A 72,089-nucleotide genomic window follows, 5' to 3' on the forward strand; every position below is an offset into this window, starting at 1 on the left:
TGAAAAACTCTGACATATTCTTGAGAATCTATAAGGCCACATACAGGTGTAGGCTGTGTGCATGCTGAGGGCTCTGTACATGGTTAGTAAAAACCTAAGAAGACCCTAAACTCTCACTCTGGCTGACCTCGAGGCTCTGGAAGTGAAGGCTAAGGCAGAGTTGTCAATTGCCTGGCTGAGGGGAGAAGTCATGCCCCTTGGACACTGAAAACTATAAAACATTGTTGGAAAAAATTAAAGAAGATGTCATAAATGGAAAGACATTCTGTGTCACAATGAGGTACCATTTAATACCCACTAGGTTGTGGGAAAAGATGTGGAGAATTTAGAACTCTCATGCATTGTTGGTGGGAATCTAAAATGGTGCAATCACTTTGACAAACAGTTTGGCAGTTCCTTAAATGGTTAAAAATATTTACCCTGTGACCCAGCAATTCCACTCCATGGTAATATCCAAGAAAAATGAAAACATACACCCACACAAAAATTTGTTCACAAATATTAATAGTTTTGTTCAAAGTAGCCAAAACGTGGATACAACCCAAGTTTCCATCAAGTGATGAATGGGTGAATAAAATGTGGTATAGCCATAACATGAAATATTATTCGGTCATTAAAATGAAATACTTATACATGGTACAACATGAATGAACTCTGAAAACATTATGCTAAGTGAAAGAAGCCAACCAGAAAAGGCCACATATGATACAATTCCATTTATACAAAATGCCTAGAATAGGCAAATTCTGAGAGACATAAAGTAGATTAGTAATTGTGAGGGGAGGGGGAATGGTATTGACTGCTAGTTGGTGCGGGGTTTCTTTGCCAGGTTAAAAAAAGTCTGTAATTAGACAGTGGTGATGGTTACACAACTTTGTGAGTATAATGAGAACCATGGAATTCTCTGCTTTGTAAATGTAAAATATTACATATTTTATGTAATATGAGGTGTGTGAATTATACTGCATTTAAAAATACAGGAATCTTTGAAGACTTTTCAACATCAAAATATCATATACTTGCCTAAATAAATAGCTAAACAGTGATAGATAACGTAAGAGCCCAAAGAGTTTAGAATCAGGAGAACCCCAGTTAGAAAAGAAGATTACATCTAGGCAAAAGAGCACACGACCAGTAGTCCAGACAGTTTCAATGGTTATTTTATGAGATTTTCTGCTCACAGGCTTCCAGTACCTAACAGTGCTTGGCCATGAAACATGTCGAATGCATTTTTATTGAAGTTTAAGTCGAAAGGCCTGTGTTGTAATCTCTAGGATTGTGTGTGTGTGTGTGTGTGTGAGTGTGAGTGTGTGTGAGAGAGAGAGAGAGACTTCGTATACCGCAACACAGTAAATTTCCTCCTCTGTAAAACAGAGAGTCTTTGTGGTAAGAGGCAAATTATATCCATGTATAAGAATATGATTTTTTAAAAAGCCCAATTCATTTATATGAAGTACTCTCAATAATAAGCATAACAATAACAAAAATGACAGTCAAATAATAAAGGAGACTGTACATTGATAACTCCAGTTCTAGCAGATTGGCTTGCCATTGAAGATTTTTTTTTTTAGAGGTGAAAGCCTTTGCTCTTTTTCCAGCTTCAATTTTATCTAGTTAACTTTACGTACATTATAATGTGTATATTATATATTGGATATTGTATATAATGGGTATTATAAATATTTTAGTTATTATAATATATACTATCCAATATATGTTGCATGTTTTTTTTAAAGATTTTTTTTTGATGTGGACTTTTTTTAAAGTCTTTATTGAATTTGTTACAATATTGCTTCTGTTTTATGTTTTTCGGTTTTTTGGCCCCAAGACATGTGGGACCTTAGCTCCCCAACCAGGAATCGAACCTGCACCCCCTGTATTGGAAGGCGAAGTCTTAACCACTGCACTGCCAGGGAAGTCCCGCATATTGGCTGTAATATATATATATATATATATATATATATATATATATATATATATATATATATATATATATAATGTAATTATATGTATATACATGGATATGCTATGAAACTTGGAGAACTAACATTTTGCTTAAATTTGGTAAGAGTCTTATCTTACCCAGTACTATTTAGAGATGCCCACCTATTGAATATGTTCCTGATTTCTTTATGTGAAAATATAAAAACCCCTCTATGAATAGGAAGCTAGTTCAGGAATGAAACTTCCTCTCTTGCTTAAAGGGCTGTGTTTCCCTATGCAAATGCAGCAAAGCCCAGAAATTAGCAATGACTGCTAAATTAACACACTTGAAGAGCTTGGCTTGTTCTAATAGGCAGTCAGATGGTCTTGTTACATTGTAATGGTGCCAAGCTAATTGAAGTGATTACTGTTGCTCACGAGCAGCCTTTTTGAAGTAGAAGTCTTTTAAATTATCCATAGACGTTAAATGTCAGACACTATTGTGTAATTATACTTTGTAAATGCTGAATGTCATAAGGCATCACAGGTAATTGAGGTTTACAGAGAAGAGCTTTTTCTAAATCTAATTGGGCATCAACTCTTTGTCACTTTTTCGAAATCTAATTGGGCATCAACTTTTTGTGCCAGGGGACACTCCACTGCCTCACAGCCTCCCTTCCCCCCCCACCACCTTCTCCTGCTAGACTTACTTGTGGGGCCCCGCATGTCATGATGGTTCCAAATCACTGAGCTTAAACACCTCTCTGTCTGTATCCTCTGTGCTCTCTGGGGACTGTTACACTGGTTTGGGATATCATGGGCTGCAGTTTTCTGGGGAGCCAGGTGTGGCTATCTGACGGCAGAAGGGGACCATCTGAATGGACTATCAAGTCCTTTGAAATCTCCAAGTGAGCCCAGAATATTCTGTGTGTTCTGGGATTTTCATTTGTTGTTGTGTGCGAGTGATTTTGAAAAATATCTTTTCATATTAGAAATGGAGGTTTTCATGGTCCTCCATGGAAATTTCATGGTGGAAGTACCCAACCATATCTTGTCCTGTTTTTGTTGCTTAGGTCGTATTAGAACACATGTTAGGATTCCAATTTTAAAACAATTCATAGAAAGCCATTTTCTTCTTGCCTTTTGTGACAGTAATGTTTATTATTAACCAAACTTTGGGAACCTCAGATGTCTTGCCTGTGTCAGCTATACACTGAGAGTGACCAAACAGCCAAATAGGACTTTTGAATACAGACATCAAGATGGCCTGCTGTTGGCTGTGAATCTTCCAGCTGGGTTCACTGTGAATACGGTCTCGATTTCTGACATAGTGGCTGGCAAGAAATATACAAAAAGGCATTCTTATTGCATAATTCTTAATATGTGTGTTCAGTTGGTCACTGGGTTTTATTAAATAAAACTGTGATTTTATGACAGGGCCCTTATTGTGTGCTTTCAGCAGGTAGCAATTTATGAAAGTCCTGGCTTATTTGTGAAGCTGTCTTTATCTGCTCTTTTTAAAAACATTCATTATTCTCTATGATAAATTGAGTTCTGATTAAAGTGTTTTCTGCCCCACATAAGGAGACTATGGGAGAAATGTCAATGCGTGTAATAAAAAGAGTGTGTGGATGTTTTCAAGACTGTGAATACAGAGGACTCAAGTCAAGTCGTGTTGAGTATGTTCTGCAGAGTCTGCTGATTTCTGAAGATGGATGCAGAGATGTTCGCAAATGGTCAGGCCTTATTACAGGCTTCAAAGATGCATTCCTATTCTTTGATGATGAGTTTTTTTCGTTGTGTTATTGAAAAGGCAAATTAAATGAGTACTTTTTATACAAGTAGTGTACTGATACTTGTCAGAAGTAACACTAAGCCGTAAGTGTAGTTTTTCTAGCATCACTTTTTTTTTTTTTTTTTTTTTTTTTTTCTTTTTGCGGTACGTGGGCCTCTCACTGTTGTGGCCTCTCCCGTTGCGGAGCACAGGCTCCGGATGCGCAGGCCCAGCGGCCATGGCTCACGGGCCCAGCCGCTCCGCGGCATATGGGATCCTCCCAGACCGGGGCACGAACCCGTATCCCCTGCATCGGCAGGCGGACTCTCAACCACTGCGCCACCAGGGAGGCCCATCTAGCATCACTTTTGAAGATGGCTTTTATGATGTGCCTGTCGGAGAAGAATCAGGTTCAAGGATATTATTAAAGTTGTTTAACAGTTTAAAGCAATAATATGCAAGGTGCCACAGAAAATGTTGAATTAGACGTGGTTTTCGCACAAGGAGCTTATGCATGTCCTCTCATTTTGCTTCCCTTCTGAACATATTCCATCCCTCATCATAAAGTTCTTACCCCTATGGCTTGGTAGTCTTGCTATTGCTCCAGGTATAACAGGGTGACTTAAACTGGAGGCCAGAGCATCATTCTTACTGATGTGCTATTGATGGCTTAGGTGTGCAGGCACTCAGGATTAGCCACTGTTTTGAAGAGGTATTCAGTTCTCATATACTTTTCTAGCAATGCTCAAATACAGTCAACAAAGTAGAGCTCTTCTTTGTGCATTGGCTTTGAATAGAAGCTCTGCTGGGCCCTATCCATTCAGCCGAGGATCCAGGCAGCACATCAGGAAAGTAGCCACCACTGTCTGCTCCCATGCTCCAAGGGCAGGTTTAGCATTCTCAAGGTCAGGTGCTGCTGGCTTCATGGGGGTGGTCATCAATGCTGTTCATCACTTACTTTCAGCTCTTTGCCCTCAGGCACAAGGTGGGCTTGTGTTTCCTTGTGGTTGGGTTGGGGTCATATGACTAATTTTGGCCGATGAGTTGTGAGTAGAAGGGATATGTGGCATTTTCACGCTGGAGCATTTAGTTGCCAGTGGGAGACCTCTTTAGAGTCCTTGTTCTTCTTGTAATTGTGACTGGCATATTTGAGATGGTGGTTGTTCTATCAGTCAGAGCTAAGAAACCTGGAGCAGAGTCCTCAGCTGACCCTTAATGGACATGTAGGATGAACAAGAAATAATATTTGTTGTTATTGGGCTTTTCCTTACTGCAAAATAACTTAGCCTACCTGACTGATACATTATCATTAGGTCATACATTTACTTAGGGCCTATATCAAGGGTCACAAATGGGATCGCCCATGAGACCCAATATGAGTGAATGAGGAGAGTGGGACATAAGAAAAGACATGGGTATGCTTTGTTTGCATGTTGAACATACAGGCATAGTCCTTGCTTTTTCAAAGGCATATTTTCTCTATCCAGTTTTTTTGAAACAAGTAGCCTTTTTAGTCTATCTCTTAATTTCTCTCCTTTGATAGATTGAAAGACCCAGAAGCCATTTCTCTATTAGATGTAAAGCAGCAGTCTAGTATGACAGTAAATGACTCCTGACACCTATCCTAAGTGTTGGGGACACCATAGGACACCTAAGTGTTGGTGACTATAGCAGATTGGACCACACAAACCCTGTCTGATGGAGGCAGCTGGTTTTATTTCTCCCAAGGCAATTTCTGCAGGAATGTGAGCCCAGCATTCCTGGGCTTCTAAGAGAGATTTGGAATTCATATTTTATGTGAAGTGTCCTAATTTTGAAATAATGTTCAATTAAAAAAGTAATTCTGGAGGATAAAAAAATATATATCATAAGGTCAATACTTTGTAAACCTTGGCCTATATTCCCCACAGCCCGTGATTTTCAAGCTAATTAAAAAAATCTTCATTTGAAGAGGTTACAGCTTAAACACAGGGCAAGCACATATCAATTGGCAGTGTAATGAGGACAGCGTAATAACAAGTAATCAGGAAATAACTGTTGATTTCCTCCTATATGTTCAATACTGTGTTAGGTGCTGTGAGAGATACTGAAAGAACATAAAGGATTGGTCATGACTTTGGGAAATTCACAATCTAATTGGGGAAAAAATTAAAGGAAATAATATAAATATTATAAAAAGAAACAAAAGAAACTGTTAGGGATCTTCAGAGAAACAGCCAATCAGAGCTATCTCTACATCTATATGGATGTATATATAGGTATACACACATGTATGTGTATATGTGTATGTATCTAAGGACACTTTATGTGTGTGTGTGTATATATATATAATACCTATCTATCTAGAATATATATTTATCTAGAACATACACATACATATATCTAGAAAGGGATTTGCTACAGGAATTGGCTCCAACGTTATGGAAGCTGAGATGTCCCACTGTCTGCTGTCTGCAAGTTGGAGACCCAGGAAAGGTACTGGTGTACCTAAAAGCCAGGGACCCAGTGGTAGAGTTTTCAGTCTTAATCTGAGGCCTTTGAGGACCCCTAGCACCGTGGGCAGAAGATCAGTGTTCCAGCCCATGCAGTCAGGCAGAGAGTGAATTCAGCCTTCCCCAGCTTTTTCATCTGTTCAGGCCTTCAGCTGATTGGATGATGGTTACCCACAATGGGGAGGGCCATCTGCTTAGTTCACCAATTCAAATGCTGGTCTCTTCTGGAAACATCCTCACTGACACACCCAGAAATAATGTTTAACTAGCTATTGGGGTATCCCATGGCCCAGCGAAGTTAACACATAAAATTAACCATGACAGACACTGTCTAAGAATGGATAGTTAATGGCCACCCTGTGCAATAAGGACTAAAGTGTGATTAGAGGAGAGAAGGGGGCGTTGGGAGTGAAATAGTCCTAGGAGGCTTGGAGAGAGAAGTGGGGATTGAGCAGACAGTTGAAGAATGGGTGGGGTAACTGGTGCGGTAGGGAACAGAGGATATTGCATGTGGAGGTGACGACACCTGAGGGAAATGCAAGGAGGGCTGCTCAACTGAAGTAGAGGGTGTCCAGCGGAAGTGGGAGAGGCGTGACTGGAGAGAACTGGGTTGCAAGGTACCATATTAAGAAGGACCTCAGAAGTCAGGCAAAGGCATGGACCACGGATGCTGTCAGAAGCAGAGGCTCATTACTGCAACCAGGACATCAGGAGGAGACTGGAGACTAGAGTTGAGGCCAGAACATAGACTCAAGGCCAGCTCTGTATCTGATTAACATTAGTTGTGTGGCCTGGGACAAGCTGTTTGACATCTGTTGTCACTGGTTTTCCTGTATGTAAGATGAACCTCATAAGTGTTGGACTTATATATGAAGCTTATTAAAAAGAAAGCTGATTGGGAACCCAGCGCTCCAACCTTCTGGGGATGGGGATTTTGAGTTCTACAGAGGGTTTTGACGCATGCTAACATTGAGGAGTGCTGTGCTGAGAGATCCAGGGATTGGCTGAAAAGAGGGTGCTGAGCCCATTGAGCTGATGAGTAAGACGAAATCAGGGCCCGGGGACGCTTTGTCTGGCCTTGTCATGCAGGTCAAATTAGAGCAAGAAACAACCAGGGTCTGATTTCTGACATGCCCCCTCCCCCGATCCAAGCCAGGGTAATCTACTAACTTTCTCCTCCATGTGGCTTCACCTGATCTGTCTCAAAGATCTTAATTTGGGGCCACTCTGAGGTGTGTTCTTGTGTAAAACATGTCTTTTGTCTGTGTGAGAGAGAAGTTAGTTTGACTTGCCGATCACACTGTCATCTCTACTTGCCTCTAGTGCTGTCTTGGTTTCTGGTCCTAGATGTCCAGGTTGCAGTAAATATGGGAACAGAACCTCAAGCAATGATTGGTAGAAGATGAACCACATCCCAGGTTTAGGCCTAAATTTCGAGTTGATTCTCTCCCTCATTCTTCTTCCACGGATGCCTTCGTTCTCAGCATTCTTCATCTTAGAGGCAACTGTGTTTGTGTCCTTGACTGGAATGCATTCCAGCGTGTTGTCAGGGAGAGATTTCTGTCTCCCATGATTGCTAAAATAGCAAGAATCAAAATTACATCTGATAGCGGCGCAGTCCCTAAAGGGCAGGAAGAAAGACTTTGCTCAAGGCAGAATGCACTAATCCATTGTACTAGCAGGTTGCCAGAGCTGTCCTAGCCAGTGTTTACTTTTGTCAGAAGCAGGAATAAGGTAAAACACACGGGAGAAGTTTCCAGCATGGAGAAATTAGTGCTAAATTAAGATGCAAACAACATGTCCTGAGGCTGGAAAACAATTTAGGGAAATGAAGCAATAGGTAAATATTGTTTGTTACATTGATAAATAGGATTTGGCAGCCATCCAAAATTTGCATTTAATTTGAAGCCAAAAAATACCTTTTGATTTGACAGAGCAATTTCATGTGTGCTAGTGGACATATCCTCCCAGGCAGGCAGCTGGTGATGCATGTGGGTGGAAAGATTTTGAGGAATATCAGTATGTTGATGTAGTGACCCCCTCAGGAAACCAATGTGTGTGGTGTATGTGTAGTCTATCAACCTTTATATTTAAAAAGGAATATGACAGGAGTTCTGAAATAAAAAGGAATTTGAAATTTTTATTCTGAGCTATTTTTTTCATGATCTTTTCCATTTGCCCATAAGTCAAATCATGCTAATGGTGAGGAGGGGATGAGAGTAGATATATTATTGCAAATTAAACTAAGTCGGCATTTTCAAGCAACATTTTTTTTCCAGGACCTACTGTGTGGGGCAAAGCGCTAGGTTTTCTGGAAGAAATGGGAAAAAGTTAAGACGTGGTCTGGTCTTCAAGAACCTTGTGTTTTGGTTTTCTAGATCACTTTTCTATCTAGCCAGGCATAGGTTGGTTTTCAGAAGTCTGCAGTGAGGACTTACAGAGTGGCTGGGTCGTGGCCAGAGCTGGGTGTGTAATGAGAATAACCCTGCCCGTGCTCAGCCGGGCTATCCCCACTCCAGTCCCATGCCTGACATGTAGACCTTTATAAGAAATCCAACCAGAGCATCACCTGAGTTTGTCTCTTCATCAGAAAATATGTGAAATGGGCAATACTATTCTTAAGATTCCTCCCTGTTCTAGAATATATGTAGCCTAAGGGGTTGATGAATCTTCTGCCCTCATTGGAGCACTGAATGTGAGAGCCAGGAAAGGCCAGACCAGACCACGGCCCTTACCACTAGAATTTATGCCTCCTATGTTTAAGTCAGATGTTGACACACCTGGAAAAATCTTAACCCGTGGCAAAATCTGACTTAAGAAAGACTGAAGATTTTTTAAAGTAACAATGACAACAGTTAATATTTATTCAGACCTTATTATTTGCCAGGCTCAGTCCTATGTCATTTGCATTATTTAGCTATTTTCAATCCAGAGAACAACGCTATGAAGTAGGTGTTCATATTATCCTGATTTTCCAAGAGACAGCTGAGGCACAGAGAGGTTAAGAAGTGTGCGCAAGTTTGCACAGCTAGTAAGTGGCAGAACCAGCCTTGGAACCAGCTGGTTTGACCTCAGAGCTCACATCCTATTGGATTCACCCTCACATCCATTCTATTCAAGAACAGGAGAAATAATTTATTTTGTTGCTTTCCATCAAAACACTGCTGTTTCCCACTCGCTCCCCTCTCCCCTTCCTCCCTCTCTCTCACCTTTTCCTAACTCCACTTCATTCCTCGTAATATAATCTATAGCATCTGAAGTGGGAGGACACTGGAGGCTATTTAACTCTCCATAATTCTGACTATCTTTCTTTTTGTGGATTTGTAATAATGATACAGGAATGTTATAGGAAGGGTTCCAAATAGGAAAGCAGCTATGTAAACTGTGAACACACACCACAGTTCTACTGCAACTAAAATCATACTTTTCATCATGATATTAAGCAAAACTAGAAAAAATCTACCAGCCCTATCTCAAGGAGAGGCCACCTATTACAATGCTCTGGGTGAAGTGATAGGGACTTGAAATGAAGGGGTTTGTAGAAAGAGATCAGGATGAGGTCATAAAGACTCAAGGACGTATTTTTCTTAGAGTGAAAACTCCCAGTTTGTAATCTCCACTTCTCGTTGTTTGATCCTTCCTACCTCCAGCTAGATTTCCTTAGTATTTCTCAGAAAACTTCCCAGCATTCAAGCATTTGAAGAAGAATTAGGATTCCAGCAACCAGTGCCACTTACTATAATGTAAAAGCGATGCAAAGCTCAGTCCGCCATGAAATAAAATTTCAGAGTAAGTGTGAACCCATGGTGTGTTGATTAGAGGATGGAGTTGTTATCAGGTACAAATTTCAGTTACATTAAAGGCCTTCTCTAATTAGGAAACGGAAGATCATTGGCCAAGAACCCTATACCACATGTGATGGCTCCTGGAAGGAATACTGATGAATGTTTTTTCTGAACGCATTCTAAAAGTATTGATGTGCTATAATTACAAAAAGATATTGGCAAAAATGTCGGGAAATGTTGGGAAATTCTCGTAAACTCGACATAATGGGCAAGCCGATAGATATTTCTGGTTTTGTCTTTCAGAACTGGTGTCTTTGTTTAATATTTTGGTTTTTAATTAAAAGCAACTTGATAAACACTGCATTCCTGAAACTTTAATTCAAGTAATACTTACTGACTATCTATTGTGTGCCCAGCTAGGAGCCCTGGAAGAAACAATATTAGTGTGTGACAAGATTTCCTACCTTCGAAGAGTTTATTGTCTTTGGACCCTTAATGCTCTGAAAAACAGGGAATAATAGAATTGAACTCAGGACAATTTTAGTATTCATACAGGATGATATTTTAAGTTTACAAAGGACTTTTCATGTACTATCTCCTTTGATTCTTTTAATAACACCATGAGATAATTTATTACTATTATTATACAAAAGCAGAAGTGGAACATTTGGACATTGAGTGGTGTCAAGGCCCTGTGGTTAGAAGCCCCAATGTCTGCCTCCCAACTAGGTTTTCCTACCATGGCACACCCCCTTTCTGGTCACAGTTTTCTCTGGCTGAGGTGGATAAAGCCAGTACCGCACTGTGACTGATGTGTGGTTGGAGTTCGTGATTGAGGCCACTTACCTTCTTGAGAGCATGGCGCTGGCCGTGGTTGGGAATTATGGTTTGGGAGACCTCCCTTGGAGAATATGCTGGAAACACAGCCAGGTTTCATTCTTAAAAACTGGTGGCTGATTAGGTTGAAAGTGCCTGTTGTGGGCTGAATTGTATCCTGTCGAAATCCTAACCCTGCCAGCAACTTGACCTGGACTACTAGCCAGAACGGTGAGAAAATAGGCCACCCGGTCTGCGGTACTTTGTTATGGCAGCCCTTGCAAACTAATACAGTACCTAAATTATTTTAAACTGGTTAGTTAATGTTTACCCTGTGTGTTGCTTAGATTTTTGGCATGAGATGGAACTGAACTCAGATGGCTCAAATAGGGGCTTTAGTGAAAGGGCTACTTACAGAAATGTGGGCAGGGCCAAAGAAGCCAGGGGCTAGCAGCGTTGGGGAGCTCTTGCTATGTCTAGGAATAAGGGGCGGGGAGGGGAGGAAATAGGCTTCCAGAGCCCAGTGAGAACTGAAGCTGTGGGGAAAGGACCATCCAGTGGGAGCTGCAATTATGGGGAGACATGGCTGCTGTCATAGAAGGGTTGCAGAAACAGGGAGAGAGTGATGCAGAAACATTCCAGCATCTCTCAAGCATCATTTGAAGTCTTGTTGGAACATTCCCATTGGCCCATTCCAACAGGAAGCCAGAAAACAAGGGAGTATGGATGATGCTGCCTGCAGAGGTCAGTACCCTGAGATACTAGAAGGGCCCAGAGGGTGAAGAATAAATGGTGGGTTGGAACAGAGAATAACTTTGCAAAAGAAAATAATCAGCATTATATCTGTTCAACAGACTGAAGAAACACAGGGGCTGAAGTTATTATTTCTCCAAGATCAGCAAAGTCAATACCGACTGAAAATGACACTCTCTGCTTTTTGGTCATTTGTGATTTTCCTGTACAGTCGGCCTTTCACATCCAGAATTTGTGGATGCAGAAGGGCCGACTGTACTACTCCATTTTATAGAAGGGACTTGAGCATCCTCGGGTTTTGCTATCTGCCGGGGTCCTGGAACGAGTCTGCTGTGGATACTGAGGGACGACTGAGTTTTGTTTTCTGGAGAAAGGGCTTACCATGAGAAGAAACTTTTCATTTTTCAGGGCTGAAAGAGAAATCAGAGCTTCTGAATGTCTCAGTTTAGAGTTGAGGAAGTTGCAGCAGGGAAAGGTGAAGCAGCTTCCCCATGGCTCCCCAGCAGGTCTGTGGGAAAGCTGAGGGTGGGTCTAGAGACCACTGATCATTGATCACTGCGTGGACCTCATTAATCACTACATTTCCCTCTAAAGTTCCAGGCAGGATGTTGAATTTTAGTAGAATGTTTCAAATATAAAGTCTTCTTTAGAAAAGTTCACTGAGAAACTTCTCTAGGAATTTATTGAAAAAGCAAAGGAGGAAAAAGGGGAACCACGGTTTGTTAAATTTTAGTTTTAGACATGAATAAAAAAAGGCCATGTGCTCCAAAAGCAGCCAGATGGCCTGCATTCCATTCAGTTTGTGGCCAATCTAGAAGCCGATCTGGGGGAGGATCCAGGAGGCAAACCCTAACCCCGGGAGCCAGATCCCTGGCAAAGCTCAAGCAGCCTTGTCTGCATCCTTGGTTTATCCTTCCTGTTTCCACACTTATCAAATATTTATTGTCAACACCGGGCAGTTCTGTTTGCACACAGTGTGATGGGGTAATGAGATAGTTAGGTTTCCTCCTGTTATTGATGGGGAGTGCTGATGGCATGAATAATTTCCTCTTTTCATAAATGGGAATTTAATTATTGATGTCTTGTTAAGGCAGCGACAAAGGTGTTATCAACACACACTGCAGCTGGAAGCCTTGGCAGGCGTGAGGATCTAGGGTTCGTGGGGGGTCTTGAAATAAACTTGATTAATTGTTTAGGAGAGCAAGTATCTTTATCCATATCTATCAATCTATCTACATCTACATATATATAAATATATGTAATTATATATATATTCTATATATGCTCTTTGAAGAAATTTTTATCTAAAACACATCAGGGAAAACAAACCTCCAAAACCTTATCCTAACAAAGTGCAAGCAAATCAAATCAGTGAGAAACTAGTCCTCTCGCACTTGCAAAGAACGTTAATTGAATTCTTAGCCTCACTGGTGGAATGTTTATTCATAAAAGCAAGGGTTTTTGTGGACTGACAACTCACATTAGCTCTTAAGAGAAGATAAAAAGAACATGAGGTCTCGAATGTAGTGTGCTAATTTTATGACTTTCTTTGAAGGGATTCAAGGCTGTCTGAGTATCTGCCTCCACCCCACACCAAAAAGAAAAGAAAGGCAAAACACTGCAACATATTTCTCAGGGAAGAGAAATTTTCATTACTGCCTTTTTTTTCCCCCTCAAAATCCAATTAATGTTTCTGTTTCATTCTTTTTAGCTTCTTGGGGAAATTGAGTGAGGAGTTGGAGCTGGTGTCTCTTTCTATGGTAGAGAGAGAGATGAGGAGGATTTCAGAGGAAGCAAATCTCAGAGTCAGGGAATCCTTTGCTGATGTGGGAAGTAAGAAAATCCTGCAATTCAGATAGGTAGGAATGTGGAAACGCCGGCATCTCAGATGTAATGTGCCCATGAATCACCTGGGATTTTGCTAAAGTGCAAATTTTTGTACCGAAGGTCTGGTGTGGGGTCTGAGACTGCGTTTCTGACACGCTCCCAGGTGAAGCCAGCACTGCTGGTCTATGGACCACACTTTGAGTAGCAAGGATTATTGGACCAGACAGCAAATTTTAGAGGTACTGAATATTTAAGATAGGTTAACAGTAGCTATGCTTTTATAATTTTTTTTAACATCTTTATTGGGGTATAATTGCTTTACAATGGTGTGTTAGTTTCTGCTTTATATCAAAGTGAATCAGCTATATATACATATATCCCCATATCTCTTCCCTCTTGCGTCTCCCTCCCTCCCACCCTCCCTAGCTTTTATAATTTTTGATCCTTTACACTGTTTTTTTTTTTTTGTTATTAGAATGAGTACATTTTTACCACTGCCTGAAACAGCTTTTTGCTGCAAAAACTTCATTTCTTTTTAATTTTTCTGAGTTTTCTGATGATACTGGATACTGATTTAAAGTAGCTGGGACAGGTGGGCCTCAGATAATTAAAACAATCTTTTTAAGATTGGAAGCCACCTTAGAAAGAGTTGACAGCTCAGTTATAGGCAAGGGTTTTAAGTGCCCTCTCAGCCTCCTTGGCGTATTAGGTTAGCACACCCTCCCCAGTTTGACTCCTTCATTTGAAGCCTCCTCTTGCCCCTCTTAACTCTTCAGCCAACCTATTAACCATCACGGTTTCAGGAAAAATGTATTTTTTTCTCCAAGTGATGGTCCATCTCGTCTTCCTCAGTGTTGTCTGTTCTCTAGAACAGACCCTATTAGCTGTGGCCAACAAGCTCTTCCTGTGTCCCCCAACTTTGTTTATTCTTCTTCCAGTATTAAATATTATGCAGTATTAAATATATTAAATTGCTAAGTGCTTCTTCTGTAAGGCAGCTGGGTCAGTCATTCCAGTAAATGAGAAGAAACAATGAAAGCTGAGAGAAGGAAAAAAAATCTCAATATTGGCTATTCTAGTAGTGCCAAGATTGAAAACTGCTGGAGATTGAACTGGGCATGGTGTACATATGTAAATGATGAATAGACCATACAGAGAAACCAATGCCACCACCCCCACCTAATTGTTCCCTGCACCGTGCACAGCCCAGGAGGATGACAAAACTTTCTGAAAAGGTCAGCTCTCCCTCTACCCAGCTCCCCTGGGCTCCCCTGAAATAAAACAGAACGAAAAGCAATGTAAGGATGCTTTGGAAGAGCCCTAATAGAAAGCTCATTCTCACTTCCCCTATGATAGTGTAATGCAGGTCTGAACTGGCAAAGGATGAGCCACAGTTACCTTCCTCCTGGGTGCAGTCGACAGTCCTGACACCTTCTAGAAGGTTCTCAGGGAGTGGGAGGTGAATGATCTTCCTGATCACGGGCTGAAAGATCAATAATTATTTAGGAAAAAAACGGGGAGTGAGAGATGGGAATGTTAGAGAGGGAGGAAGGGATCTCAGACCAATTATTTTTCTACAAAATACTTTGTGTGACAACAGCGGCAGCCCCCGAAGGGCAACATGCAACAACAGAGCCTAATTAGAATGATGTCAGTGTAATCATTAACTCGCATCTAACACCTACGAGAGTATTTCTGTTTAAACTAAAACATGACCTGCATGGTGGAGAGGCCTTGTAAACTGTCTTTGAAATAAAATATGTGACAGGAAAGGTCAGAGCTGCTCTCATTTGAATTTCAAGTAGGGAGCTGGCTCTGCGGTGGCCAGTGTAGCAAGCCTGGCGACTTCCCTTTCCAAGGCCTTCCTGCCAGGAGTAGCAGTTGGAGAAATCCTCTAGGACTAATTACTGGGATTGCAAAACAAGGATTTTTCTTCTCTTGCTTCTGCCCACTTTCCCTTCCCCTCTCCCAACCAGGGCAGGAAGAAAGGGTCTTTACTGATATTTGGAGAAAGAGGTGATTTCCTTTGTTGTTGCTATGAGACTGAAGGTCACCCCTGAGTGGCCTGATCTGCCTGATCCAGACACCTGCCGGCTGGCCCCTGGGCCAGGCCTAGCCTAGTCTGGCCTTCCTAGCATGTCCTCCTGCCAGCCAAGGAGAGGAGGGCTTGCTAATAAAGTCTCTTCCCAGCAAGAGTGATGCCAAGGCATTGCCTTCTGCTGGGCTGCGTAAAAGTAGCTATCAAATCAGCAAGATGCAACTTGATTTGCAGGTCTCCGGTGAAATTTAAGAAGGCGAACTGTAAAACGTTCAGGGAAAAGGAAGCATGAAAACATTTTTAAGGAAAGCATTTAAAAAGTCAGAGACAGACATAATAATAAAAAAAATTGGCAGGGAAGGTTTTATTTATTCATTTTGAAACATTGCAAAGAGCTCTGTTAGCAGCGTTTATCTGCCTTTTTTTTTTTTTTTTTAAAGGCAGCACCAAAAGCAAGTGAGTTGATTTCATTTCCTTTTTCCTTTTGTGACTTTTAAAAGCATTATATATACTGAGATCTTTTCTGCACTCCTGGGAATTGATAAAGCTGTAACATTTAGTCCATAAGCCTTACTTGTCCAAACCTTCCTTTCTCTTCTCCCTCTCCAGTCCCTGCTCTCCGCTTCCTCACTAGCCGTTAATGCAGGGTCTCTCTTTGTCATGTATTCTAATTGGTCCTTTCCCCTCTGCTTCTTTGTAATATTTCCTTCATCTTTAAAATTTTGTTTTTCAAGTCTTTGTCTTCTCTTTAATACAAAGAACTGAAAAGGATGAGGAAATCCAGAATGTACTTGGCAACAGTGAAAGAAAACAGGCTTGGGAAAACCACAGACACACAGCATAGAGGCAGCTGTTCTCTTTACCATTCAACATTGTTTAAGTCAGAGCGGTTATTGGGGTTGTTACCATTGCAGAGAAATTATTCACTGGACCCTTGTGATGGCAAGACAGATTTTATGCAGGACTATTGCGATAGGAATGAGAGAGAGAGACAGAGACAGAGACAGAGAGACAGACAGAGACAGACAGAGACAGAGACTGAACTTAACTTCAAATACAAAGACAGAGGGAGATTTATAGCCAGATTGAGGGGGTCCGTAGATGGAAAATAAGAAGAGATGCCAAAGGTAGGGGGTTTCTTGCTAAACTGGACCAACAGGACTCTTGCTAAAGTCAGGTCAAGGATTAAATATCAAGGGCAGGGGGTGAGGAATTTGGTTTGATGAGGGTGGGGGATTCTCCCTAAACTGATGTGGCAAGATTCTTGCTAAAAGCAGCCCAAGGTCGTGACCTCATCCAGAAGGCTCAGAGGAGCCTAAGTTAAGTTTGGTTAAGGAGGGAGTCTTAGTACAGTTGACCCTTGAACAATATGGGTTTAAACTGCATGAGTCCACTTATATGTGGACTTTTTTCACTGAATACCTACTATACGACTACACTATCTGTGGTTGGTTGAATCCGAGGATGTGAAACCTTGGCTACGGAGGGCTGACGATAAAGTTATACATGGCTTTTCAACTACACAGAAGGGGTGGGTTGGCGTCTCTAACCCCCCTGCACTGTTGAATAGTCACCTGTACTTCTCCAGCCAAGGTGTGCTCAACCCACCAACTTTGACCCAATAGTGGAAAAAATTACATAGAAATGGACAGATTTGCACTACAGAGACCTGTGTATTATAATTCCATAGGCAGATCTTAATTCCTGAAGCAGACTTAACGCTGCTGCTGCTAACCCTGGGAAAAAGTGATTCCAGAACATCTGATTCACTGTAGGTTTAACTACCTCAACCGTTCTTGACTTCTGTCCGCACGGGACTAGAAAGCTCTCTGCCATTGGAGTTGGAAAATAAAGTTCAAATTCTGACTTTGCAAACCTCTGTGATCTTCACTCTAACCCACCTATTGGCTGGGCTGACTCTGACAGGGTCCAAGTTGGAAAACACTGTTTTCCTGTTTTTCTCACACAACGTTTCATCAAGTTATGTGGCACCCCACTTTCTCACCCCAGGATCCTAAAGCTTTTCAATGCCTTTCAATTGTCAGAACTCATTTTGACAATTAAAGCTCATTTTCAGGCATTTAAATATTCCAGTCCAGTTCCTTTTAAAATCTGAAGCTCATGTGTAACCAGATGCTTTTCTCTTCTTCCTCATCCCTACTAGCCCCCAGCTCAGGCCAGACCTGCAGTGGGGAAGTGGGTGTGGTTTCCTATATTCCCCTGCTTGCTTTGTTCCTTATCCCTCCCTGTCATGTGGAGCCTCCAGAGTTGGGGCAGGGGGAGCAAGGTAGAAAAAAGAGACCAAAGTCTCTACCTGGCCAGTACTATTTGCAGTTTTCCCTTGGCTGCCATGGCACCTATCATGTCCTCCACGCCATCTGAGGTAAGCTCCAGACACCAGGAAACAAATGGCCAGGGCTCCCTAGCATTCTCAAACTGCACCCCACTGGTGTGGCTGCACCAGGATGGGCCGACGAGTTTCTTTGGCTCGGCCAAGGACCAGACCCTCCAGCTCTCCATCCTGCAGACCTTCCGGTTGGGCTGACGACTCTCTGACCTGTTCCGCTTCTCAACCAGCTTCCAGCTCTGGTACACAAGCTGAAAGGTATGGTGGGTTCCACCACTGAGCACGAGCTATGGGAATGGGCCCAGCCACTTCTCTTGAGGATGTGGGGTTGACCACAGCCTATTGTCATTAGCTTTAGCTGCCCTTTTGAGAAAATAAGGAAAGCATAAAATAATCTCACCCCAGAGACAAACCAAGTGATCTCTCTGAATCTGTTTTGTTTGTTTGTTTTTTGTGTTGTTTTCATCTGTCAAAGGAGAGGAAATAAGCCTCTCTTGTTAGGGTTGTTACAGGGCTGAAATGAGGTGATCTGTATGGAGGTGAGTCATGTTCAGTGTCTTTGTCATCTTCCCTCCCTTTCTTCTTTGCCGCCTCTCTTGTTTAGTTTTCCCCACTGTTACTCCTCTTCCCCTAGATTGATAGGCTGGGGAAGGAACATGATAGAAGTATTGGGGTCTCAATTCCGAATTTCTTAAAAAAGCCCATTTCATGGATGGAAGAAGTAGAAGCTGCATAGGAAGATTCGGGACTGGGACCTTTCTAGGGCCACTCAGATGTGAGAGTGACGTACAGAGGAAGGCAAGACTTTACTTAGTAGAAATCTGCTGAGGGCTTGCCCTGCGCCCCCAGCTTTGTGTGTGTGGTGCAAATGAATTCCCAGACAAACTGGGAGATAGTGCCCGTCCACGCCACCCCCCCCCGCCCCAACCAGGCAGGCAGGTGCCACTAAATGCCTGCTGCCTTAGCCCGTTGTTCCTGAACAAGCTCCCGATTTGTAGCTTGCAGGGGGTTGGGGGAGGCACCTCAGTGAATGGAGGCTGCGAATCCCTTCGGTGCTGGGTCCCTGCCTGCCTATGGTGCTTCTGATGATGGATGGTAGTTGGGATGTAATATTTGCTATGATGGATCACAGAGGAGTATGAAAATTCATAAGGCAGCGTTAGGTTGTATTTCACAGGACTGTGTGTGTGTTTTCTTTTTGTAGCCCCATTAGCACTCTCATTGATTACATAGAGTTAGGTCATTTTCACAATGTGCTGTTTTCTGTCTGCTCCATTCTTCAATGCATGCATCAGAGGGAGACAGCTGCTTGCCCGTTTGATGCGCAGCTGGTTGGCCAACACCCCTCTTCTTGCCCTGGAATCTGCCTCTCACTTTTCTGGATGCAGCCTCGGCTGCCTGAGGGAGTGTGTGTGTGTGTGTGTGTGCGTGCGTGTGCGTGCATGTGTGTGTGTGTGTGTGTGTGTTTGTGTGTGTTTGGCTCGAAGGCTCTGCCATCATCCATCACTGCCCTTGTCACTCTGGGAAGTTCTCAGACTCCCAGGATGCTGGATGCAGCTGCTGTCGAGTGGTGCTGTTCCCTGAACCTTTCAGAATAGGTAAGAGGGCAGGGGCAGGGTACAGATAATTTTTGAGAGTTTGTTTAAGAGAGCAGACTATCAATGGATTATGGAAACATGCAAAGTTTTAATTCTGTCAAAGGTGAATGACACCAAATACTTATAAGCAGCACCCCTATTGTACTATATTATACTGGCCTGAGCATGTTCTGGTGGTGGCAGCTGGGGCTACTGCTACTCCTGCTTCTTTCTTTTCTTCTCCCCCCTACCTTCCTCTCTTCCTTCCCTTCCTCCTCCTCCTCTTTCTCCTTCCCCTTCCTCTTCTTTAATTCGAATGGGCTTCCTGGTATGGTGGGGAAAAGCCACAGGATAAGAAGATGTAGTCTGAGTTCCAGGTCTGTTCCATTTCTTCAGATGACCATGGCTGAAAAACTCATTCTTTCCCAACAAAAAGTGAAGTGATTTGATAGGAAGGCCGCTGCCCCAGTACGAAAAGGCTCAGTGGTTGGAGCCAGTGGGACAGGGCCTTCCCTGTTGGGAGAGGCCGTGGTGGGGGGGAGTTAAGATCCCTGGAATTCTGGGTGCATGTGTGTCAGCCACTGGTCCTAGGATTCATGCTTTTGGGGAACAGAATGATTTGACCTGGAAGTGCTTGTCACCAGCTTTATGGGAACCAGAGAAACTCCTCACTTCCAGATCCCTGATGACTTATGGCTTGGCTGGACCTCCAAAAGCTCTTTCTTCATCTTCAGCTGCATCTTGCACCTGGCTAGTTCCTGGGACCAACTCCCTTGAATTTCTGGCAGGCCTGGTCGGAGTGATATAAAGGATCCAGTGAATTGGTGGGCATCTGGCAGAACTTCAGCGATGCTTAGCTCCAACAAAGGGAGCTCGCTCAGGTGGTTGGGATGATAATTAGGCAATAGCTGAGGGCCACTTCCCTGTAATACTGCAAGGAGGAAGGTGCAACTCTCTTATTTTCCTTCTCTACGATTTAGAACTTTCCACCTTTCCAACATAAGATACTGCCATTTACCCTGGCAGGTCACGGAGGGGTGCTGGACCTGCTGATGGGTGAAGGGGCTCCTGCTGGGGACATCCCTTTGCTTCATGTGACAAGGGAAGCCAAATCACTTAAGATACCACTTTAAGTTCTTTTCCATTTTCTCAGCTCCCCTTGACTCCACACGGGGTTCTGTATAGAAAGCAAAGGTGGAAAAAGCCCCTTGGCTTAAGTGGAAAACCAAGTTTGCCTATTCCTGCCAGGCCCATGCCCAGATGCGGGAGCATGCAGATGTCCTTATGCTGAAGGCGGCTTGCCAGAAACATTGCAGAGCTTGATGTGATGAAAAAGGAGGAAAAAAGCTTAAAATAGAGCTGTCCACATATACTTTTTTTTTTTTTTTTTTTTGTGGTACGCAGGCCTCTCACTGTTGTGGCCTCTCCCGTTGTGGAGCACAGGCTCCGGACGCGCAGGCTCAGCGGCCATGGCTCATGGGCCCAGGCGCTCTGCGGCATGTGGGATCTTCCCAGACCGGGACACAAACCCGTGTCCCCTGCATCGGCACGTGGACTCTCAACCACTGCGCCACTAGGGAAGCCCACATATACTATTAAATGACTACTTGGTTCATTAGGAAAGGGTTTATAGACATTGCTGCCTTCTTTGTAGCCATGAGTTCATTAAGAGCTAATAATGGTAATGGTAGGCAGTAGTTACTGAGAGCCCGCTCTTACTGAGGCATTACAGATGCATTGTCATTGAATTTTGGCAGATACCCTATGAGGCAGTTTTGTTTATTCCCATTTTATAGATGAGGAAACTGAGGGTTAGCAGCTAAGCTGCCAAAGTCCCACAGCACCTGTGGTAGGCAGAATAATGTCCCCTCTCGACCCACCCACCCAAAGATGTCTGTGTCCTACGCCCTAGACCCTGTGGATTTGGTAGGTAACATGGCAAAGGGGAATTAGGTTTGCAGGTGGAAGGAAGGTTTCTAATAGGCTGACCTCAGGAGGGGGAGATTATCCTGGATTATCTGGGTGAGCCCAGTATAGTCACAAGGGCCCTTAAAAGGGGGCGAGGGAGGCAGAAGCAGAATCAGGGTCAAAGTGATGTGATATGAAAAAGACACCACTGGCATTGCTGGCTTTATTGATGAAAGGGGGCCATGGATCAAGGAATGTGGGGGACCCTAAGCAGCTGGAAAAGGCGAGGAAATGGATTCTTTCCTAGGGCCTCCAGAGGGAATGCAGCTCTGCTGAGACTTGATTTTAGCCCCCTGGGACCTGAGTCAGACTCTACACCCACAGGGCTGTAAGCTAGTACATTTGTGTTGTTTTAAGCTTTTAAATTTGTGTTAATTTGTTACAGCAGGAGCAGGAAACTTAATACAGCACCTAAGGGGCCGAGCCACGACTAAAAACAGAATCCAAGGTTTACCCTCTTTGCACTATGCAAAATAACCTCAAATTGCTTGATATATCAAAACAGAACGAGAAAAACCCTACCCGACTTCCTAAGCTATTTTCTCTCTCCACTTTTTCCTCCTTTTCTCTTATGCTCAGTCCATGTGCTTCCTGCCTCCCTCTCTCTTTCCCTAAATTAACAGATTCTTGCTGTAAAAGAAATGGATTCTTCACTCCAAAGTAGGTCATTATAACAAAGGTTTTAAATCACTTGGTCCTCCCGTTTGTGAAATATAGACTTCACTTTAATCTTCTGTGCATTACTAGCGGTAAAAGAAAGGGCTCATAATTTGTGAAAAATGGGATTTTTTTCCCCCGCCATCAATCATCCAAGCAGAGATGTAAGTTTTTCACTCCTTTTTCACCCTCTGACTCACACCTGGAAGTCAGAAGGACCAGCGTTCAGTCACACAGACAGAATACCCTCATTCTGCTTATACTTCCAGGACCAAATTTAGAAACAGAATGAAATATTTGCTCCCAATAGCCAAGTTGGTAGGACTCCCTGTTTCCTCTCCTCCCATTATCTCTTTCACTCTCTAATGCTGTCTTTGAGCTCTTTGTATTTAAGTAACTCTTCTAATCTCTCAGAACTACTGAGTTTATTTTGAAAAACTCAAGCTAAGCTTGTTTTGTCAGAAAAGTGTTGGAATAGAATTTGTGTTCTGTTCCTTTTTGTCCCCAGATGCGTCAGAGATTGCCTGGGATTGCTTCTACACTTTAGAAGATCACCTGAATAAACATGGTAGATCTACTCTAATCCAGGACATGTATTGAATGGGACAGTTATAAAGATGAATAAGATACTAGTGTTAAACTCTGAGTTCTAGGTCAAGTGGCTACAAAATAGGGGCCTTTGCAATGATCACACTGTACTGTAACATCTTTCCTTATCGCTCTTCCTCTCTAGATAAGGTGTAATATTTGGGCATGCAGGGACCATGTCTTATGTTTTCCATGAATTCCTAGCTCCCAGGACAGGGTACTTGACATAAAACTTCATATAAACTTTGGAATCTGTCAGGCCTGGGTTCAAATCCTGGTTCTGCTGCTTGCCCTTTGTTTAATTACTTAGTTTTTCTGATCTGTAGTTGTCTCATCTCTAAATTGGGGGTATGGAAATCTACAGTGCTATGAGGATTAAATGAGATGATAAATTTAAAGCACCCAGCAAAGTCTTAGCATTGCACATAATGGGAACACAATTTTAAAATGTAGTGTTTAAAAATGTGCAGCCACATATCCCAGGTTTGCCTTCTAGCTCCTCCTTCAGTAGGAAAATTAATGTCTCTATTCCTCAGTTTCCTCTTTTATAAAATGGGTATAATAATAGCATTTGCTTCAGAAGGAAAAGTGCCCAGATCAGGGACTTGCATACAGTAAGTACGCACTACATGTTATTTATTAGCAGCAATAAATAATAACATCTTATACCCTTCTTCTGATATCCATCCCATTTTATTTTATTTGCTCCCCTTTTTGGTCCTTATATGGAAGGGAAAAGTGAGTTGATTCTAAGGATTATTCCAGAATCCTTCCCTGCTCTCTAAAATGTTGTAATTTTTGTGAGCAAAAGATCCAGGGCCAGTTCCCCATCCTCATATTGCCTTGGGGTCCAAAGGGAGAGAGACTGTAATTTTGAAAAAAGGCAAGTTCCAGAGCTCATGCAAGTAAGACTTCCTATGGCAGAAAAAGTAATTCTTCCCCCCACCCAATGTTTGTAACAAATAGAACTGCTGTGGGCTTTGCACTTAAAACAGCAACAGCAACATCTTTGTTTGAAAAATTATATATACATATGTTTAGTTTTCTAAACTAACATCACAATATGGTGTGTCAAATTACAGCCAGCTCTCAATTTTTATCCATTGCAAAGAAAAATTTTGCATAACCTAAAACTGTACTTGTGTTGGAAACCAGGATTGTCACATAGAATTTGAATTGTTGATTCTGTCCTTTTTATGTCCCAGATGAAGCTCCATATTTTTTGTGTGTGATGCTTTGAGCTGCAGCCTCTCATTAGGGGCCATATCCGTGTTGGTAAACGAACAACCTTCTCAGTCTTCCCTGTCCTTTCATGTAAGAGCCAAAGTGAGGGTAACATCTCCCGTTCCTGTCAAGTTCCTTTTCCCATCAATATCACGGCATGTTGGAAGGTTTAAAACAAAGCTGTGTTTGAGTTATCCAATTACAAAAAGCATCTGAAGAATGTCTGAGCAGGTGAAAAACACTGCCTACCCCTTTACATGCTCTGCTAACTCTGAAACGTCTGAGTGCAATTTGAGCTGAGAACCAGCATGCAGAATCATAGAACAAGTGGTAATTGTTTTCAGCAGGTCGGAGGCACCTAGAGTCCCTGTACCCTTGACCAGCACTGTGCCCTCCTGCTCAGTACCCAGAGAACTAGTTTTCGGAAGCGATTTTCCACTTGACTCAGAGTTCCACATCTGAAAGCTCCCCACATGGTTGCTTGAAGTTCTTCATGGAACATGAGTGGAGGACAGTGAAGGTACTTCTTGAAAGGGAGTGAGGTGTAAACTTAGATGGATGAAGTTCAGTGACTCAGCTTGTGGAGGCTTCTCTAAGGACTAAGGTTATGGCCATATGGCTTTTATACTTTTTTTTTTTTGGTTACCTTTTTTTTTAACATCTTTATTGGAGTATAATTGCTTTACAATGGTGCGTTAGTTTCTGCTTTATACCAAAATGAATCAGCTATATATACACATATATCCCCATATCTCCTCCCTCTTGCATCTCCCTCCCATGTATACAATGGAATATTACTCAGCCATAAAAAGAAACAAAATTGAGTTATTTGTAGTGAGGTGGATGGACCTAGAGTCTGTCATACAGAGTGAAGTAAGTCAGAAAGAAAAAACCAGTACTGTATGCTAACACATATATATGGAATCTAAAAAAAAAAATGGTTCTGAAGAACCTAGGGGCAGGACAGGAATAAAGACACAGACATAGAGAATGGACTTGAGGACACGGGGGAGGGGGAAGGGTAAGGTGGGACGAAGTGAGAGAGTGGCATGGACATATATACACTACCAAACGTAAAACAGATAGCTAGTGGGAAGCAGCCGCATAGCACAGGGAGATCAGCTCGGTGCTTTGTGACCACCTAGAGGGGTGGGATAGGGAGGGTGGGAGGGAATGGCTTTTATACTTGAACAGACATTTGCCATGGCACCTGACCTCGTGGCCTGAGAGCGTTAGAGCGAGAAGGAACTTAACCACTAGTCTGGTCCTCACTTTACACATAAGGAAACCTGAAGGCCACAGAGATGTCAAGGTCACTCCTGCTGCGTTTATTGTCTACAGTTGGCCTCTGGCAGGAGCTGAAGATTCCTGTCTCTGACCCCTCCCACCCTGCTTTCCTCCTCTCTAGGGTGGGTCAGGGTCCAGGCAGTCACTTCATTTACAGGGAGAAGAGGCAGTGATGACCAAGTACCGAGCCGTTGAAGTGTCCACAGCTCTAGGGGAGGGACTGCCTTGACATTTTCCTTAGACGTTTTCTCTGGTCTAGAAGCCTGGGGACATGAGAGGGCCTTACATCCGTCCTCTCCCTTCCCTTCTCCCCCAAACTTCCAGAAATTGCTATCCATCCAGAAGAGACCGGATACAGTTGCTTATACCAATTCCCTTCTGTGCAATGGAAACCAGAGAACTCTTGTTTATCTGTGGCCTCTAAAAGTGTGTGGGTGTGCGTGGGTGTGTAGGGGGATGGGCTTTGAGCCCCACCTCTCTCCAGCCAAGTCTGCACCAGAAGTTTAAGTTTTGGTTTGGGGGAAAAGGAGGCACAGCTGCCTTTGATATAGTTTGGTTCTAGACCGCTTGTAGCTAGAGGCTGGGCCACAGGGGTCCTCTGTGGACTCCAGCCTAGTTCTCTAGAGTTCCACACTGGGGCCTGAGCCCCAGGTCAGACCCACCTCAGCCTCGGTGTCCTGCTAACTGCAGCCCAGCCAGTAATACAGTGCTACCTTGCTTGGTCCTTTGTGTGTTTCCTTCTGTGACCTTGTGGGGAGGTGTGACTGATGGAGGGAGGGTGATAGTAGGATTTGATCAGGAAGCTCAGCGCCTTTGTTCTATCTTCTAATTCTTCATCTCTGTTCATCAGCATCCCATTTTGGTAATACCTATACTAATCATGCCACTAAGTTTTTTTTGTTTTTAATTAATTTATTTTTGGCTGCATTGGGTCTTCGTTGCTGCACGCGGGCTTTCTCTAGTTGCGGCGAGCGGGGGCTACTCTTCGGTGCAGTGCACGGGCTTCTCATTGTGGTGGCTTCTCTTGTTGCGGAGCATGGGCTCTAGGTGCATGGGCTTCAGTAGTTGTGGCTCACAGACTCTAGAGCGCAGGCTCAGTAGTTGTGGCTCACGGGCTTAGTTGCTCCGCGGCATGTGGGATCTTCCGGGACCAGGGCTCGAACCCATGTCCCCTGCATTGGCAGGTGGACTCTTAACCACTGAGCCACGAGGGAAGTCCCGCCACTACGTTCTTCTGAATTATAACACTGGCAAACCCAAATAACACATGTTTTGTGGCAGGCACCATTTTAAAGGGTCTATATATAATAACTCATTTAATTCTTACAACCCACCTTTGATGTAGGTATGGTTATAATTACCTTCTGACAGTCTGGGCCACTGAGGCACAGAGAAGTTGTGTGATTTGTTCAAAGTCACACAGCTAGTAAATGGAGGAATTGGGATTCAAATCCAAGTAGTCTGACCCAGATGAAATGCTGGTAATCACTTATAACACTACCTACATGGAGAAGTAAACTGGATTGTAGGATATATGTATATGGCAGTTAGCTTGGTAAAAGGTACCTAGTAAAAGTTTGCTTATGATACTGATGATTATGTGTTTGGATTTGGTGGCTATGGGAGCTTAAGTGACAGCCCGAAAGAGGTGTAGTAAATCTTTTGGGGACCAGGCACTTCTACCAACAAACTGAATTGGACAACTTTCAAATCATGGGAGGGAAGAGAGTGTATGGATGTACTTGAGCTGCTCAGGTGACAACTGAAGACCGATAAGTGAGGTGCACGGAGGGGAGAGGGTACATCACAGGACTGGCAGTAGCTGCCTTGACTTTACAGAGGTTATGAGGGCCTAACCTTAGTTTAGTGGATGGAACTCCTTGTATTGAGAACAAAGAGATCTGACCCAATGACAGACCGAGAAAATTCAAGATGAAGGAGAACTTTGGATGATCCAAATTTCTGGCCCATGGGCCACATGAAATAGCTCCCAGCTCAATTTTGACCAATAAAAATGTTTTATTAGTTGCCATATTAAAAACCCCAGTGAATACACATCAGCTCTGTATTTCCAGATTATCTGGAAAGATGGGGAAATCTGGCAATATGGGACATCTGTTCTCTCTCCTCAACAGTTGTCTTCACTGGATAGTGGCTCCTCTCTTTTTTTTTTTTTTTGCGGTACGCGGGCCTCTCACTGTCATGGCCTCTCCTGTTGCGGAGCACAGGCTCCGGACACGCAGGCTCAGCGGCCGTGGCTCACGGGCCCAGCCGCTCCGCGGCATGGGCATGTGGGATCTTCCTGGACTGGGGCACGAACCCACGTCCCCTGCATCGGCAGGCGGACTCTCAACCACTGTGCCACCAGGGAAGCCCCAGTGGCTCCTCTCTTTAGATGAGGCATTTAACACTCATTTTCTAAAGTTCCTACCATTTCCTACTGCCACTCACTCACGTGAGCTGCCTGTCCCTGTAAGCATTTGAGTGGACATCCCCCTTATTTTATAAATGGAGAAGTAGAGGGTTTGAGTGGTGATTGTGAGATCTAATCGCTCCTTTTTGAGTTGCTGTGTGAGCATCTCCCCAGACACTTAGTCTGTTTTGATGCCCAATTTCCTTATGTCATAAGGTAGATGTATGTGGCTATGACTTGGACCATCTGGGCTTTGAGTGGTATGGCTTGTTGATGTTACAATGGTGCCTTGAGACTGGTTTAAAAGCAAAAGCACCAGACATCAAAGATTTCAACCCTCTTAACTCTTATGAAGCCACTTGTAGCTGTGGCTGATGCCTTGAACCTTGAAGCATCAAGATGGGCAGTGATGCAGGAGAGCCTCCAGTGGGAAAGAGAAGACTTGCCCTTAAGAAGAGTGTAGCCACAGCTACCGTCACTGCTCCCAGCGCCCTTCCCAGGAACATCCACCTTGGTAAAGGGACTGGACCCTTACCAGATAATTCCCAGGAAATCCTTCTATTCTTTTGCTGAAATCCATCTGCCATTATTCCTCAAGCCCTTGCGACCTTATATTCCATTCTGATTTTCCATGCTTTTCCCCATGTCTAAACCTAAGTCGTTTTCTTTGTACCTGATGACTTCTGCTCCCACCACTTAGAGCACGTGCTGTAAGTGCAGTGGTCCACAGTGTAGTCTGAATTTCTTAATCCCCACTCAGAATTTTCATAGAGGGATGTGTAGTTTTCTCTGGCCCAACTGCAAAGAATTAATTTGTTTTCTATGGAAGCTTTTCCAAATCAGCCAGCTCTGAGTTTGCTCTCTCCTCTGCCACTTTTACAGCCCTCAGGCGAGTTACTTAACCTTTCTGATCCTGACTCATAAGCGCTGTAAGATGGGAACATTTGCTGTCTTGCACAGTAACTCTTGAGGAATAAATGATATATGGAATGTGAAGTATCTACAACAGTTCCTGGCACATCATTGGGTTCACAGATTTTAATTCACTACCTCTTTTATGACCTTTTTTTGGATCTCATGGGGTATAGCTGATTATGGATTGGACAATTTATAGGTGCTGTAAAGAGTTCTCTGGGAAACCAAGAGAATGGGTGCCTGAGAGGGACACAACATTGCAAATGTTGCTTCAGTGGTTTGAGGCAGGTGCTGGGGTAGAGGAATTCCGAGTAGAGGGCAATGGAGAACAAGATGGAACTTTGACTAGTTAAAAAAAAAAAGGCAAAAAAAATGCCCTTTTCTTCCTTTGTCTGTCCTCAGAAGGGCGCCAACTAACTTTTCAGAGTGGACACTCAATAAGTGTTGTTGACTGACAGGCCAGGGAATGTTATAAAAGGTTTGCAGGGCAGGGAATATAATATTAATATCCATGTAATGTTTTTATGTTTTAATTTTGGTGGAGGAAGCCTGAAGCCTGGGGCAAAAGCTACTATTTTCATTTGCTTCACCTGAAGTTATATTGGCAGAGACCCTCAGGGTAAAGAAGAAAAGGATTAGGTTGGGGAATGGGAAAGGGTATGAAGAAGTTGTAATAAAGTATATAAATGCAAGGGCTTGAGGAATAAACACAGACGAATTTCAGCCCCAGAATAGAAGGATGTGGCATAAGGACATTTCGAGGCGGAAAAAATACACCCATAGGGTAGGCTCTGCTGAACGGAGGAGAGAATACGAGAAAAGTAATGAAAATCTTTTAATATCGTGGAGCTCCCTAGGAGGTGTGCAGATATTGTTGTTTTACGTTGATTGAGGGCCCACCATGTACGAGGCCAGTATCTGCTTGAAAACTTAATGTATGAAAATGTGGTCGAGGGGAAGGATAAACCTAACATTTGTGGAGGGATAGGTGAATTTTGCTCTGGCTTGTGCAGGAAGTGAGTAAATGAATGATTATTTGATTGGTAGGGTCTTAATAAAAATTGTTCCTAAATCAGCTTAAGCAACTGGCAAAGTCTGTTTACACCGTCATGATCACACTGCCCTCCGAAGCAAACAAGAGGGCAGAGTTGTCACGAAAGGGATTTGCAGTTTCTCCTATGATAGGAGAAAAGACTAATTGGTACTATTAACATAAGCTGAAGAAACCCACATCTTTTGTTTATTAGAAATTTGTTAGGAAGATTCCCACTGAAGTTATAAATGTACTTTAAAAAATGAATCTATTTGGGGATCTTTGCCACCACTGAACCCTATTAATCTTCGCTCTCTAATATGATGTAACAGTTAAGTCTGCACTCTGACAACTGCCTAAAATGAGACAACCACAATACTTTCTTTTTTTTTCGGTAACAAATGACACCTGACAATGACAGCCATGAGTTAAACAGGCTACCAAAATGAAAACAGACCCACCAGCCATGGCACCATGGGCTGAATGTTGGTGGGTTTTAACCACACCAGTCTCAAAGCCAGGAGATACTAGGCCACGAGGAACTGCTAAGGAGGATGGGCTAGTCTGACAGTTCTGAATCTTACAGTAAAGCAGGGATTTCCTCTCAAGTCATGGTATTGGCATCCATTCTGCTGCATCTCTGGCAGAGAGTGTATTTCCTCACATGAGTATTGGGCTGGTCTGACTGTTACACGGTGCTTTTGCGTTTGTTGTTGTTTCTTTGTTTTGTTTTGCATTGATTTGAAATCTACCTTTCAGGTCTATATCTGTGTTCAAGGATATTTCAGTTTAAGTTTACTTCATATGTTTACAGAGAGTTGAAGGTCAGTTCATTTTTTTTTTTTAACTTGGAAGAGAAACTATTTTCTTCAACTATTCCTACAGTAACATGCACAATTCTTGTCTCTGTCTGTACCCTTGGATCAGTATCAGTCAGGCTGAGCTTTGCTGTGGTAACAAACAACCCCACTATCAAGATTACTCAGAAACTTTGTTTCTTTTTGTAATTTGGATACTTGTGTTTCATTTTTGAAGACTAAGATATATATGCAGAGTGAGCAAAGAAACAATGTCATGTGTTTAGTGGATGTTAAAGTATTTTCTTTTTCTATTTTCTCTGAATTGAAAGATTTTGCTGAGTAGAGATTTTCTTTTTACCTCACTCTCTAATAACACTGTTAGTTTGCATTTGCATAGTGTGTTACACTTTTCACATCCACCAGAGCTTTTTGCCTTTATTGTTCCCTCAGCCTGAAACCTTCTCCCCCTAGATATCTTTGTGGCTTCTTCCCTCACAATTTCCAGTTCATTACTCAAATGTCAACTTCTCCAGCACTCCATCTAAAACTCTAAAATGTACAAACAAAACTTTTCAAAATAATATCTGTTAAACATCCCATTCCTCTCCCTTGTTTTAAGCACTTATCATTAACACATTCTGTTTTTATTCATATATCTTGCTTATTCTCTGCCTCTCCCCCTTAGAATAATAAGTTCTATGAGGAGCAGGAGTTTTGTTTTTATTCATTGCTGTATTCTCAGTCCCTAGAACCATGCCTGGCACATACAGGTCCTACAGAATATTCAGTGAGTTTATGTGACTGATATTCATGTGGTCAAGCAAGTTGACAAGTGGCTGAAGGGCCCTTTTTTCTAGTGGGTTCTTGTTTATTGGGGGTATATGAGAGGAGAGGGTTGATTAGAGGGTAGGATTGACTTCACTGGGATGTTTGGTCCCAGATCAGAAGACTTAGGTCAGCTGTTCAGCCTGTGGCTGGAATACTGATGTAGGCCAGATCTGGAAATCGATCCACCTCAACTGCCCAGTCTCCTTGTGTCTCCACTCTGTAGGTAGATTCCATCTGTTACCCTTCTTTTCAAAGGGACATTTATCTTAGACTCTTGTTCTTCAGGAGGTGTCCGGGTTTGGATGCTTTCCTGAAGGATTCTTATTTATTCAAGTTGGGAAACAGTAAAATAACACTGCCTCTGTAGACAGAGAGGTGCTAGTGCTTGTGTGGAGGATGCCCACCTGATTATAAACTTGGCACACACATGGTAGAGCTTGAAGCAGGAGTGAACTTGGTGAATATTCTTGTGTCTCTGAAGAAGCTCATGGGAAATACAACATGGCGGACACTTTGCCCCACTTGGGAGAATGGAGCTTGATTTTGTTATGGCCTGAGGTATCCAGGCTGACACTCTAAAGCACTATTCCTTATATCCCTGGGGCCATTTAACTGAGAGGTGTGGGGGTGGGGGAGGATAAGGGAAGAGAGTTAGGCAAAGAGCAAGAGGTAGCACAGTGTATTAGTTTCCTGAGGCTGCTGTAACAAAGTGCCACGAATTGGGTGGCTTAAAGCAACAGAAATTGGTTTTCTTACTGTTCTGGAGGCTAGAACGCTGAGATCAAGGTGTTGTCAGGGTCGGCCTCTCTCTAGGGCTTTGAGGGAGACTCTGTTCCACACACCTTTCACCTAGCTTCTTGGGGTTGCTGGAAGTCTTTGGCGTTCCTTGGCTTCTGGTGCGTCGCCCTGATCTCCGCCTTCCTCTTCCATGGTGTTCTCCCAGTGTATGTGTCTATGTCCAAATTTCCACATTTTTATAAGGACACCAATCTTAATGGATTAGGGGCTCATACTATTCCAGTATGATCTCATTTTAACCAATTATATCTGCAATGGTCCTGTGTCCAAATATGGTTACATCTTGAAATACTAGGGGATTCAACATATGAAGACTTCCGCATATAAAATTTGGGGGGCATACTTCAAGCCATTACACACAATTCGGGCATAAACACATTGGGAGTATTTTATATGTGGGTGAAAGAATTCTTAGTTTATTCTTTAGCTCTCACACAAAGCACACTCAATATACTGGTTTGTGCGATGCTGAATCACGTAGTCTGCAACATCCTAAAATATAGTGTATAGAAATTTGTTATTTATGCCTCTGTATACATTTGTATAATAACAATTTGTTCTCAAATTATGAAATTACCTTTCTCATTACAGAGCTGCATGGCCACAACCCCTGACCAAGCTCATATGTCCTTATTGCAGGGAGTCCTGCAAACTTTACATGTGGTCATTGGCATATGTTGAAGATTAAATTGGTGAACACTTTTTCCCCCCACTAGTTATCAGAAGCCAGAGACATTCATTTTTTTTCATTTATTTATTTGTCATTTATATATTCACTCAACAAACTTTTGATGAATCCCTACCAAGGGAAGACAAATCAGACTCTGCTCCCTTAGAGCATCAGGTTGGTGGAGTGAGATACACACGTAAACATTTCATTCAAGTGCTGGATACTAAGGGGAAAATCTGGACAGTGTTCCAGAAGAAGAGCTTCTCTGAATTTCTCTGAAATCATCCTTTATCCTGAGTTGGGGGACTCAGATGCTTTCATAGGAAGGTGTGGGTTCTACTGCTATCAACAGTCTCCTCCCCTTTGCTCCAGCAAACCACAGAGTGAGAATTGGGACTCTTGGTCCTAGACACTGATGTGGAGCGCTCTCTCCATAAGCCTTTGAGCTCTCCTGGGCAATTCTGACCCCTTGACTGGAGACACTGATTTTATCCATATGAAAAATTCCTAAATAGAAGATACCACGACAGCTGAATTAAAAAAAATCATGATTCTAAACAATTAATATTTAAAAGATCTAGCCATAATGCGTCACGAGGCAACATGGGGCCACATTCATTTAGGGCATAGGATAGCATTGTTCAGAGGTGGAATGCCAGGCCTTTACTCATCCCAATCCTTATGAGGGGGGATGAAAGGAGGGGTGGTAACTGCTCATAGGACAGCCCCCTGAGAGGCGTTAACAAGAGGGGGGAGGCCATTCTCTTTTTAAGTCATTTTTTAAAATGCTAATGCTCCCAGGTGCGTTCATGTGACTTCATTACTATCAGTTGACACCTTAATTAGCAGTTAATATTTTAGCAGGAGGAACAGAGGAAGTGTGAAGGGGGAACGAGGAACAAGGTGGGGATTGAAGGTGGCAGTGATGCTGGGAAAGGTGTCTGAAGGAGAGGAGGGTACAGGCTGGGGAGAAGGGGTCTTGATAGGGTATGTGGAAGGCACTGTTTTGTGTGCTTTTTTTTTTTTTTTTTTGCTCTGCAAAGTTTTGTCATGTTGTGGGTTGCTAAATTGATCTCATGTCTCTTTCAAGAAGTAGAAAAGAAAGATTTAGATTTGAAGGTGATAGTATAATCTTCCCAATTAATGCTGGAGCCCCCTCCTCTTTTACCAACAACAGAAGTTCAGCCTCTCCCTCTCCTGTGAATTTGTACAGGGGCCACAGGGGTTAGCTCAGTTCAAGGTGAGGGAGTGGGAGACATGGTCTTGGCTGTTCCTCATCTGACACCCACCATCCCAACCCCATGGTGTGGAAGGAACTGGAGTCTGTCCTGCCAGTCTGCTATTGCCATTTCTCTTGTTGCCACATGGTGTCGCTGCTGGGGTTGAATCCAGCACAATCCCGGGTTTGCTGGTCCATCCTGCCCTGGAGATGGTCTTTAAGGTTATGTCTGGTTCCTGTGTCTAGAAACTATTGTGAAGGACATGGTTGGCCTATGGATCACGGGGTTACATTACTTTTTGAGTAAAAGGAAAAAAAGATTGAGCTGAGGGGGTTAGACAAGAATGTGTGGTTTCATGTCTAGTACATTTGATAAGGAGGTGGCTTTAGGAATAAATATTAACAGCGGAAATGAACCATAAATGATCTGTGGGGTCAGGTTGGGTGTGTCTTTCAATTATTCACCAGGATCACATAGGCAGTTTGCATATCTGTCTATGTATCTATATCCATCTATGTATCTCTAAGCTCCTGTTGTCCTGTGCAGTTGGAATCCTCTCCCTATCTGTGGTGCTAACGTATGATCAGTACAGGAGCACAGAGGGAGGTTATCTGGGATATAAGGCCATGGGAGCTGGGAAAGTTGGTCATCCTGTCTAGCATCCTTTCACCTGCCCTCTTGGTTTTGATGTATTGAATGATCACTAAAATATGACCTAAGTCCTTCTAAAATGTCTCAGTCTCTATGTTAATACAGTATCCTCAGGAAAAACATGGTGCCCTTGGAGGAGCAGCCTTTTCACTCTGACATATGAGCCCTTGTCCTCATCCCCAGGAAGCCACTGACCACACATATTCTTTTTCCTACTAGTACTTATTCCTAGAAAAGGGCCTAATAAACAAATTCTTAGGAAGGTGTAGCTGACTGATGAAACTCGGTACCTCATCTATTTTAGGGACATCAACTTTAAGGGTAGCTGGCCCTTTAAGCAAAACAAATAATCTGATTAATTTTGGAATTTCGAGCAGACAGGAGGTCATCACAGTGTGTTAGCCTCTTCAAGGGAGCTTGACTCAAGAACTGGGCCTTTCTGTAACAATGCCCTTCAGTTTCTCTCTGCTGAGAACCCACAACCAAACTGCAGCCCACTTCTTCAGAACGGTTAATGTGAAGACTGACTAGTCTTTTTTTTTTTTTTTTTAACTTTATTTATTTATTTTTGGCTGAGTTGGGTCTTCATTGCTGCGCACGGGCTTTCTCTAGTTGCTGCGAGCGGGGGCTACTCTTCGTTGCGGTGTGCGGGCTTCTCATTGCTGTGGCTTCTCTTGTTGCGGAGCACAGGCTCTAGGCGTGCGGGCTTCGGTAGTTGTGGCTCACGGGCTCAGTAGTTGTGGCTCACGGGCTTAGTTGCTCCGCGGCATGTGGGATCTTCCTGGACCAGGGCTTGAACCCCTGTCCCCTGCATTGGCAGGCGGATTCTTAGCCACTGCGCCACCAGGGAAGTCCCCTGACTAGTCTTTAAAACAGTTTAAAAGTCTGGCATTCAGCACTCATGTTCTTATTATTTAAATCTTGCTATCGCTCAATTTCCATTCTTTCCCAAGTAGGATTCTCAGCATTTGAGACTGTAAATGAGTGAGTAGAAATGGTTTGGTGCACAAGTTCAGTCTATGTAGAGCCTTTAAACCCTGTCCTTGGGATAGAGACATTAGTTTTAGGTATAAACGAGCAAATAAGTGGTCAAACTTGTGTCACATAAGGTTTTGACCTCCTTTACACAAAACCTGAGGCTATTTTTAGGAGAAACTATGCCTTCCAAAGTCTCTGCTTATTTAAGGTTCCCCCCCTTACAACAGTTATTTATTTTTGATCTATCTTTTGCATATTAGTTCTCAGTCTTTCTGGTTTTATTTTCTCCTAATTTTTCTCCTCTATGCTATTTTTAAAATTTGTTTGTTTGCCAGCATTCTTTTTTATTTTCTTTTTAAAAAAATTGAAGTATAGTTGATTTGCATTCTTTTTTAAATGCCTTAACTTGTAGGCATTGACCCAGAGGGAACCTCCCGATAGGTTCTCATCCCTCCTATTGCCACCCAGCTAGGAGTCCACAAAAGAGCATAAAATGTGCTTCCCATGATGCACTGGTGACCATCCAGTTTCCAGTAGCTAGAAAATATCACTAAATAGACTATGCTTCAGCCATCTCCCAGTGGAATTTTAAAGGAAGTATTATGACAATAGTATGGTGAATGGAGCTTTGTATCATTGCAAGGTAAGTGCCAGCCGTAGAGAGTGAGGGCTGCAGTTCGGGCTGCAGGCTGGGTGCTTCAGGTGCTGGAGGAGAGCATCCTCCAGGTCGTGGCCATGTGTTGCAGGGCTCCAGGTTCATCGCTGCGATCCGCTGTGCTTTGTGTTCAGTCACTTAGGCCCGCCCGAAGGAGGCAGCTATTGTAAATTATGAGTGCAGATCCAGGGGATAATTCTTGGCTTTCGTCATGCCGTGAAGGCTCCAGCAATTAGTTTCTTCTGTTCTTCTCGCAGCCAAGGATTCTCCACATTATTCATCTCTTTGGGCAAAAGCTATTGGTGGCGTCGGAGCGATTTTCTCACTAGGTGTATGACGGGAATTACCGGATTGTGGATGGCTTGCACTTGTAGTTCATTTTGCAGGTGAGTTCTGCCCAGGTACAACCTCAGCAGTAGCTTAATCTGTCTTCAGATCCCAAGGCATAGAGTTCAGTGTGGTGCTTCCATTAGACACGAAGGTACCAGCTTGGCATTTTTGAATCCTGAGGCACAACTTGCTGATGCTTTCACCTCTCAAAGTGGCTGGTTTCCCTGTGTGCACATGATAGGACCCAAATAGTTTCCCTAGCAGGCCAAACCTGGGCTACGTTTCTGTTACTTTATAGGAAAACAAAACCAAAAACAAAAAGGCCCCCCAATATGTCAACCTTTCCCGTTGGGAGATGTAACCCTGGAACAAAACACTTTGAAAAGAGCCCTGGGTCTAGCAAGCCATAGGGGCGGGACTGTGGAGGGGCAGAGGATGGAATTTAGTCCCCAGGGGTCTGTCTCAAGTCTCAGGAGCTCACAGAGGATTCAGAGGATGAAGATGGGGTGCCTGCAGGACCATTTAGCATGGTCCTCCGGATTGTTTGTTTTTGTGTTGGGGGAGAACTGATAAATGCACTTTACGGCACATGTAGTGATTTAGCCCTTGTATTTTTCCTGATTACTAGTGTCCCCTCTTCAGGGTCTTTGCCAGGCCCACACTACTGCCACATCAGCAGGCAAAGGACACAAACACTGCTTAGGGCTGTTCTGCGTCTTCACAGTCTCATGGAAGCAGCTCGACTGGGAGGTGGGAGGAGAGAGGAGCTGCGTTCAGATGGTCAGAGTGTTGCCTGCTTCTCAGGAGGCCAGCTTGGGTATCTTGCAACCCGCAGGCCTGGAAGCCAGGGCTTTCCTCCTCCCAGAGAGGTAAAATTAAGGACTGTTGGCTTGAGGGGGACACCGTGGCCGAGTTTGTTTTGTGTGATCTTAGCCTTGTCTGGGATTAGAAACTCATTTCACAGTGTATCACCCACTCTTAGCCCAGTCCATGGAAGAGCAGGCACTTAATATCTGTTTGATGAATGAATGAATGGGTAATTGACCAGTGCCAGGAATCTATCATTTTGGTGCCTTCGTGTTGCCATGCAACTCGCCCCGCTTTTCTTACTTCTTCTGCCTCCGTAGCACAGTTGCCCTGCTTGCTGTTCCACCGCTGCTGAAGTAGCCATCTCATTGGAATGTAATCGGAACAGCTCATTCTCTCTGAGTTGTAGTAGCAGACAATGAATAATTTAATGTGCTACCCTCGGAGGGTTATGCACATTTGAACAGGTGACAGGTAACTGGAGACAGAGTAAATAGTAAGAATAAATTCGTAGTAAAGGTGGCATTTCAAATCCATGACAGGGCACTGTCTTCAGGCAGGAGGGGGCCTTTCTGTGGTTTCCCTCACAGCACATGGCTCTGTGAACTCCCGATCCTTATGTGGCATCATTTTGTTCCTGGATAGAATCACAGATGATCTGACAAAGATTACTGATCCCCGAAGTGCCCGAGTCACTCTGGGGGAGTGTCTTTCTGTCTCAGCTCAGGACAAGAATCTAGATCTTCCTAATGCCAGCCTGGTGTCGGGCAGCATTGGGGGCCAGAGGGAGCAGGACGGGACCTAAGGAAATAGGAACAGGTTCACTGCCCATTTTTCAGATTTCCAATCAAAGACAACGCATGTTGAAAATAATTTGCAGCTCTGACAGCCTCTTTTAATGGAAGGCGTGTGTCGAGCATGAAGTTATAACCATCAGTTCTTCTTCAGTGGGAGGGCACGAAAGGAAGGGGCTGGTTGCCTTTTGGTGGAGGTGGGGAAGCTGAACTGCTGGCTGATAGGACAGCGCGGCCAAGGTCATTCAGCAAGTAGCCGAACTGCCTGGCTGTTCCTAGCCCAGCTCACCATTGTCCTGCAGGCCTCATTATCCCTATTGGAAAGCAGAGCTGCGTCTGAGTCAGTCTCCTTGGTGGGGCTGTAGGGAGTGTGGGTGTCAGCAGTCTGGGCTTGCAGAGGCTCTGAAACAATACCAGGTATTTTGTAGCAGGTATGTGCTGAGTGTTCTCCTCTCACTCTCTGCATTTGGGGCATTCAGCATATAATCCTACAATTAGTTCATTAAAAAAATAAAAAACGACTTGCAGGTCACCTTTAAAACAAAGGGAGAAGCAATTTTGAATTTAGCAATTTTTCATTTTTGACATCTGGTACCACCTCAAGCTCTGCAGTTACAAATAATGCTGGTGGGGAACGGATCCTTTTATGCACATTTGAAGAAAGAAGGGTTATACGTTATGAATAGAACAAGGATAAAGGAATTGGCTGTGCACTGCAAGATATTTGGAGTACATTAATCAGCCCATCTCTTTTAGAGTGAGAATCATTTTTAAGAATGGGTATTAAACAGAACGCAAACAATTTGTGCAGTTTAAGTCTGCTTGATATACGATAGACGTACGTGGGCAAAGGGAAGGTGAGAAAACACAGGGAGCAAGGCATTTAAGAGAGTGTTCCTCAGGGTGAAACGAAGCAAGGGAATGAACCAGAGCTTGGAAGAAGAACCAAGATGGCATCTAGTCCTACTTACATTCCCACAGCACTTGACGCATTGATTCATTTATCACTTCACAAGCAGCAATTAGCTGCCTACCATGTGTCAGCCTTGACCCCATGGAACTCACATTCTAGGGGAGAAGACAGATGCCTACTCAGAGAGTCCCTGTAGGACTTGCTATAAGGGAGGCAGACACAAGGAAGCCATATCAGTTAGGAATGCTTTCCTTTACAAGTAATGAAAACACTGTTACCAGTGGTTTAAATAAATAGAATCTTAGATTTCTCTCATCACAAAAAGTCAGGAAGGAGGCAGCTGTGGGTTTAACACCTCAGTGTCATGAGGGCTGGTATCTCTGATTTTCTTGAACCACTGCACCAATGTATTTCAAGATGGCAGCCATACATCCACTTTCAGAGCAAAGGAGAGGAGATGCCAGTGGTAACTCACTAGCTTGTTCATCATGGCAGGAAAACCGTTTTTCTAAGCTCCAAGGCAGATTTCCACCGACATCTCAGAAGCCCCAACTGTGTCAGATGCCACCACTTCTTCCCACCAGCTGCAACGCGAACAGAGAAAGTGAGAACTTAGCTTTTCTAGGTCTCCCTTCTAAGCCTTGGTCTCTGTCTCAGGAGGCTGACAGATGAGACACCAGCGGGCCCCCTTGCCCTTGGGTTTGGTCAGTGTGCAGCGCTGGACAGATGGAGGGAAGGAGGAGAGAAAGGATAGGGTCTTGGGGGGGTATCTTTTCCCTTGACTCCACCTTGTGTGGCTGCAGCAGGCAGGCAGCGGTTCGAAGCTTCTGTCAGGTGGTGGTCTCCCTTGGCAGGGTCGCCTCTCCTTTCCTTTCAGGCCTAGGGATGCCCGCCTGCCACTCATGCCCTCCGTCTCCCTCCTCCGGTCAGCAGCCCAGGCATCTGGAGTTTGATCCTGAGGGTGACAGAGTGCCCTTAAATAATTTTAAGAAAGATGTGGCTTCAATTGTATTTTACAAAGATGATTCTGATGGCACCATGGAGGATTATTAGAATGGGTTGAGAAAACACCTGAGAGAGGTTTAGGAAGTTTCTACAGTTTTTCTCCATGAGATAATAAAATCCTGAATGAAGGCTAGCTTTCCCTGATGGCCTTCCCTGGCAAAATTAAACCTTCCCCACCCAAAGCAGTTACTATTGATGCATAGCCCTATTACATCCTGCATCACAGAGTATTATGGTGTTGTTATATTATTATAATAGACTATTGTAATTCACTGTGTTATTGACTTTTCCACTTATCTGTACAACTCCACGGGGATGGAGACCATGTCTCAAATTATCTTTGTGTTCCAGCACACAGTGCAGGGCCTGGCGCATGATTCACATTCCATAATTGTCTTGAATTGAACGTAGGAACTGGGATTGTCATCTACTGGGCACAGACTTACTTTACATGCAAAGTGATTACCTGTGGTGACTATAGTATAGCTTGATCTCACATCCTATAGCCATTCTCTTTCTGATTAAAAGACAGAAGGGAAAAAGGGAGGAAGGGAGGGAGAGAGGAAGAATGGCAGGAAGGAAGCAGTGAAGTGAGCAAGTGGTGTAAGCCTGGACTTCTGTATGATGTGGATGAGAAGGGCAGGGGTGAGGGCACTGGAACAGCTAGTGCATAGACATTTGCTGTACATGACACCAAAAAGGTCCCAAACCGGAAGAAATAGAAGCCAGTTCTACTTTGTTCAGTGGAATGCAAGAGGGGAAAATAGATTGGGTAGCCAACAGTGCGTGCCTTAATTGTTTGCACACAGGCTGGGTCGTTCCTGCATGGCCAGGGTTTGCTGCCCAGAAGTCCTTTCTGAAACCACAGGGAAGGAACCAGGCTGCACCAGATCCCGAGTCATGCGCAGAAGTCACCTGTAAGAGTTGCTTCTCTTCAGTGATTTGGCAGGGGACGAAAGGCCCTCTAACCCGTTTTCTTGATGGTGTTAAAAAATGCAATCTGACCAGATGCATCCCTCGGAAGAAGTTGGGTAGCAAGAGGAAAGAAAATAATACATTTTGGAGGGTGACTTGAAAATAGTTTTTGACAGTTAAGAAAAATACAACCACAGATTAGAAAACTTAGATGTCTATAAAAACTTGACTAACTTGAATATTCTAGAAAAAGTGTCAGAGAACGCTTAAAAGTGTCTTTCAACGATGTGTTTAAAACCTAGAAAGTTGTGTCGACTGGAATAGGGTCTTATGACTTCAGAAGAAAGTTTTCCAGTGGTTTTAAGCATCTCTTCTAAGCCAGGCACTTGCCATATTATCTCATTTAAATCTTAGAAAACATAGAAGTTGATGTTATTATATTCATCTTACTGATGAGGAAAACTGAGGCTTATGAAGCTTAAGTAACCTGCCCAAAGTCACTCAAAGGTGATGGAGCTGGGATTTGGATCCAGTGTCTGATTTCAATGACTGTAAACTTTGCCCAACATGCAGCTCTCATGACACTTGTATCAGTCTGTATTTCCCCCCAGGTACCCATATTCTGTTATTCAGTATCATTCCAGATGTTTGATTCTGTGAGGCGGGTTAATTCTCACTCCCAACGAGTTTCAGCTGTGAAATTGCATCTTGGATCTTAATCTTTCCTTGCAGAAGAAAAATAGAGATCATTAGGACTCTTGAATTTATCTTTGTAATAACACAGTTTTTCTTTCTCTCAGGCTTTGTGTAAAGTTTTGATGATCTACTGTGTATTAGTCCTACCGAGTATCTATTTCAGGAATAGTGAGTGACCCTCATTACTGGGCCTCTGCTTTCATTCATCTTTTTTTGCTCTTCACTGAAAGCAGGTGACGGATGCATCTCGGGTGTGTTTAGCTCAGAAGGTGAACAAACCCCCCACTAGGTAAGAGCAACTTCTCTTTGCTCTTTATCAGCAGTGAACTTGGAGCCTGTTCATGGGATGATCAGCAATCAGATATGAATCTCTTATTTCTTTTGGGTGCTGAAACGTGGGATTTCTTGCTGATGTTAAGCAATCTGGAGTGCCCCATCTCAGGGAGCCAGCCACCATGGCCTGCAGTGCTGGGCCCTTTTGTGTGTGACCAAAAGCTCCCTGGGAGAATGGGATCCTCTGGCCGTAGGGAAGTGATGACTTACGTGTTCTCCTTGGAAAGTTCTTTCTCCCTGTGCCATGGTTGTGGACAGTTTCCCGTCCACTGGTGGAGGTCATACCTTACATACCCTGACCCTTGGCCTGTCCTGTGGCACCAGCTCTTTTGTCCTCAAGGCACCTTTGCTGTTGTCATCAACCTGAGATCTGGGCTCTGAGGAGGAGTTCCCGTTGTCAGGAACCCTAAACCCGAAGCTTGGAGAATGTCTTCAGAGGCTGGGAGTCGTCTTTACAATATTCATTTTCTTAGTGATTCATTTCTTAGTACTTGGTACCATCTTTGGTTATGGGGGCCCATTTTCTTACTTCCTTACATTACTTGTGTCAGACCCTGAGTCCAGCATGGTGATAACTTGACTGTAGCAGGAGGATGATACGTGTTTGCTGAACGAGTGGCCCTCTGGCCCAAGTCATCCTCCTTTCCTTCCTTTGCTTCCTTATCTGTTAATGTCGTGAAGGGGATATTGGCTGTCATCTCTACAGCCGGCTTAGGCATGAATTGCCTTGAAGACACACATACGTGTACAGCACAGCTGATGATGGTTTCTGAGCCCTCATGTAGCTGATTTTTCAGCTATGGCTTTTAACCCTTTCAGTAGTCTCATGAATGAGATTATATTATCCTCTTCTGCTGCTCCCTGAATTCAGAGAAGGTTTGCTGTATATGGTTTTGTGTTAGCAAGACTGTGGGCACAAGTACCAGCTGGGCAAAGGGGTGGCAGGAATAGTTGGCTCTATGCAGAATGGGGCTGAGAATTCAGCAAAAGGGGAAGCCGAGACCTGCCTGGGATAAATGGAAGCCTTCCCTCACCTCTGTGCCCTAACTCCCAGAAGCTTCAGGAGATGGTGCCTTTCCCATATTATATAAAATGGGGCGTTAAGCCAGTCTTGCTAAAATCTTAAACAATAAGGTGACTCCCGAAAGCTCAAGCAAATTTAGGCAGCTGATATTTGCATTACCACTAATAGAGAGAATGAAGCATTACTTTGACTCCAAAGGTATTTTCTTTCACGGGTGGACAGAGAAACTTAGCAACCAGGCACGCACAGCTGTGACCATAACGCTCGCTGCACTGTTTTCTTCTGTGGCCCAGGACAATCTTTTCTGACGCACTCTTGTCCCTTGTCACATCTGATAAAACTGTTATCTTTGGCAAGCCCTGCTGTCTTTTTCTTCTTTCTTCTTCTTTGCTATTTGGTTTCTTTTGGTTTGGTGGAGAGGAAAAAAAATCAGAGAAGGGTTAAGATAGTGTGTGGCTTCCCGAACTAAAAAGAAACCAAGCACCATATGTAAGTGGATGGTGGCTTAAATAATCGGAAAACTGTAAGCTAAATAAATAGAAGGAATGCCCCCTCTTATCGAGCTTCAGTTTAGCAAAACAGTTGCCTTAGGGGAAAAACATCACCTCCCTAATTATCCTAAGTCTTTATGAGTGAAACGTGCTATTCACATCAGGGGGCCTGTTACTTAACCTTCATTCATTCTCCTTTTTTGCCCGGTTTCCTGGTCCTGGATTAAATTCAAATTGGTAAAATGCTTTTGCTAGCCACATTAGTGCCATAAACACAGAGCTGTCTGCCGTCAGGACACACTTTTATTCTTTTAGAAAAACAAGCAGGAAATGATGATGAAAACCATTTGGAAACTGAAGGGGAAAAAAAAGAAATAAATACAAATAATAAAAATGTATTACTGCAGGCGATCCATGAACAAGAGGGGGAAAAAACCCAAAAGATCCCTGGCTTTGATTCATACCTTCAGAGTGGTTTCCTTGATGACTGCTCTTTTGGGTCGCCAAAGCAGTGCTCATTTATCAGTCTGTGGTTTAATCCAAACCTATCAGGATGAAAATTCAAGGGGGATGAAGGTTAAATGACAGACATCCTGACCTGGAAACTCCAGAGTTGATAAATGTGTACAAACCTTGACTGAAAAGACTGAGAGGGAAAAACATCTCTCTTTGGAGCCACTGAAAGGGAAGCTTTGGGTGAGAGGATAGGGAGGTGGGGGAATCACATTCAAATATATGAGCACATTTTATTTATTTAAATTTAGTTTTTATTTTATATTGAGGTATAGTGGATTTACAATGTATTACTTTCAGGTGTACAGCAAAGGGATTCAGTTGTATGTATATCTATATCTATATCTCTATATCTCCATTCTTTTTCAGATCCTTCTCCCATATATGTTATTACAGAGGGAACTCTACTCAATATTATTTTATTTTAATTATTTTTTTATTATTTATGTCAACTATTGAAGTATGGTTGATTTACAATGGTGTGTTAGTTTCTGGCTTACAGCAAAGTGATTCAGCTACATATGTGTGTGTATGTGTGTTTGTGTGTCTGTGTGTATGCTTTTTCATATTCTTTTCCAATATCGTTTATCACTGAATATTGAATATAGTTCCCTGCGCTATACAGTAGGACCTTGTTGTTTATCCATTCTATACATAATTGTTTGCATCTGCTAATCCCAAACTCCCAATCCGACTCTTCCTGGCCCCCACTCCCTCTTGGCAACCACAAGTCTGTTCTCTATGTCTGTGAGTCTGTTTCTGTTTTGTATTTAAGTTCATTTGTGTCATATTTAAGATTTCACATGTAAGTGATATCATATGGCATGTGTCTATCTTTTTCTAACTTATTTTGCTTAGTATGATAATGTCTTGGTCCATTCATGTAGCTGCAAATGGGATTATTCTTTTTTATGGCTGAGTCATATTCCATTGTATATATGTACCACATCTTCTTTATCCATTCATCTATCGATGGACATTTAGGTTATTGCTGTGTCTTGACTGTTGTAAATACTGCTGCTATGAACATAGGGGTGCATGTATCTTTTCAAATTATAATTTTGTCCAGATATATGCCCAAGAGTGGGATTCCTGGATCATACGGCAACTATATTTTTAGTTTTTTGAGGAATCTCCATACTGGTTTCCACAGTGGCTGCACCAATTTACATTCCCACCAACAGTGCAGGAGGGTTCCCGTTTCTCCACACCCTCTCCAGCATTTGTTATTTATAGTCTTTTTTTTTTTTTTTTTTTTTTTTTTTTTGCGGTACGCGGGCCTCTCACTGTTGTGGCCTCTCCCATTGCGGAGCACAGGCTCCAGATGTGCAGGCTCAGCGGCCATGGCTCACGGGCCCAGCTGCTCCACGGCATGTGGGATCTTCCTGGACCGGGGCACGAACCCGTGTCCCCTGCTTCAGCAGGTGGACTCTCAACCACTGCGCCACCAGGGAAGCCCTATAGACTTTTTGATGATGGCCATTCTGACCAGTGTGAGGTGGTACCTCACTGTAGTTTTGATTTGCATTTTTCTAATAATTAGCTATGTTGAGCATCTTTTCATGTGCCTGTTGGCGATCTGTATGTCTTCTTTGGAGAAATGTCTATTTAGGTCTTCTGCCCATGTTTTGATTGGGTTGTTTTTTTGTTGTTGTTGTTACTGAGTTGTATGAGCTATTTGTTTTGGAACTTAAGCGCCTGTTGGTCGCATCATTTGCAAATATTTTCTCCCAGTCTGTAGGTTGTCTTTTCATTTTGTTTATGGTTTCCTTTGCTGTGCAAAAGCTTTTAAGTTTGATTAGGTCCCATTTATTTATTTTTGCTTTTATTTCTGTTACTTGGGGAGACTGATATAAGAAAACATTGGTATGATTTATGTCAGAGAATGTTTTGCCTACGTTCTCTTCTAGGAGTTTTATGATGTCATGTCTTTATTTTCATCTTTAAGCCATTTTGAGTTTACTTTTGTGCTTGGTGTGAGGGTGTGTTCTAACTTCATTGATTTACATATGGTTGTCCAACTTGCCCAACACCACTTGCTGAAGAGACCGTCTTTTCCCCATTGTATATTCTTGCCTTCTTTGGCGATAATTAATTGACCATAGGTGTCTGGGTTTATTTCTGGGCTGTCTATTCTGTTCCATTGACCCATATGTCTGTTTTTGGAGCACATTTTATTTTTAACAGTGCGTTTAATTGTTTGTGAGTCAGATGGAAATTCTGAACTGTGTCTCTCTTATATATCAATGCTGATAAACTTGTGTTGATGAGTGTATTGTAGCCCAAAGCAAAGGGATTAATCATGGAAAAATAGGTTTTAACAAAATAGTAAGATGGCTCTAGTTCTCCTTTGCACCTCTTCCTTTCTGATCCCCAGGATGCTTGATGGATCCCACCATCTCCTCCTTTTTTCAAATGTATTTAGTCTCTCCTCCCTAAAATACCCCTTGTCTAATAAGTCTGTTTGTCCTGACACATAGCACAATGTCTGGTATGTAATAGGTGCTCAATAAGTGTTTGTTTAATTGAATCAAATTGTATTTGGAACTGCTTTTATATATTGGTTGCCTCTGTTATATTGCATGTTGATGAAACCTCCTGCTGATAGACACAGCCCTTCCCTGACTACTGAAATTGGTGTACTAGTTAAGAGTTTGACTCTAAATTCAAACTCAGAGTGCTCTCAGGTAAGTTACTTAACCCTTCTGGCTCTGTTTTCTCCATTTATAATAGTGCCTGTCTCATGGGGTTGTTATGAAGTCTAACTGAGTTCCTATTTATAAAAATGCTTAGAAAGAAGAAAAAAAGATTATTCTCGGAGAAGTAACGTGTGGATAAAGCTTTCAGTACTGTAAAAGAATCAAATCTGTAAATTCTTTAAAAGGTGAAAGTCACAAGTCTTATAGAAATGAGAAAAATGAAGAATTTACCATGAGTGACAGCCTTCTTCTCTGCCCTCCATGTTCTCTCTTTTTACAAGAAAATCAGTCTCAGAAAATACTGAAACCATACTAAAAACTAATTAGTATTTAATATTCAAACATTATGTCAAAAAGGACTTCTGTAGGGTCTAATATATCACCTACGCATTGTGACTGCTCCCCCAGCAAGGCACATATAAAGAGGATGACCTTCTGCTTGTAAATGAATGAATGGTAATAATGATAAATCAGGAGGAGGTTTCCATGACCAGTTCCTTTTTAGAGCCAATACTAATGTGTTTGTCTGATTCATGGGTTGATTTCTGTGTTGGCTCACATTATGCCAATGGATTCTCTCATTTTCCTTTTCTCCATATTAAAGAGTATCTTGCCCGAGGAAAAGACTAGATCTTGAATCAGGATGGTACTTCTTTGGCATTCAGTGCATGAAAAACAAGCTTTTCATTGCTAATGGTCCATTGCTATTGTTCCATTTTTTATTGAATAGGTAATTGTTTGGGTCTGTCGTTACTTCCGTCTACAGTGGGAACTTGGATGACAAATCCTATGGGAGAGGACCACAGGTGCACAGGGTTGAGCAGGATGCTGTGGTGATAGTTTGGTGGAAGTGGTCACTGGGGAGAAAGAGTTGGAGAACTGACTGGCATGCATCTCTCTCCAGATCCTTAGGGCTAAGGCTCCATCATGCTTTGGGCTATGTCCATGGCGTGGTCCTGTCACCCAAGGGAGGTGTTGTGGAATCTCATTGGTCCTGAGCACTGGATTGTTGTAAGAGAAGCCAAGGCCTCCCCACTTGGTCCTTTCTCATGCTGTGCACTAAGGCCAGGGTCCCCCTACAGACCATGGGCAGGAAGGGAACCGGGCTCAGCATCCTGTCACTTGACCTTCAGTGTCTTCCCTAACTCTCACCTGCCATTTTCCAGTCAAGAAAGTGCCACATTTCAACGCCTTCTTTTTCTTCAACTCTGTCATGAGAATCTATTCCTGTAAGTAGTTTTCAGGAACAAAATTTCCTATGATGATTTTCCAATATTTTCATTTCCTTCAGATGGTTTATATTACTATATTGTATATTACTGCATTTCAGAATCTTGGTACTTAGCTTATTTAGAGAGACAAACAAATATTATGATAATGAGAGCCACCAATGAACAAGTGGTAATAACAGCAGAGACTGAAATAAAAAAAATAATTAACATGAAACAGGCAACAGTCCCAGCTGTCTTGAGCAATTTTGAAGGCATAACTTGAAACATGGAAGATGTTCAAAGGAAGACTTAAGTGGGGGGGAAAAACAACACGTGCCATTAACATATAAACTGCATATGTGAGCTTTGTCAGCAGCATTTCTCTCTTCTTACCGTAAATCTCAGGTTGGTATTACAACATCACATCAATTATGTCAAATTAAAAAGAGCCAGTGACCCAAGAGAGCTAGAGGGAGAAATTTCACTGGTAAAGGCATTGGGGATAATTTTATTTAGCTTAATCTCAGTGTCGTGTTCTGCATTGTTCTGCTGTCCAGTTGTGAGGCTAAACTTATTTATGCTTTTGTGTAACATGTGGTATTATATTGAAGCTTTTTCTATTTACAGAGAAACTCCCTTTGCCTTTCAAATAAGAAGTAACAAAGCATGTATAATTCAGCAGAAACCCTTTATGAGTAATATGACCATGTAATTGTCCAAACTGGGTCACTTTGGAGAATGAAAGAGATTGCTATTAATAATTATGCTGGGACACTAGGCAGGAAGCAAAACTGTCTCAGGTAAATCAGGATGTGTGCTTATCCGAATTATACTGCCAGAGCACAGAGGCTAGATTTATATCAGTCTTAGGAAGATAACAAAAAGGTTATCAGATTTCTACTTTATATATTACTGTATTTTGGGAGAGATGAGTTGATTTATAGTAGAGCCAATTTACTATATTTCACTGTATTTAGTCACTTAATTATGAGTAGCTAATGGTATATTTCTCTCCACTGAGAACCTTTCCTTGGTTCTTAACCAATTTTTTTAACATTCTGGTGCTTGCACACTTGATTTTACTTCCATTCGACAATTTGTCCTCCCAGTGGAGAGTACTGGGGTATTAGAGTAATTTCCCCCACGATTCTCTAGCATAACTGATGGTGTCTGAGGGTCTCACTGCCATAGGCACAGGCCTTGCACATAGATATTCTATTATTATAGAATATCTATAATAATATTTGTAGTCTTCCAAGAATGACAGTAGCTGATTTCTGTGGATGTGAAAACCTACAGGGCTCTGCTCTGTTTGACCATCCATCCAGCTGTTCACTGATGAATGGGGTCACAAAATCTCTGTCTCAGGCACCTGAGAGCAATGCATTTTGGTCACAAGGATTTGGCTTCTCTCTCACCTCACTGTGAATGCTGAATCCCCACCATTAGCACATGGCGCCCTTCAGGAGAACGTCACTGGGTTAGGCTGAGACCCAATCTGTGCAATCCATTTAATAAAGAAGTAGAAATCTTCCCGAGATGCTGGATGGGCTCAGTTTGACCCTTCTCTCTTGAACTTTGGTCTCTTTCATTATTTCAAATGGAGAGAGTGTGGTTGACTGCACACAATTGCTGACCATCTTACAAATTGAGAGACATCTGGCCTCTGAAAAATCATGGAAGGACTGCTGAGGATGACAGATAATTTTCTGTTGGCTACTGTTGTCCCAGAGCAATTTGATAGTGCTGACATTTTGCCCACCTGGAAATACTTCTCATCTAAACTTCCACCTCACCTAACCCTGAGCTCTGCGCCATACCTTGGAGACTTCTGGGGCTTCATCTCCGAGGGCCACTTTTTCAGAGAGGCATTCCTCCTGGCTGGAGGGAGGAAATTTTATAACTTTCTTTTTAGACTTCCTGACAGCTAAAACCAGCAAGGGAACATTTAAACTTAGACATAAATAATTCAGCCCTGATTTTCCTTGAGTAGTTTCATAACCAATATTAGTTTCTTTTTCTTTCTTGTCATTACTTCCATGTCCTTTACTAGGAGGAATAACCTTCCCCTTGTACCCACCATGGAGTTGGACCCGTGGTATATTTGGGGCAGTGGCAAGGAGAAATTGTTGATTTCTGGCTACAACCTTTTTTGCCCCCCAGAAGTGCTTATAAGATTCTTTTTCCATTTTTAAGCTACATGTCAAAGGGTTTGATTTTTTTCTATTTAAAAGAAATTCAATGTTTTATTATAGTGTGTTGCTGGGGCCATTTTCCCCCCAAAGAGAAAGTGTGTTTGGAATAAAGAAGTTCTGACATGCTTTTTTTTTTTTTTTTTTTTTTTTTTTAAGATACGAAGTGATTTATTAGAATAGGATGCTTGTGAGGCTTACAAGTGGGCGGGGGAGAGGGTGCTGCCCAAGAACTTAGTGGGCTACAGTGTTATAATCAAAGGAAAAGTGCAGAGGGGGAAACAACCACCTTCTTCCTCATTCTTTTTTTTTTTTTTAGTAGATCTTTATTGGAGTATAATTGCTTCACAGTACTGTGTTAGTATCTGTTGTACAACAAAGTGAATCAGCCATATGCATACACATGTCCCCATATCCCCTCCCTCTTGAGCCTCCCTCCCACCCTCCCTATCCCACCCCCCTACGTCATCGCAAAGCTGAGCTGATCTCCCTGTGCTATGCTGCTGCTTCCCGCTAGCTAACTATTTTACATTCGGTAGTGTATATATGTTGTGCTACTCTCACTTTGCCCCAGCTTCCCCCTCCTCGCCCCCATGTCCTCAAGTCCATTCTCTATGTCTATGTCTTTATTCCTGCCCTGACCCTAGGTTCATCAGTACCATTTTTTTCTTTAGATTCCGTATATATGTGTTAGTATATGGTATTTGTTTTTCTCTTTCTGACTTACTTCACTCTGTATGACAGACTCCAGGTCCATCCACCTCACTACAAATAACTCAAGTTTCGTTTCTTTTTATGGCTGAGTAATACGCCATTGTATATATGTGCCACATCTTCTTTATCCATTCATCTGTTGATGGACACTTAGGTTGCTTCCATGTCCTGGCTATTGTAAATAGAGCTGCAGTGAACATTTTGGTGCATGACTCTTTTTGAATTATGGTTTTCTCAGGGCATATGCCCAGTAGTGGGATTGCTGGGTCATATGGTAGTTCTATTTTTAGTTTTTTAAGGAACCTCCATACTGTTCTCCATAGTGGCTGTATCAATTTACATTCCCACCAACAGTGCAGGAGGGTTCCCTTTTCTCCACACCCTCTCCAGCATTTATTGTTTCTAGATGTTTTGATATTTATGAAAGCTCTTCTCCACTAGGGCTGGGCCTCACCTATTTGATGTCTGCCAATTCCTTCTTTGGTGGCGTTAGTAATGTGGGTAACCAAATATGTTCTTTTTCACCTCTTGAATTGCCTTTTATAGTTAACTGATAGATGAAATATAAATAATTATGAAAATGTGGGCATGAGAGCTGAGAAGAAGAAAAGACGCTGCCTCCTTTTCATCAACCTGCAATGAACGCTTTCCTTTTATAGATTGCCTGTCAACTCAAAAAATCATTTAAACATTTCTGCATGACTCAGTGAGAAAGATTATTGAGCTAATGCTTTAAAAGGAAGCTATGCTTTTCTTAGAAGGGGAAACTGTAGTTCCAGGTTATTTTCTACTTGATAGAAGTCAGAGCTGCCTAATTTTTCCTTTTTCTTTCTCCTTCTTTCCTTTCTCCCTCCTTTTTTCTTCCTCCTCGTTCTTTTCCTCCTTGCTTCTTATGGTTATTGATGGCCTTCTATATGCCAGGAATTCTACAAGCATAGAGGCAGCCTAGGATCAGGGGTGTGGAGGTGAGGACGAGAAGGCCACAGGCCAGCCATTAATGAGCTTTCAAGGGAATGAGTGAAAACCACAGTGGAGTTGTGGCAGATGTGAATATTGAAGCCATAGGGTTGAGGGAGGAGGGTGAAGTTTGCTTCAGATGGGGGAAATTTTCATTGAGAAGGTGACATTTGAGTTGGATTTTGATTGATGAGTAGAAGCTACCAAGGGTTGAAAGACAGAGTACAGAAGATGGAGACATTATGGTCAACTAATACAGCAAGAAAAGGTGTTGCTGAGTAAGAAGGACTTCCATTTAAGAAAGGCAACGTGGCACGCTAGTGAATCTCAGGGGAGAGGAGGATCAGGGGCAAAGGCGCTGTGCCTGGAGAGCATGTGGTATATTTTTAGGCATGAGAAAGATGCTCCCAGAGGTTATAAATTATTGCTAACGCTTGGGACAATCAGGAAAAGTTTCTCTAATTATGCACATTTCAAACAAGAGGAAATTGAGGCTTAAGGAAGCCAAGTGATACATCCAGAGTCACGTAGCTGCTCTACGGCAGAGTCAGGACCCAAGTTCAGATCTACCTGAGTCCAGAGCTAACCCTCCCTCCATATACCAGTACAAAGGAAACAGGGACCTGGAAGAGGCAGAATAGGCCATTAAAAGTCACTATTGCATCAGGTGACAGGCCAGCTCCAAATCACAGTGGCACAGAGCTCCGAGAACTCACTGTTTCTACAGAAACTCAGAGCTAAGGGAATATCCCCTCTGCAGCCCTGTCTTCCTGGCTTGCATAATGTATTTCTAGCTTTATTTGGCAAACTTCAGGCAAGAAGGGCAAGGAAGGGTTTTTGAGGCCATTGAAATGCTCTATTAGGGGATTGTGTCGGGGCTAAGTTACGCTGGGGTGAGAAAATAACCACCAAACATCAGTTCTTTAAGACAAAAGAATTCACAAATTCCTCATGTCACATGTCCAGTCGGGGTTGGAGAAGAGCCTTCCTCCGTACAGTTGTCAGTCAGGGGCTCAGGTGGAGACGGGTACCTCCATTATTTGCCCGCGCTGGGCAAGAGTGTGCTGGAGGGTTGAGCACTGGCATGTACGAGCTTTGGACCAGAAGTGATGCACGTCATTTCTGCTCACATTTTATTTTCCAGGACCATTCAGGTGGCTACACTTAACTTCCAAGGGCTGAGGGATCATAATCGTTCCTGTGCAGGGAAGGAGACAAGAACTAGGATTGAAGTGTATGAGTCACGTCTACCACAGGGGTAGAGAAATGCCAACACACTCCAATATACCTCCTCCAAGACTGAGGTATAATGAAAAATTAGTTCTAGGTGGCTCAAGAGCAGGCATTTTTCCTATTTCTATTTATTCTTGCATTCTCTACAGCAGTAGCCACTAGCCACAGGTGGCTGTTAAAATAAAAATTAAATATTTAGCTCCTCAGTTGTCCTAGCTACATTTCAAGTTCTTAGTAGCCACGACGTGGCTAGTAGCTACCATAGTAGAAAGTGCAGATATAGAACAGTTACATCATTTCAGAAAGTTCTATTGGACATTGCTGTCTAGACCAAAGATCAACAGACTTACTCGGCACAAGGCCAAATAGCAAGTATTTTGGGCTTTGCAGGACATATGGTCTCTGTAGCAAGTATTCAAATTTGCTGTTGTAGTGTGAAAGCAGCCACAGGCAATATGTAAGTGAATAGGCAGGGTTGTGTTCTAATGAAACTTTATTTAAAAAGCAAGTAGCTGGCAAGATTTGGTTCATGGGCCATTTGTTTTCCAACCCTGGCCTAGACCAATGGTGTCCAATGGGAGGGGCAGCGGTTTTTACGTGACCATCCAACAGTTTATATTAAAAATCAAATTCATTCATCTTTACTTATATCCATTATCCAGATTGGCATTGGCTCCTTCTTTCTTGGCCCATTCGTTGGATGGTCACATGTTATGTACGTCAGGTGGGAGTTTCCTACCCAGTGGTGTACACTGTGCTGCTCACAGGTGTTTTTCTTCTAATACATCGTGACGTAATGCAGACTATGTAGCCTCGTTGTGTGATGCTGTGAATTATATTGCCTCATTTTAAGTAAACTAACCCTCGCAAAATGAGCAAATGGTTTAAAAATATTTCTGCAGAGACACCACTGGCTATTATGCTATTGTTTCCTGCCTCACAGTACACTCTGCTTTGGGACATGGGGGTTGGGAGGATGTAAACCACGTTTCTGCTTTGTTAGTGTACTGCTCCCTGCTGGGTTCTGCCAACCGGAAAGGCAGGAGGAGGGAGCAAGAACTTGCTCCTTCCAGTTTGTCTGCTGATTTTGCTGTTGTCACCCCAGTGGGTTCCAAGAGCAACCGGTTCCAGTTCCCAGCTTCCTTCCACACTCCCAAACCAGCAGCATCATGCCCCTCAGCATCATGCTGGCGGCAGCAGCAGCCAGGCAGCGCCCCTCCTCGGAGGTGTGAGTCCTGCCCCATGGACTCTTCCCTCAGGTGCCTGAGGGACCAGCAGGCCATCCCCTCAGAGGTCTGGGTCCTGGGTCTCCAGACACCTAGGTCTGGTAAGCTCATCCTCTTCCCTTGGATCCCTGGCCCCAGGAGTGGAAGCTGCTTCCTGAGTTGCTCTCTCTGTGACCACAGTGCCTCTTTTTCCCTTTTCAGTCTTTCACCCCTTGAACCAATTTCCTCTATTAAGTTCTCTGCTAAAATAACTAGAATGGTTTATTTATTGCTTGGGCCCTAATTTATAGAGACACCATGAACTAACTTCATCTTAATGATGCAAAACATATGTTAAGAAAATGGTAGTGTTGACAAAACAATGACGATCTAATCAGATGAGTAATAAACTGAAAAAAGGGCTATTGAAAATGGATTTTCATCCACTACGGTTAATGATGAATCTCACCCCAAGGTTATATTGTGCCCTGAGATATGAATTAATGATAATAAGAATTCAAAGCGCTTAACAAGACAATTAAAAATAAAGCAACCAAACCATGAAGAAAAACCTGTAGAAGTTTCAGTGATATTTAAAATCAGGAGCTATTTGATCTTTTACTAAAATTTACTTCATGTTAAATGTTTAGAAACATCTTTTGAGGTTTAAAAAATAGCTTTCTGAATGCAGGCATTATTATTATTCTACTTGGTTCACTGCTGCACCCTCAGATCCTAGAACAGCATGTGGTATGTAGTAGACAGTCCGTAGACTTATTAAGTTAATAGTAAAAAAAACAAAGATTCCGCATATTGGGAAATTTCTTATTCTTGCAGGTGTGGTAAAAATGGTTAACGTTATATAGGGCAAACAATATGGCAATAAACTAATATGCATTCCTTTGCCAGCAAATACTATTTGAAAACCCAGAGAAAACATTGCTGATCATTTGAAGAAACAAGTATTAGAACGAACATGGGATGTTTGCTATATATAGCTGTTTCAATGTGCAGTTGGCTTTATCATGTCTCAGTTTATGGTATATATTAGGTTCTCTTTCAATTAAAAAGAATGACTTTGTGATCTATAACAAAGAATATATCAAATAAGATATTTTGTATAGGTTAACTGACTTCTTTAAAACAATTATTTTCTGGAAAAGCTGTTGCTGCTTTAACTACAATTTTAGAAAAATAAATGATTCTGAGGGTAAAATTCACAGAAGGAACCACAGGTGAAATGTCATTGATGTGGTTAACTTTTTCTTTTTTTTAAGGAAGACTTTTAAATGTTGCATCTTCGGGGCCTCCCTGGTGGCGCAGTGGTTGAGAGTCCGCCTGCCGATGCAGGGGATACGGGTTCGTGCCCCGGTCTGGGAGGATCCCATATGCCGCAGAGCGGCTGGGCCCGTGAGCCACGGCCACTGGGCCTGCGCATCCGGAGCCTGTGCTCCGCAACGGGAGAGGCCACAACAGTGAGAGGCCCGCATACCGCAAAAAGAAAAAAAAAAAAATGTTGCATCTTCGTGGTATTTCTAATGAGATAGAGAGTGACTGTGAACATAATTTTAACCACATGAAAGTTTATTCTTGATCCTGTGGCAAATTGCCTAAAGGAAATGTAAGGCTAGAAGATGAGCTTTGCTTATTCTTTTACAAACACACAAATGCTCCAGATTTGCTGACCTTTCATATGATTACAAGTAACTCTCCTCAGTGCGTTACTTGAAAGATATTTTAAAAATACACACTCTTAACTGGTCCCTCAATCAGAAAGGTGATATTTTAATAGTGAATGAGGAAGTAAATGCTTTTCAAAACATACTCATGTTATGGAAAGAGCACTTGGAAAAATGGCATTTGGATAGGTTATAATTGTTATGTGATTTTGTTACTGAAAATGGTCTAAACAGTCGGTATACTTAAAATTGGAAAGAACGTTTTCTGACTTGTTGAATAATATCACACATGTTCCAAACAATTTTTAAAAAATAAGAATGCAACACTTTTCAATGAGTTTATAAAAACAAATGATTGAATTCAGGGAGGATAAAAATGTACTAGCTAAATGTTCACACAAATCTTTGCCTAATTGAAGGATGAGATTGAAAAACATGTCAGATTGTAGTAAGTGTGAGGAGCTTTTCCATTTGGATCTACATACCATCCTGAGATATGTTTTTTAAGAAAGACAGCCAAATATTGAAATAAACTTGAGTTTAAAATCAGATATTTTAAATGTTGTATCTCAAAGTGTTAAACGTGGATTTTCATAGATAATGAAGTACTTTAATCACATGGCTCTCACTAAAAATATCATCTCTGTTATATTTTAGTGAGATGAAATATGGCTTTATATCATTAAAAATAAAATATTAAAATACTAAAGCACTAATTTATATGACTTCAATAATTGAAGATATATGTTATAACTTCTAGGGGGAACCCGCATCTATTAGAATAAGAATATATGCTGAACAAGCTAATTGAGAGGAAAAATATAGAATAATATACCATATATGATCAACTTGAAATAAGGCAAGAAGGAGAGAAAGAGGATCATAAAGAAAGAGAAATAAATAGAAAGCAAATAGTAAGATGGTAGATGTAAACCCAAATATATCAGTGCTTTTATTAAATGTAAATAGGTGAAATACTCTTGTGTTGACTGGCTGGATAAAAAGAAAAATAGATATATGCTACTCTATAAGAGATAGACTTAAAATATAAGCACACAGGGGCTTCCCTGGTGGCGCAGTGGTTGAGAGTCTGCCTGCTAATGCAGGGGACACGGGTTCGAGCCCTGGTCTGGGAGGATCCCACATGCTGCGGAGCAACTAGGCCCGTGAGCCACAACTACTGAGCCTGCGCGTCTGGAGCTTGTGCTCTGCAACAAGAGAGGCCGCGATAGTGAGAGGCCCGCGCACCGTGATGAAGAGTGACCCCCGCTTGCCACAACTAGAGAAAGCCCTCGCACAGAAACGAAGACCCAACACAACAAAAATAAAGAAATTAATTAATAAACTGCTACCCCCCAACATCTTGTTTAAAAAAAAATATATATATATATAAGCACACAAAGAATGTTGCAAAAATAAGACAATTCTAACTTTGTATGCAAATTTTGTATGCAGCGTGTTATCTCTGTCTTTGGTCTCTGTCTATTTATATATCTGTCTATATAAATATCTGTCTACCTACCTACCCACTTACCTATCTACCAAAGACAAATCCTCAAACCTAGGAAATTTTAGCACACCTCTCTCAGTAACCGAAAGAGCAAAAAGCCAAAAATCAATAAGGATATAAAAGATTTGAATAACATGTGTAATAAATATGACCTGATATACATATGTAGAATCCTATACTTACAAATGACAGGATATAAGCTAAATTCAAGTGCACATGGATCATTTTGCAAGGTTATAAACCAATTCTCAACAAATTTTGAAGGATTTAAACATTTAAATTCCACAGAAAAATTAAATTAGAAATCAGAAAAGATAACTAGAGAAATCCCTATATGTTAAACACTTTTAATTATCCATGGATCAAAGAGGAAGCCACAATTTTAAAGTGAATGGTAATAAAAATGACATATCAGGACTTGAGGACTATAGCTGTAGCCATATGTGGAAAATGTATAGTCTTAAATGCCTATATTAGAAAAGAACAATGGCTGAAGATAAATTATCTAAGAATGTTCTCTCAAGAAGTCAGCAAAAGAGTAGCAAATTAAAAGTTACTGAGTATTGGTGTATGAATTTATGGCAAACAATGTAGTATGTGTCTTTTTCATTTCTTCTTTATAGAAATACTTAGAAAATGTAATTTAATGTTAGAAATCCTGTACTTGAAAGAAGCCTCAATTATCAGTGGTTCTATGAAACAAAGTTAAAAACAAACATGGAAAGTGTAAAAAAAAAAGTTACTGAGTAGAGAAAATAATAAAGTTAAACTCAGAAATACAATAAAAATTAATAGAGAAGAATCACAAAGCCAAACAGTTTTTTGAGGAGACTAATAAAATTCATAAGTCCCCACCAAACTTTCCAACTGTCAAAAGACAGAAGAACAATTGCAGGAATGAAAAATGGTGCATCACTCTACAATTCAATGCAGTAAATTTGAAGATAGGGATATGATAGAAATATTTATTGAAAAACACAACTTATAAAACTGACCTAGAGGAAGTAGAAAGTTTTGCACAGTCCTTTTTTTAAAAATAAAACATTGAAAATATATGGAAGACCTAAATAAGTGAAGGAATATGTTGTTCTCATGAATTGGAAGACTCGTGAGATGTCAGTCTCTCCAAACTGATCTATAGATTCAAGTCTATATTTGTCAAAACCCAGAATGTTTTTCTTTTTAATGTGTGCTTGTGTGGAAATTAAGAACCTGATTCTAAAATCTTTATGGAAAGGCAAAGGACCAAGAACAGGGAAAATCATGAGTAGTTTGGGATGATTTTACTTCAGATGGAGACTTATAAAAGTATGGTAATCAAGACAGTGTGGTATTGGTTCACAGATATATAAATATGTTAATGAATCAGAATACAGTCCAGAATCAGATCCACAAATAAATGTAGACCTAATTTATTACAAAGTTTGCAGTTAAGGTCTGTGGGGAAAGGACAGTTTCGTTTTCAATAAATGGTGCTGTGTCAATTATATATCCATATGAAAAATAGAAAACCTAACTTCTACCTCATACCAATGCAAAAATCAATCCAGGCAGATAGTAGACATAAATGGTACAACAATAGAAGGTAACTGAGGAGAATAACTTCATGGCCTGGGAGTAGGCAAAGATTTTAAAATAGGATACAAAAAGCACTGACTCTAAAGGAAAAGATTATTAAATTGGTTCATGTCATATCAATATTAAGAATTTCTGTGTATAAAAAGTTCCAGTTTAGAGACTGAAAAACACAAGCCACATTTGGGAGGAGATACTTGAAACAGATAACCAAACAAGGGTTTATATAATCAATTGCTATAAATCAATAAGAAAAAGACAACCTAGTAGAAAAATGGGCGGGAGACCTGTAACAGCCCTTCGCAAAAGATGATATTCAGATGGGCAGTAAAGATAAAGGTTTTGAATTTCATTAGTAATTGGGAAAATGTAATTTAAAATCACAGTATTTAAAATATTGTAAATATTTGAAAATTATAATTCATGCAGGAAGGCCAGATTTAGAGAATAACACTAATGAGTTGGAGAGGATGTAGAGTAGCCAGAGCTCTTGTAAGTGCTGGTAGGAGTAGAAGTTAGTCAACCATGCTGGACATTATTTGTCAGTATCTACCTATATATACCTAACCGCTGACTCAGCAATTTCACTCCTAGGAATTTAGCCAACAAAAATGCATACTTAATGTTAGTGATGAGATGCATAAAATGTTCATAGCAATATTTTTAGGTAATAGAAACTGGGAAGGACTCAAATGTTCATCAATGGTAGAATAAATAAATACATTGTGATATATTTATTTAGTGGAATTCTATACAGTAATGAAAATGGACAAAGTACTGCTACATGTGACATGGATTAATCATGCAGACTGAAGGTTTGGCAAAAGGAACTAGACTCAGAGTATGTGTGATATGTTCAAAAACAGCTCAAACTAGTCTATGGCATCAGATGTCAGAATTTTCGTGACTTTTGATAAAGAAAGAAGATGCAGAGGTTTCAAAGGGACACAAGCAAGGCTTCTAGGGGGCAGATATTAGTCTATTTCTTGACCAGGGCAAGGTCAAGGTATGTGGATGTATCCAATTTCTGATAATCAAATGATGCACTTATGATTTGGACATTCTTCTCTATATTCTTTAAAATACTGATTTCAAAAGGAGAGAAATGATGAAACATTAGGCATTGAATGGGCGTATGATTCTTTTCCATCCTTGTCCTTATCTCTAAACAGTCCTCCCTTGGTTTGTTCTGGTTGTTCAATGTGGATTTGGGTTCTTGGAAAAATGGTATGCGGTGGTATTGGTTGTGGTGGTGTCCTCTGTGGCCTGATTAAGCCATGACTACTGTAGGGAGATCTGTTAAGAGTGCTGCTAGGAGACACCAGATCTGCAGAAGGAAGTAAAACTTTACTTGGGGCTGGTCTTTGAGAGGCTGCAGGTGGTTTTGGGCAGAGTTGCCTAAAGACTTGATACTGGGTTCTGGGAGGTTGTGGTAGGTACAGCAGTCCTTGCGTTTTTTATAGTTCCCTTGTTTTTGTTCAGAAGTTTTTTTTTTTTTTTTTTGCGGTACACGGGCCTCTCACTGTTGTGGCCTCTCCCGCTGCGGAGCACAGGCTCCGGACGCGCAGGCCCAGCGGCCATGGCTCACGGGCCCAGCCGCTCCGCGGCATGTGGGATCCTCCCAGACCGGGGCACGAACCCGCGTCCCCTGCATCGGCAGGTGGACTCTCAACCACTGCGCCATCAGGGAAGCCCCTGTTCAGAAGTTTTTGATCAGTTAAACGTAGGGTGTTATGTAAGAAGGAGAAAACAGCTTGCCATAAAACTTGCTAAACAAATCGAAGAAAGATGTAAAATTCTTGACAAGCGTAGTCTTATTAAAAAAATGAGTATGAAGAACTAGAATTATCTTTAAATGATCCCAGCTTTGAGAGAGTATCATCAAAACTCCAAGTCTGGAGGAAACTTATGAAAACCTGGATACAATAAACTTTGTACTTAAGCATGAAGCTTCCTTGAAAAAGAGTTGAAAGAAGAGAAATCCAAATTCTCGAAAAAAGATGAGTTGATGGATGCCATTATAAGCATGAAGAGGATATAAAAGTCATCATTCAATGAGTGACTTTCAAACTGAGCATTTGGCAGCAAGCATTTTGCCTATGGTCCCTCCCCAGTGAATGAGTTGATCTTCTGAAAGGTGGACGTCTCTGTCTCCTGTTCAGGCTCTCACCTTTGCTTTCAGGGTATGTTCACTTGCCTCCCACTCGAATATGAGGTCCAGTGGTGCCATTATATCTAAGGAAACTGTTCAGGGGGAGGCGGCTTGCTTTTGAATCCCCTCCTCCAGGAATATATATGAATCCCGAGTTTCCCACCATTTAAGGTCACTTTCGACTAACAGGTTTCCTGGCTCACCTTATCTAGTCTTAGCAATGAGAGACGACTATCCAGCAAGTTTTTCACAGCAATCTCCCCCATTGGCTGGATTTCTCTATACCACTATAATCTAAATTTAAAAATGTTTTATCATCAGCGTTGACCTAACCTTCAAGCAAACCAATTACAGAACATCGGAGCCCCAGCAAGAAACTTAGGACTTTTTTTTTTTGTTTTTGCCTTGTTTCAAAGGGAATTTTAAATGGTTCCCTTTCATTATCAGTTATGCAACTGCTGTTACTTAAGTGATTTTCACTTTTGTCTAAACTGAAACCCCTACAGTTATGATTTTCAGGGTAGACATGCTTGTAAATATGCTTTATAAATCTGATGAGTACGTTTTTGTGTACTCTATATTGCATAAATAAAAATACTTGATTTTAATTTAACCAGTTTATTCTACCATGAATATTAAATGAGCAGAACTCAACAGATTTTTTTTTTTTTGCGGTACGCAGGCCTCTCACTGTTGTGGCCTCTCCCGTTGCGGAGCACAGGCTCCAGATGCGCAGGCTCAGCGGCCATGGCTCACAGGCCCAGCCGCTCCGCGGCATGTGGGATCTTCCCGGATCGGGGCACAAACCCGCATCTCAACCACTGAGCCACCAGGGAAGCCCTCAACAGAAATTTTAAACTTTAAAGACTATTTTTGTATGTCAAGAGTTATATTTAACAGGTTCTAATATGGCTATGAAAAGAAATTATTTAAAGAAATTGTGTATATATAAATTGGAGGTACATGTATAAGAACTTTTTTTTTTTTAATGCTAGGTGGGGAAAGTACACACATTTGGAGAATATAGTCTACATACCTTGTGAGGGCTCCTTTAAAGCAATATTTCTTAAAGTGAGTTTCAGAGGATACTGGGCCCAAATGATGTTCAGAGAGATTAAAAAAGGTTTTTCTGGTCCAATGAGTGGTATGCTAGAGCTCATATTAGGTGAGTTGATCGTTAAATGTTCATGAATTTATTTTTATTTTTTATTATTACACATAAATCTAATTTTATTTTTTTCAGTTTATTAAGATATATAACTAAGTTCTTAGGTATACAATATGATTTATGCATATATTGTGAAATGATTGCTACAATAAGGTTATTTAAATCATCCATCACTTCACTTAATTATCAGGTTTTTATTTGTGTAGTGAAAACTTTAAGATCTATTCTCTTAGAAACTTTCAAGTATAGTAAGTTGTTGATTTTTGTATATTGATTTTGTATCCTTTAACTTTGTAAATTCACTTATTAGGAATAGCAGGTTTTTAGTGGTGTCTTTAGGGTTTTCTATGTATAAGGTATGTCACCTTCAAACATACACAGTTTTCCTTTCTCTTTTCTGATCTGGATACCTTTTATTTCTTTTTCTTGACTGATTGCTCTGTGAGGACTTCCAGAGTAGTGAGAATGGGCACCCTTGTCTTATTCTTTGTCAGCCTTTCACCACTGAGTTATGATGTGAGTTGTGGGTTTGTCCTTTATTACGTTGCAGTACATTTTTCCTATACACAATTGTTTGAGAGGTTTTATCATGAAAGGATGTTGAGTTTTGTTAACTGTTTTTTCTGTATCTGTTGAGATGATCATATGATTTTTATCTTTCATTCTATTAATGTGAAATATCACACTTACTGACTTGGTATGTTGAACCATTCTTGCATCTCAGGGATGAATCCCACCTGTTTATGGTGGATGTTCCTTATAATGGACTGTTGAATTCAATTTGCTTGTATTTTGTTGAGAATTTTTGTGTCTATGTTCATCAGGGGTCTTGGCCTGTAGTCTTTTTTTTTCTTGTAGTGTCCTTATCTGAATTTGATATCAGGGTAATGCTGGCCTCATAAAATGAATTTGAGGATATTCCCTCTTCTTCAATTTTTTGAAAGAGTTTGAGAAAGATTGGCGTTAATTATTCTGAAAATATTTGGTAGAATTCACTAGTGAAGCCATCTTGTCCTGGCTTTTCTTTGTTGGGAATTTTTTGATTATTGACTCAATCTCCTTACTAATTATTGGTCTGTTAAGATTTTCTATTTCTTCTTAATTCAGTCTTGGTAGAGTGTATGTTTCTAGGAATTTATCCATTTCTTCTAGGTTGTCCCATTTGTTGGTGTAAAATTGTTCACCGTAGTCTCTTTGTATTTCTGTGGTATCTGTTGTAATGTCTCCTCTTTTACTTTGGAGTTATTTATTTGAGTCCTCTTTATTTTTTCTTGGTTAGCCTAGCTAAAGTTTTGCCAATTTTAACTTTTCAAGCAACTCTTAGTTTTGTTCATCTTTTCTATTGCTATCTTATTCGCTACTTCATTTATTTCTGCTCTAATGTTTAAAAAAATTTTTTTATTGGAGTATAGTTGCTTTACAATGTTTTGTTAGTTTCTGCTGTACAGCAAAGTGAAGCAGCTATACATATACATATATCCCCTCTTTTTTGGATTTCCTTCCCATTTAGGTCACCACAGAGCATTGAGTAGAGTTCCCTGTGCTATACAGTATGTTCTCATTAGTTATCTTTTTTTTTTTTTTTTTTTTTGTGGTACACGGGCCTCTCACTGTTGTGGCCTCTCCCGTTGTGGAGCAGCTCCGGACATTCAGGCTCAGTGGCCATGGCTCATGGGCCCAGCCGCTCCGTAAAATGTGGGATCTTCCCGGACCGGGGCATGAACCTGTGTCCCCTGCATCGGCAGGCAGACTCTCAGCCACTGTGCCACCAGGGAAGCCTTAGTTATCTATTTTATACATAGTATCAATAGTGTATACGTGTCAATCCCAATTCATCCCAGACCTGCTTTCCGCCTTGGTATCCATATGTTTGTTCTCTATGTCTGGGTATCAATTCCTGCCCTGCACATAGGTTCATCTGTACCATTTTTCTAGATTCCACATACATGTGTTAATATACAATATTTGTTTTTTTCTTTCTGACTTACTTCACTCTGTATGACACTCTCTAGGTCCATCCACGTCTCTACAAATGACCCAATTACATTCCTTTTTATGGCTGAGTAATATTCCAGTGTATATATGTGCCACATCTTCTTTATCCATTCATCCGATGATGGACATTTAGGTTGCTTCCATGTCCCAGCTACTGTAAATAGTGCTGCAGTGAACATTGGGGTGCATGTGTCGTTTTGAATTATGGTTTTCTCTGGATATATGCCCAGGAGTGGGATTGCTGGGTCATATGGTAGTTCTATTTTTAGTTTTTTAAGGAACCTCCATACTGTTCTCCATAGTGGCTGTATCAATTTACATTCCCACCAACAGTGTAAGAGGGTTCCCTTTTCTCCACACCCTCTCCAGCATTTGTTGTTTGTAGATTTTTTGATGAAGCCCATTCTAACTGGTGTGAGGTGATACATCATTGTAGTTTTGATTTGCATTTCTCTAATAATTAGCGATGTTGAGCATCTTTTCATGTGCCTCTTGGCCATCTGTATGTCTTCTTTGGAGAAATGTCTATTTAGGTCTTCTGCCCATTTTTTGATTGGGTTGTTTGTTTGTTTTTTTTTGATATTTCTGCTCTAATCTTCCCTCTGCTAACTAGATCCACATCCAAGCAGGGTGGCTGAGTGGGTTCCCTGGTTGTACAAAGTTGCTGCTTGTTTTCCCTGGCAGCAGGTACCAGTGGTTGGATTCTCTGAAAGGGCAGGGCTGCAGCCTATGCGCCAAAGTTGAGCAGGCCTTCAGACTGGGCTTTGTGATCAGGTAGGCCATTGGCTGTGCTCTGCTGCTGGGTGAGGTCACTGGGAAGGCTGTCTGTTGGGTGGGGTAGCAGGCTATTCTCTGTGATTGAACAGGGTCATGGGTGGGCTCCCTGCCTGAGTGAGGCCACATGCTGTGTTCAGCAGTTAGGTAGGGCCGTATGCTAGGCTCCAATGATGGTTGGTGTTTTAGGCTGTGATCCACAGCTGGGCGATACCATAAACAGGGCTTCAAGGCTGCTGAGTGTCACTCTTCATGCTCCCTGTTTTTATGGGGCCAGAGGATATGCTCAATATTTGGGCAGGGCTGGTGACTTGGATCCTTGCCTGGGTGGCCCAAGGATGTGCTACACAGCTCATGGTCATCTGTAGCCATACTTCCCACAGGAGTGGGACTAGAAGCTATGGTTAGAAGTTGAGTGGGACTGGGAATTTGCTTTCTTGCCCAGGTGGGGCTTTAGAATGGGCTTGATGCTGGTGTGGTCTGTTGGCTGGCAGAATCAGACAGAACTGCCAACTGAGCTTCTGGCTAGATGGGGCCACTGCATTGGCTCTGCAGAAAGGCAGAGCCTTTGTCTGGAATCTCTACTTGAGTGCTGCTGTGAGCAAGAATTCAGTCCACTAAGATCTGAGTGCTGGTTACTGTAAGCTTTGTCTCCCTTCTTAGCTCTGCAGATTCCCCAGTGATCCTTGTGAGGTGATATTTGAGTGGGTCTCCCAGGAAGTGTCCTGCAGTGCTAGGGAAGCTGAATGTGCACCTTGGGTTTTCTTTTTCCCATGGAAGAAACCATAGACACAGGGGGCCCTGTCCATATGGTGCTGTGCCGGTGTGGGGAAAGGGTGATCCGGTCAAAGTGTAGCTGTCTTTCTTACCCTTATTATGTGGTCCTCCTAGGTCTCTGTTGTCCAAGGTGAGTACTTCAGCCTTACCCCATGGTTCTGGAATTTTCACAGTGGTGTCTTGTCTGTGGATAATTACTAGTTGGTCTTCTTGTAGAGAGGACTGAAGTTGGGAATGATCGATGTTGCCATCGGGATGATATCACTACAGGAGTTTATTGAGCTGGTTGTGCAATATAGTCATTATTAAATATTAAATTATATAAACACAATTAAATTATATTAAACAAAAGTAGTAAGTTTTCAAAACTCATTTCTTCCTAATTATTTTACTATATTTTGTAGTTATTTATACCCTGGAGGTTATTTACATCTATTGTATCTTTGTGGTGAAAATACTTTATAATTGCACACTGCTCTGTATCTCTTCCCAACTCTGCATTCAGTGACAGCATGTTCAGAGCCTGAAACTGAGCAGGGTAAGAATATTTACACCGTAGACCTCAGAAGACACTATAAATCAGGGCTTCAGTTTATTGTTTTGTTGATTGGTCTAGACTTAAGAAGGTGGTGGAGAAAATGTTAGAGCAAATTAAACTTAAAAATGTATTGTTTATGTAGCCATCATATTGTGCAAAGCAGAAAATATTGAAGAATTAGTTTTCCAGCATTCAAAACTATTATCTGATTGAATAAAAATTTGCTCAGCATGTTCTGACATACCGCTTCATTGTTGCTCTTACGTCTTGCTCATGAAAACAAACTAAGATATCAACCAGCATTTATTTTGGAGCTATGTTTGTTCAGTATTTGCAGCCATAGGTTGGCTATAGATCTAACAGTTTGCCAAAAATCAAGAAAGTATTTTGTGAGAATTAATTGGCCATATGAAATTTATAATAGAATGTTTTAAATTTTATTATTATTTCTTGTGTATTTAAAATAAATTTATGTTTGTACATACATGCATGTATTTTTCGCTTCTCAGGGAGCTGATTGTTGAACGTTTACTTACCAGCACATTACTTGTTATACATGATTTATGATTATTTACACACTGTAATTGGAATCGCACTCCATTCTCTACCTTTTTTTTTTAAAATTAATTAATTAATTTATGGCTGTGTTGGGTCTTCGCCTCTGTGCGAAGGCTCTCTCCAGCTGCAGCAAGCGGGGGCCACTCCTCATCGCGGTGCGCGGGCCTCTCACTATTGCAGCCTCTCCTGTTGCGGAGCACAGGCTCCAGAGGCGCAGGCTCAGTAATTGTGGCTCACGGGGCCAGCTGCTCCGTGGCATGTGGGATCCTCCCAGACCAGGGCCCGAACCCGTGTGTCCCGCATTGGCAGGCAGACTCTCAACCACTGCACCACCAGGGAAGCCCCCCATTCTCTATCTTTTGAGACTATTTCCTAAAAGGGTATACTGTAGTGTCTTGAGGTGCCTTATTCTAAACATTGGATATATTTGGTACATTGCATAGACTATATTGGAAATTTCAGAGGAAACAGAGCTCTGAGAAGTCTTTCAGTGAGGAAGGCAGTGTAGCTTTATATTAGTACAGTGTTCCCAAAACATTCTGACCACTGATTCTTTTCTCTTTCTTTGTAAATACTGATTTTACCGTTTGGAAAATGCTGCTTTAGAGGTTGATTAACGAGCCTCATTTGAATGCTAGATCTTTTATGACCAGGTCCCATGGCTCCAAATATGGTCTGCTATTCACCTTGATCTTATGATTAGTGGTTAAAATGTATGTGTTTTTTAAAATAAATAAATTTATTTATTTATTTATGGCTGTGTTGGGTCTTCATTGTTGCACGTGGGTGGGCTTTCTCTAGTTGCAGCGAGCAGGGGCTACTCTTCGTTGAGGTGCACGGGCTTCTCATTGTGGTGGCTTCTCGTTGTGTAGCACAGGCTCTAGGCACGCGGGCTTCAGTAGTTGCAGCACGCGGGCTTCAGTAGTTGCGGCACACAGGCTCTACGGTGCAGGTTCAGTAGTTGTAGCACACAGGCTTAGTTGCTCTGCGGCATGTGGGATCTTCCTGGACCAGGGATCGAACCGTGTCCCCTGCATTGGCAGGCAGATGCTTAACCACTGCGCCACCAGGGAAGCCCCTAAAATGTGTATTTTTGAGTAAGTGCTCAAACTCTTATTTTCTCACATAGAAGAAAATGTATGATAATGGGTTACAAGTAAGTCAGTTCAGTGACTTTATTCATTGGAATGGCTTAGACTCCCCTTGGGAATTCTGTTGCCAACATCCTAAACTTGGCTTGTTCTAGTGGTTCCAGTGCTTTGGATCCTGAATCTTCTTGGTGTTAATCAGTTGCCTTCCAGGAAGTTTTAGGCTTTTGATGAGGAGTGGAGCATCTCTATGAAGGAGCAATACTCACGCTCATTGCCTGGTTTTTAGTAACATCACCCATGTGACTTTTATTGTTGTGGAGACATTTAAACAATTTCTCAAAGGATATGTGGGGAAATATTAAGGGAAGGTATGTTCACTGATTATTTTTGTAACATAACTGGAATTGCCTTTCAATATCTACCTTCTGCCATAAATAAATATTTAGCAAATACTGTAGTATCTTGAACTTTTTCTTAACATGTATCACTATCATGTTAGTTACAAAGCTCTAACAGTATATGTAAAACCTCAAGATGGAAAAGGATCATAAACAACAGCTGATCTAATCCTAACCCAGACAATAGCCTCAGTCCGGGTGTCTGATCTGAGCTTGAATGATTCATGTGACAGGGGACTACCTATGGATTGAGGAAGCCAGTCTATTTTATAATGCATCTCATTGTTGGAAAGTATTTATTTTGATTCATAATTCATCTTGTAACTTCCACCCATTGGTTGAGGTGCTGCCATCTGGGGCTGCATAAAAAGACATTTTATCCCTCTTCTCCTTGGAAGTTCTGTAGTATTTGCAAAGGCCACTATCCAGTTCTCCTTAGTTTCTTCTTTTTTTCCAGCCCAATGACCTCAAATGTCTTTGTATTTCCTCACATGATTTCTTGCCAAACTATAAATCTTGTCTGCATGCATTTCAGTTTGCAATTATCACTCTTTATTTGGTGCTGAGGACAAAATTAAATACTCTAAGGAAGATCCATCCACTCAGTGCATTGTGGAAAGAGATCATGGGCTTCCTTATGTGAGACTCTGAAATACTTATGCTAAATTTATGTAAGATTATATTGAATCACTGGGCTTACAGCTAAGATCTCTAGTATGTAACTTTGTACAATGGCTGTTAATTGAGACACATTTCCCCATCCTATCCTTTTTTGTGTGTGTGTGGTACGCAGGCCTCTCACTGTTGTGGCCTCTCCCATTGCAGAGCACAGGCTCCGGACGCACAGGCTCAGCGACCATGGCTCACGGGCCTAGCCGCTCCGCGGCATATGGGATCCTCCCAGACTGGGGCCCGAACCCGTGTCCCCTGCATCAGCAGGCGGACTCTCAACCACTGAGCCACCAGGGAAGCCCCATCCTATCCTTCTAATAGTCTTATTTCCATCTGATAAGATTTGACCTGTCATCCCTGTACATTGCTCTGTTTTGAGAATTTGCTTCTTCCATCCAACTCAGTATTTGTTTTTTCAGTTTTGTTTCATCTGAATATTAGATCAGCCTAGCAACAGTGTCTTTGTTCAAGCGATAAATCAAAACATTAAACTTGAAAAACTGTCATGATATCCTTTTCTTTCTCCTTTTATATTAATTTAAAGTATAAGAATATAGTCATGTGGAGCTTTTGTGGCCAATAGCTTTTATTCTATTTTATGAGGTTATATAGGAATTATATGAATAATTTTAATGGCTTATGTATTTTGGACCCTTAATAACTATTCAATGTAATGCCTCAAAATGCTAATAATTCATTAGGTTTTAGAATTTAAATACTGAACTTCTAAAAACCAAATGAAAATGAGTAAGTCTAATATTTACTAACCAGGATCTAAAGAAGCATAATAGTTTGGAATCTAAATTTTTAAAATAAAAAAGAATACTGAGTGAAATTTATAGTATCTTTATCAGGTTGTTGGTCTTTCTTGGTAAAATTTGAATTTGAAAACCATCTTGATGGCCCTCTTGATTACAAATGGAAAATGTGATAAGTTTTCCATTCATAATTCCTTACGTTTTTCAAATAATTCAGGTGGAGAGGGCTTGGCAAAAGACCTAATGACGATTGTCTTTATAGTTTGGATTGAAGGGATGGTGGGAAACACAGCATGCTATTGGTCATGGTTTTCACTTTTATTTTCCTCAAAATAAAATGAAAATTCTTACCATATGAGGCACAAGAAGCAGACTGATAGTAAACTCTGTAATATGTTCTAGTTCACTTTTTTAAAACACAAGATCTGCTCGAGTTTTAGGATGGAGGTTAAGTTTACTGTGTACTAGTAAGAAGTGAATCAGATCACATTGCTGCCTTACTTAAACCCTCCAGTGACTGCACACTTTGACAAGCAAGAAATATAAACTCTTTATCTTGACTTTCAGGAGCTACTAGGATCTGCCTTACCTTCCTCTCTAGCTTAATTTTCTCCCCTCTGCCTCAGCCACACTGCTCCTTCTGAACCTCAAACAAAATGAGTTCATTTTTCCCAGAGACTTTGCATCAACTGCCAGAGAAGATGTCCTTGTAGACTCTAGAGTCTAGAGTTTTGAGTGGCCCCTTTTCACATTTCAGGTCTCAGCTCAAAAGCCACCTCTTCAGAGCAGGCTTCCCTAACCATTCTATCAAAATAACTCTTAGTTCCTCCTCAGTTGCTCTTTGGCATACTACTTGTTATTTTCTTCCTGTCTCTTATCACTACTGGAAACCATCTTGTTTTATTTATTTATCTGCTAACCATAGAATACAAATTCCATGAGGGCAGAGCCTTTGCCTTATTTATTGCCATTGTCCTTATGCCTAGAACAGTGCCTGGCACATAGTAGGCACACACAGATCTTGGTTAAATAAATAAATAAATAAATTCTCATAGTTGTGTAGAATCAATGTCTACTCCTTGCTATAATTCTGATTTGTTTTAATGAGAAGCCTGTGTAGGGTGACAACAAATTGTTAGAAAAGTCAGAAAAAATACAAATGTGGACATAATCATTAAGTCTACAGAAACAAATCCTAACTCACAGAAGATGACCTTCTTGCTCATTTTAAGAGAAACTCAAGGACTTCCCTGGTAGCTCAGTGGTTAAGAATCCACCTGCCTAAACCTACCTATGGAGACAGAAGACCTGTATGCAGAAAATTATGACACTGATGAAAGAAAGATGATACAAATAGATGGAGAGATATACCATGTTCTTGCATTGGAAGAATCAACATCGTGAAAATGACTACCCAAAGCAATCTACAGATTCAATGTAATCCCTATCAAACTACCACTGGCATTTTTCACAGAACTAGAACAAAAAATTTCACAATTTGTATGGAAACACAAAAGATCCTGAATAGCCAAAGCAATATTGAGAAAGAAAAACGGAGCTGGAGGAATCAGGCTCCCCGACTTCAGACTATACTACAAAGCTACAGTAATCAAGACAGTGTGGTACTGGTACAAAAACAGAAATATAGATCAATGGAAGAGGATAGAAAGCCCAGAGGTAAACCCATGCACATATGGTCACCTTATCTTTGATAAAGGAGGCAAGAATATACAGTGGAGAAAAGACAGCCTCTTTAGTAAGTGGTGCTGGGAAAACTGGACAGCTACATGTAAAAGAATAAAATTAGAACACTCCCTAACACCATAAACAAAAATAAACTCAAAATGGATTAAAGACCTAAATGTAAGGGCAGACACTATCAAACTCTTAGAGGAAAACATAGGCAGAACACTGTATGACATAAAGCACAGCAAGATCCTTTTTGACCCACCTCCTAGAGAAATGGAAATAAAAACAAAAATAAACAAATGGGACCTAATGAAACTTAAAAGCTTTTGTACAGCTAAGGAAACCATAAACAAGATGAGAAGACAGCCCTCAGAATGGGAGAAAATATTTGCAAATGAAGCAACTGACAAAGGATTAATCTCCAAAATTTATAAGCAGCTCATGCAGCTCAATATCAAAAAATCAAACAACCGGGCTTCCCTGGTGGCGCAGTGGTTGAGAGTCCGCCTGCCGGTGCAGGGGACGCGGGTTCGTGCCCCGGTCCGGGAGGATCCCACGTGCCGTGGAGCGGCTGGGCCCGTGAGCCATGGCTGCTGAGCCTGCACGTCCGGAGCCTGTGCTCCGCAGCGGGAGAGGCCACAACGGTGAGAGGCCCGCGTACTGAAAAAAAAAAAAAAAAAAATCAAACAACCCAATCCAAAAGTGG

Source organism: Mesoplodon mirus (assembly GCF_964341445.2).
Source record: "Mesoplodon mirus genome assembly, chromosome: 1".
Classification (NCBI taxonomy): Eukaryota; Metazoa; Chordata; class Mammalia; order Artiodactyla; family Ziphiidae; genus Mesoplodon; species Mesoplodon mirus.